A 72,089-nucleotide genomic window follows, 5' to 3' on the forward strand; every position below is an offset into this window, starting at 1 on the left:
CTTAACCTCCAAGTAGAAAAAAACTTTCTAAACCGAAATATTTCTTCAAAAGTAAACTTAGCTCCCAAGAAATTCAAATTTCTTTCCTTTTTGTTTAAAATCTCCATAACTTAACATTCTCCCACTTGAAGACTTTGAGCAAACCCTACACCGATCTCCATTCCAATATCGTTGAACACGTCAATCTATACCGCCAAGGTAACTTGGGACACACCTAATCTAACTACATCTTGCTGGCAGCTTCAATAAAGAGCACTTTAACTTTGCCTTGTCAAAAACTTCAAATCAAACCGCCTCAACTGTCAACGTTTCTCAATCAAACACACCCACTGTAACTTTAGATCACCTGATTATTGAACTCCTTTTGAACACCGCCGAATTACGACCGAGATAGGTCGCTCTTCCACGCCTTGAGAAGGATGACTTCCGACACTCAAACTGGTGATTAATAATCCATTTTCTGTTACTAGCTTGGGCTATTTCATTTTCTTGCACACCATCTTCTTACATCATATGACCATCTTCTTACACTAGAAGATTCGTTGAAATATGTGAAACTTTAATTAATTGTATTTAAACACGAGACTTCACATTCTCACTCAATGCTCTAGACACGTCCAATCCTACTACCAATGTGTCAATGTTTACCTCTAATGAGAACGTGGTCACGTCAAAATCTACACCTTTCAATTTTCCACTTCACGCTGGTACACTGACCCCCTCATAAATCTATAAAATCACAAACCCATCTTCTTATTCTCAAGCACGTTCCCACTGTACTAGTAAGAATTGAAACGCAGCTACCTGAGAAGAAACTTGGTTCGTACCACCGGTTAGTTGCAAATTTTATTACCATTTGAGAGTAAAACAAGTACTCGAGTCCCTAGTGTTCGGAATCACCACACTAATCCTACAAAAAGGTTAGTGACCCATGTTGCATAACCGTCTCCATAACTTCCGCTATTTGTCCAACTCCCACTAGTCCGATACTTCTGTTAGTTACCAAACTCGCACCAAGTTTCAACACCCTCAACAATATCTTGAAAGCTCAATTTTCGAGACTTACAAGATTATTCACTCCATCCATAACTTAAAGATTCCTAAATGGTCACCCTCAAAGCAATTGCTCGTTTGTTGAACTAATCATCAACCAAAACCTATCACCAGTCTAACGCGATCTATTCGATAGTCTTTGACAACCAATTTCCTTAATAGAGAAGCTCAAACCTGCCTGCATACTCAAAATACCCTGGAATATCTTACTAATCACCTTGGTCATCCCGTTTCAAAAACCCCAAGTATCCAAACTTCCTCGATAACTACCATTGTCGACTTTCAAACCGGATGTGTTCCCGTTCATTACCGCATCGTCCAAACCTGACAGAAACCACCATCACGAGCTTCCGTAACAAGCCATCATTCTTGAAAATCCAGCTCTTATCGCCCAAAGTTTTACAAGATAAATTGTCAGGCACTCACGTCATCAAACCCGAAAATTTCATCCAGAAACTGTACTAAAGTCAAAAAATCTAAATCCAAAAATTTAACCGTGCGATAATCACCAAAATTTTACCATACTTAGATCTGTATGTGTATCACTTTCATCCAAATTTCAGGTCGATCAACGGTAGACGATCTGGCAATGATTTTTCTTCCACAATTGCGCAATCAAACCATAAGCAATTTTCCCAGACTGGCAGCATCTTTGATAAATCATATCTCCCAATTGAGCGGTCCGGCCTCTACCAAATTTTGACCTCGTTTAAATCTACATGTCTACTACCTAAAGTAATAATATCATCGCGGTCTAACCGTTAACGAATCTGTTACAATTTTTCTCTTAAAGAAGCTCCTGAACCTCCGAATTTGATAGTTAAATCATTCCTTCCCACGGGGATCGTGAGGAATGAGAACTCAGATCTGACACCCGCATCTCTGAAAAATCTCATGCAACAAATCTCATCGATCCAACTCTTTGTGTTAAACAGGAGCAAAGCAAGGGAAAGAGAGGTGAGTGATGCCAAGGGGAATTGACTCCGTAACCTTCATGAACAATCACCATCATAGTGCAACCAACGTCCTGATTACACCATAAATTGCCAGAATCGTCACCCAATCCGGGTGTTATCATCTCTTAGTACGTAGACCATATCCACTTAGTTAATCGTGATCAACTAAGTCACCTAGTCTCGATCATTTTGTAAACAAAACCTTAGATTTCATTTATTACCCTGATGAAAATCCAATCATCAATCAATCGAATACCGTGCTTTCAATCTGCCATCATGCCTGATCTTCAAACCTTAAAGCTCTGATACCAATTGTTAGGATTTGTAGTGGACCCCAAATAAGACATGTAACTTACCGCAATCACAAAACTCATAAACAACAAATGAACAAACTAAAGAATAACGATAAATAAAATGATAAACAATAAAGAATTTAATGTGGTTATATCCACCTCCAACATGGAGAAGAGTTTAGTCAACGGACGCAAACTAGATAAATTTTAAACTTTTGTTACAATGAGCTAGAGGTCTATTTGTAGTGAAAAATTAAACATAGTTTCTTGTAGCACAAGTTAAATGGGCATTCAAGTACAAACAAGTTTTGCTAAAACCGAAATCTTTTTTACAAGTAATATTAATTAGCTCATATGAAATTTATATTTTTTTCCTTTTTTTTAAAGTTTCCATAACTCAATATGAAGGAATGTATCTTTTTGTTGTTTTTTATTTTTTGTTTTTGTTTTAGATGCATACATTAAAGGTATAAAGGAATGTTATGCATACATTAAAGGTATAAAGGAATGTTATCTCCTAATTTTATTAATTATTAAAAAGAAACAATTAATTTGTACAACATAAAAAGAAGTTTTAGGGTTGTCGTTAAGAGTAAAAAAAATTGCAAAACTGAATGGTACATTAAAGTAGTCGAATGCAATTATTTTCACGATATTTTTGACTAGTTAAAACGTACTTGTTAATAAAACGTGTCTAAATTTCTTAATAATAACTCTTAGAATTGTAATTTGATCAAGCATATTTTCACGAGGTCAAGGTGAACCTACGCTTGAGTGCATAAGGGGTTTAAGGACTAACAATATTCGAACCTCCAACACTTAGTCGTGGATAACCCACATCAGTATCGTTTCGATCCCGACAGGGTGGATGATTTGAGAGTCCACCAACAACCTTGCATACGAGGTTGAGTGGCCCAAAGACGTGAAGGTTTTACAGTACGTAACATACCTGAAAGTCTTTATGTTGATGATCGTATGAATCTTGTTCGTACGACGATATGTATGTTGTTACGTATGAGTAACGATTAATTGTTATCTTATATGGTTTGAGAGCTATGTATTTATAGGCTCACAAATTAAGGTTTCGATAGGATCTCTTCCCGAATTAAATGTAATCTTATCCCAACTAACTTTCGTTATTTAAGGAAAAGAATCATAATTAATTATACCGTACATTCTTGTAAAATATATTGGACCCTTATGCAAGTATACGAAACTCACAGTTATTGGTATAGGTGCTTAATGTGTGGCTATACCCATATCATATGTCTTTAAATGGCAATTAGTATACAGATCAGGACTTTGGATGCGTAATCCGCATAATCATGCGGATATGCGTATCATTAAGTCCCCCTAGTTCGATGTTATATACAATGACAATAAGTGTATGACGTCGAACTTAGTAAGAAAAAATTAGTACTAAAAACCAATATCCTTTTTATTCATGCATAGTTGGATTCTAAGTGTAGCCGGATACTGCAGATGATTATTCAAATATATATGCGCAACCGGGTACTGTTTTAGCATTAAATGCAATGTATGCGTGCAGTCACTAAATTGTCTTTTCGACTGCATTTTCTGCACCCGAGGTGACAACTGTCACTGTTTACCGAAAAGGTAATGATTGTAATTATGCAACCTCCTGTTGATGCTATCGTGCACCGGGCATATTACCAAAGTATTTAGCTTAAGATTGACACGCGTGTATGGTTGTGATTACACCTTTGTTACTTTTTGACTTACATATTTTCTCTATAAATAGGGTGTCGGCATATTTCATCTCATAATCTTTTCCATTTACAGTCATTCAACCTTTTTCATCATAATCTTTTCCATTTACAGTCATTCAACCTTTTTCATCTTCTTTGCCAAATCTTTTATCTTATCGTAAAAAGGTGTGTATCACAATCTTATACTTTTGTTGCGTTTTACTATGTAACCTTAGTTACATGCTCCCGTCTTACATATATTTTGTGTTGACTTATTTTGTAGATGAAGATGGAATCGTATACACCTATTCCTACCGCCGACTCCAGTTCTCCGGTCAGTCGGTCCGAAACTGTACCGTCTCTTTATAAGGCCCCAAAAACCAGAAGTCATGGTACTATGATAAGAAAACATATCATAAAGTATATTAACAATGAACTACATATGTAAAAACAAGACTACTAACTTAATGATTTTTAAACGAGACATATATGTAACGATTATCGTTGTAAAGACATTTAATGTATATATATCATATTAAGAGATATTCATACATGATAATATCATGATAATATAATAATTTAAAATCTCATTTGATATTATAAACATTGGGTTAACAACATTTAACAAGATCGTTAACCTAAAGGTTTCAAAACCACACTTACATGTAACGACTAACGATGACTTAACGACTCAGTTAAAATGTATATACATGTAGTGTTTTAATATGTATTTATACACTTTTGAAAGACTTCAATACACTTATCAAAATACTTCTACTTAACAAAAATGCTTACAATTACATCCTCGTTCAGTTTCATCAACAATTCTACTCGTATGCACCCGTATTCGTACTCGTACAATACACAGCTTTTAGATGTATGTACTATTGGTATATACACTCCAATGATCAGCTCTTAGCAGCCCATGTGAGTCACCTAACACATGTGGGAACCATCATTTGGCAACTAGCATGAAATATCTCATAAAATTACAAAAATATGAGTAATCATTCATGACTTATTTACATGAAAACAAAATTACATATCCTTTATATCTAATCCATACACCAACGACCAAAAACACCTACAAACACTTTCATTCTTCAATTTTCTTCATCTAATTTATCTCTCTCAAGTTATATCTTCAAGTTCTAAGTGTTCTTCATAAATTCCAAAAGTTCTAGTTTCATAAAATCAAGAATACTTTCAAGTTTGCTAGCTCACTTCCAATCTTGTAAGGTGATCATCCAACCTCAAGAAATCTTTGTTTCTTACAGTAGGTTATCATTCTAATACAAGGTAATAATCATATTCAAACTTTGGTTCAATTTCTATAACTATAACAATCTTATTTCAAGTGATGATCTTACTTGAACTTGTTTTCGTGTCATGATTCTGCTTCAAGAACTTCGAGCCATCCAAGGATCCGTTGAAGCAAAATCCATTTTTCTCTTTTCCAGTAGGTTTATCCAAGGAACTTAAGGTAGTAATGATGTTCATAACATCCTTCGATTCATACATATAAAGCTATCTTATTCGAAGGTTTAAACTTGTAATCACTAGAACATAGTTTAGTTAATTCTAAACTTGTTCGCAAACAAAAGTTAATCCTTCTAACTTGACTTTTAAAATCAACTAAACACATGTTCTATATCTATATGATATGCTAACTTAATGATATAAAACCTGGAAACACGAAAAACACCGTAAAACCGGATTTACGCCGTCGTAGTAACACCGCGGGCTGTTTTGGGTTAGTTAATTAAAAACTATGATAAGCTTTGATTTAAAAGTTGTTATTCTGAGAAAATGATTTTTATTATGAACACGAAACTATATCCAAAAATTATGGTTAAACTCAAAGTGGAAGTATGTTTTCTAAAATGGTCATCTAGACGTCGTTCTTTCGACTGAAATGACTACCTTTACAAAAACGACTTGTAGCTTATTTTTCCGACTATAAACCTATACTTTTTCTGTTTAGATTCATAAAATAGAGTTCAATATGAAACCATAGCAATTTGATTCACTCAAAACGGATTTAAAATGAAGAAGTTATGGGTAAAACAAGATTGGATAATTTTTCTCATTTTAGCTACGTGAAAATTGGTAACAAATCTATTCCAACCATAACTTAATCAACTTGTATTGTATATTATGTAATCTTGAGATACCATAGACACGTATACAATGTTTCGACCTATCATGTCGACACATCTATATATATTTCGGAACAACCATAGACACTCTATATGTGAATGTTGGAGTTAGCTATACAGGGTTGAGGTTGATTCCAAAATATATATAGTTTGAGTTGTGATCAATACTGAGATACGTATACACTGGGTCGTGGATTGATTCAAGATAATATTTATCGATTTATTTCTGTACATCTAACTGTGGACAACTAGTTGTAGGTTACTAACGAGGACAGCTGACTTAATAAACTTAAAACATCAAAATATATTAAAAGTGTTGTAAATATATTTTGAACATACTTTGATATATATGTATATATTGTTATAGGTTCGTGAATCAACCAGTGGCCAAGTCTTACTTCCCGACGAAGTAAAAACCTGTGAATGTGAGTTATAGTCCCACTTTTAAAATCTAATATTTTTGGGATGAGAATACATGCAGGTTTTATAAATGATTTACAAAATAGACACAAGTACGTGAAACTACATTCTATGGTTGAATTATCGAAATCGAATATGCCCCTTTTTATTAAGTCTGGTAATCTAAGAATTAGGGAACAGACACCCTAATTGACGCGAATCCTAAAGATAGATCTATCGGGCCCAACAAGCCCCATCCAAAGTACCGGATGCTTTAGTACTTCGAAATTTATATCATATCCGAAGGGTGTCCCGGAATGATGGGGATATTCTTATATATGCATCTTGTTAATGTCGGTTACCAGGTGTTCACCATATGAATGATTTTTATCTCTATGTATGGGATGTGTATTGAAATATGAAATCTTGTGGTCTATTATTATGATTTGATATATATAGGTTAAACCTATAACTCACCAACATTTTTGTTGACGTTTTAAGCATGTTTATTCTCAGGTGATTATTAAGAGCTTCCGTTGTCGCATAGTTAAATAAGGACGAGATTTGGAGTCCATGCTTGTATGATATTGTGTAAAAACTGCATTCAAGAAACTTATTTTGTTGTAACATATTTGTATTGTAAACCATTATGTAATGGTCGTGTGTAAACAGGATATTTTAGATTATCATTATTTGATAATCTACGTAAAGCTTTTTAAAACCTTTATCTATGAAATAAAGGTTATGGTTTGTTTTAAAAATGAATGCAGTCTTTGAAAAACGTCTCATATAGAGGTCAAAACCTCGCAACGAAATCAATTAATATGGAACGTTTTTAATCAATAAGAACGGGACATTTCAGTTGGTATCAGAGCGTTGGTCTTAGAGAACCAGAAAATTTGCATTAGTGTGTCTTATCGAGTTTGTTAGGATGCATTAGTGATTCTGGACTTCGACCGTGTTTTCTTTAAAAATGATTGCTTAACATTTTTGTTGGAAACTATATATTTTTAACATATGAATATTATGTGATATATTAATCTCTTAACGTGTTTGATATTATGTGATAGATGTCTACCTCTAGAACAAGTCCCATTGACTCACCTAATAATAATGAAGAGTCAAATGTAAATTGGAATGATTCATGGACTGATTCACAAGTTCCCGAAGAGGAACCGGAAGAAGAGTCGGAACCGGAAGAAGAATCGGAACCGGACGAAGAATCGGAACCGGAAGAAGAATCGGAACCGGTGGGGGAAATTATAAAACGGTTAAGTAAAAGAGAATCCTCAACCAACCGACCAAGGTTAATTATGGTCAATGGTGTTTCCGCCAAGGAAGCAAAATATTGGGAGGATTACCAATTCTCCGATGAATCGGATTCCGACGAGAATTCCAATGATGTTATAGAAATTACCCCAACTGAATTTAAAAAGGCAAAAGAAAATAATAAGGGAAAGGGCATAAAAATAGAGAAATCTAATTCCAACCCCGATGAACTTTATATGTATCGTCAACCCCCGAAGTTCTTAAGTTGTAACAATGACCCGGGAACCTCTAAACCACCAGGTTTTTCTAAACCAATGTGGACAACGACGGCTCGTATTAGGGGAACATCATATATCCCTAGAAACTTGGCAAAACGAACCAAAACCGAAGAAGAAGAAACGAGCGAGTCGGAATAAGATAGTTGTATTCGTGTGGTGTAATATACGTAATATAGTGTTCTTATGCTTTATGATATATGTAAAAATTGCTTGTATTAATAAGTATTTTTTTATGAATCTAACTCTTGTCTATTTTACAGTTTAAAAACACAAAATGGATAGACAACCCAATATTTTAAGAGACCTACCCGGAGACATGATTGATGAAATCTTGTCTAGAGTCGGCCAGAATTCCTCGGCACAACTATTTAAGGCGAGATCAGTTTGTAAGACATTCGAAGAACGTTCCAAGAATGTCTTGGTTTATAAGAGACTTTCGTTTGAAAGATGGGGGATATCACATTGGGAAACCCATAAGTTACGATGTGTTTACTTTGACGCATATATTGCGGGGAACCCAAATGCTATTTTACGCAACGGGTTAAGAAATTATTTTGACTCAATATATCCGAATATTGGACTTCGTGATTTAGAAAAAGCGGCTAGCATGCAACATAAAGAAGCATGTTATGCTTATGGATTAGTAATGTTCGCTTCTCACCAAAGTGAGAACAAGAACATCGGGCTACAACTATTAAACAAAACGTTTCCACAAGTGACGGAGTCGGTAATTGGGGTAAGAAATGAGGTTTTTAGATTATTACGGGACTGTTGGACATTACGTAACCCTCGTCCCTTTGACGACGTTACAACACGCTGTCTTATCAACGGCCATAACGGTTATGTTGCACAAGACCAAGGATGGGAAGTAGTCCTAGTAAAACCAGAATGCATGACTTGTTTCTGGACGTATGAATTACGTGTCTTTATTGCCTTTGCTGAACGACTTGTGTACTAGCTAGAATTATCTTCACAACTATCTTGTATCAAAGTTATTGTGTGCTATATTTCATGCTTTATGTAAAATAAGCGGTATTGTAAGTTTGTAAAATATTGTATAAAAGTTTGAACGCGAAATATTATTATAATCAGTTTTTCATATAGAATTGTAGTAGTTGAATTGTATATTAGCTACTAAGTATGAACTTAACGGGTAGGTACTACCCGAATTTAAACTTATAAAACGCTAATATGAAGAAAAAGCTTTTATAAATGAGTTCATATTATGCTACGAAATACTATTAACTACTCTTAATATTCTGTATGATTAACTTGTTCCATTTGACTATTTTGAAGGAAATGGCACCGACTACTCGACACACCGTGAATATGAATGAAGAGGAATTCCGTACTTTTCTAGCTTCAAACATAGCCGCAGTACAGGCTGCGCTACATACCAACAATAACCTTGGATCTAGCAGTACAGGAAATCGTGTAGGATGCACCTACAAAGAATTCACTGCCTGCAAACCTTTGGAATTTGATGGAACCGAAGGACCGATCGGATTGAAACGGTGGACCGAGAAGGTCGAATCGGTGTTTGCCATAAGTAAGTGTACTGAAGAGGACAAAGTGAAGTACGCTACGCATACCTTCACAGGTTCTGCGTTAACATGGTGGAATACCTATCTAGAGCAAGTGGGACAAGACGATGCGTACGCACTACCGTGGTCAGCATTCAAGCACTTGATGAACGAGAAGTACCGTCCCAGAACCGAGGTCAATAAGCTCAAGATAGAACTTAGAGGGTTACGAACCCAAGGATTTTATATTACCACGTATGAAAGACGATTCACAGAATTGTGCCTATTGTGTCCGGGAGCATTCGAAGATGAGGAAGAGAAGATCGACGCATTTGTGAAAGGATTACCGGAAAGAATCCAAGAAGATATAAGTTCACACGAGCCCGCCTCTATACAACAGGCATGTAGAATGGCTCACAAACTAGTGAACTAGATTGAAGAAAGAATTAAAGAACAGACTGCTGAAGAGGCCAATGTGAAGCAAGTCAAAAGAAAGTGGGAGGAAAACGGTGATAAGAATCACCAATACAACAACAACAGCAATTACAACAATAATCGCAACAATTATCCCAACAATCGCAACATCAATCGCAACTACAACAAACGGCCCAACAATAACAACAACAACAACAACAGCAACAGCAACTACAACAATCATCCCAATAACAATAATAACCGCAACAACAACAACAATCAGAAGCAGCTATGCCAAAGGTGTGAAAAGTATCACTCGGGGTTCTGCACCAAATTTTGCAACAAGTGTAAAAGAAATGGTCATAGCGCGGCGAAGTGTGAGGTCTACGGACCAGGGGTTAATAGAACGAAAGGAACAAATGGTGTCGGAACGAGTAATGGCGGAGCAAGTAGTGTCGGAGCAAGTTATGCCAATGTAGTTTGTTATAAATGTGGAAAACCGGGCCACATTATTAGAAATTGCCCGAACCAGGAGAACACGAATGGACAAGGCCGTGGAAGAGTTTTCAATATTAATGCGGCAGAGGCACAGGAAGACCCGGAGCTTGTTACGGGTACGTTTCTTATTGACAATAAATCTGCTTACGTTTTATTTGATTCGGGTGCGGATAGAAGCTATATGAGTAGAGATTTTTGTGCTAAATTAAGTTGTCCATTGACGCCTTTGGATAGTAAATTTTTACTCGAATTAGCAAATGGTAAATTAATTTCAGCAGATAATATATGTCGGAATCGAGAAATTAAACTGGTTAGCGAAACATTTAAGATTGATTTAATACCAGTAGAGTTGGGGAGTTTTGATGTGATAATCGGTATGGACTGGTTGAAAGAAGTGAAAGCAGAGATCGTTTGTTACAAAAATGCAATTCGCATTATACGAGAAAAAGGAAAACCCTTAATGGTGTACGGAGAAAAGGGCAACACGAAGCTACATCTTATTAGTAATTTGAAGGCACAAAAACTAATAAGAAAAGGTTGCTATGCTGTTCTAGCACACGTCGAGAAAGTACAAACTGAAGAAAAGAGCATCAATGATGTTCCCATTGCAAAAGAATTTCCCGATGTATTTCCGAAAGAATTACCGGGATTACCCCCACATCGATCCGTTGAATTTCAAATAGATCTTGTACCAGGAGCTGCACCAATAGCTCGTGCTCCTTACAGACTCGCACCCAGCGAGATGAAAGAACTGCAAAGCCAATTACAAGAACTTTTAGAGCGTGGTTTCATTCGACCAAGCACATCACCGTGGGGAGCTCCTGTTTTGTTTGTCAAGAAGAAAGATGGTACATTCAGGTTGTGTATCGACTACCGAGAGTTGAACAAACTTACCATCAAGAACCGCTACCCACTACCTAGAATCGACGACTTATTTGATCAACTACAAGGCTCGTCTGTTTATTCAAAGATTGACTTACGTTCCGGGTATCATCAAATGCGGGTGAAAGAAGATGATATTCCAAAGACTGCTTTCAGAACACGTTACGGTCATTACGAGTTTATGGTCATGCCGTTTGGTTTAACTAATGCACCAGCTGTGTTCATGGACCTTATGAACCGAGTGTGTGGACCATACCTTGACAAGTTTGTCATTGTTTTCATTGATGACATACTTATTTACTCAAAGAATGACCAAGAACACGGTGAACATTTGAGAAAGGTGTTAGAAGTATTGAGGAAGGAAGAATTGTATGCTAAGTTTTCAAAGTGTGCATTTTGGTTGGAAGAAGTTCAATTCCTCGGTCACATAGTGAACAAAGAAGGTATTAAGGTGGATCCGGCAAAGATAGAAACTGTTGAAAAGTGGGAAACCCCGAAAACTCCGAAACACATACGCCAGTTTTTAGGACTAGCTGGTTACTACAGAAGGTTCATCCAAGACTTTTCCAGAATAGCAAAACCCTTGACTGCATTAACGCATAAAGGGAAGAAATTTGAATGGAATGATGAACAAGAGAAAGTGTTTCAGTTATTGAAGAAAAAGCTAACTACGGCACCTATATTGTCATTGCCTGAAGGGAATGATGATTTTGTGATTTATTGTGACGCATCAAAGCAAGGTCTCGGTTGTGTATTAATGCAACGAACGAAGGTGATTGCTTATGCGTCTAGACAATTGAAGATTCACGAACAAAATTATACGACGCATGATTTGGAATTAGGCGCGGTTGTTTTTGCATTAAAGACTTGGAGGCACTACTTATATGGGGTCAAAAGTATTATATATACCGACCACAAAAGTCTTCAACACATATTTAATCAGAAACAACTGAATATGAGGCAGCGTAGGTGGATTGAATTGTTGAATGATTACGACTTTGAGATTCGTTACCACCCGGGGAAGGCAAATGTGGTAGCCGATGCCTTGAGCAGGAAGGACAGAGAACCCATTCGAGTAAAATCTATGAATATAATGATTCATAATAACCTTACTACTCAAATAAAGGAGGCGCAACAAGGAGTTTTAAAAGAGGGAAATTTAAAGGATGAAATACCCAAAGGATCGGAGAAGCATCTTAATATTCAGGAAGACGGAACCCGGTATAGGGCTGAAAGGATTTGGGTACCAAAATTTGGAGATATGAGAGAAATGGTACTTAGAGAAACTCATAAAACCAGATACTCAATACATCCTGGAACGGGGAAGATGTACAAGGATCTCAAGAAACATTTTTGGTGGCCGGGTATGAAAGCCGATGTTGCTAAATACGTAGGAGAATGTTTGACGTGTTCTAAGGTCAAAGCTGAGCATCAGAAACCATCAGGTCTACTTCAACAACCCGAAATCCTGGAATGGAAATGGGAAAACATTACCATGGATTTCATCACTAAATTGCCAAGGACTGCAAGTGGTTTTGATACTATTTGGGTAATAGTTGATCGTCTCACCAAATCAGCACACTTCCTGCCAATAAGAGAAGATGACAAGATGGAGAAGTTAGCACGATTGTATTTTAAGGAAGTCATCTCCAGACATGAAATACCAATCTCTATTATCTCTGATAGGGATGGCAGATTTATTTCAAGATTCTGGCAGACATTACAGCAAGCATTAGGAACTCGTCTAGACATGAGTACTGCCTATCATCCACAAACTGATGGGCAGAGCGAAAGGACGATACAAACGCTTGAAGACATGCTACGAGCATGTGTTATTGATTTCAGAAACAGTTGGGATCGACATCTACCATTAGCAGAATTTTCCTACAACAACAGCTACCATTCAAGCATTGAGATGGCGCCGTTTGAAGCACTTTATGGTAGAAAGTGCAGGTCTCCGATTTGTTGGAGTGAAGTGGGGGATAGACAGATTACGGGTCCGGAGATTATACAAGAAACTACCGAGAAGATCATCCAAATTCAACAACGGTTGAAAACCGCCCAAAGTCGACAAAAGAGCTACGCTGACATTAAAAGAAAAGATATAGAATTTGAAATTGGAGAGATGGTCATGCTTAAAGTTGCACCTTGGAAAGGTGTTGTTCGATTTGGCAAACGAGGGAAATTAAATCCAAGGCATATTGGACCATTCAAGATTATTGATCGTGTCGGACCAGTAGCTTACCGACTTGAGTTACCTCAACAACTCGCGGCTGTACATAACACTTTCCACGTCTCAAATTTGAAGAAATGTTTTGCTAAAGAAGATCTCACTATTCCGTTAGATGAAATCCAAATCAACGAAAAACTTCAATTCATCGAAGAACCCGTCGAAATAATGGATCGTGAGGTTAAAAGACTTAAGCAAAACAAGATACCAATTGTTAAGGTTCGATGGAATGCTCGTAGAGGACCCGAGTTCACCTGGGAGCGTGAAGATCAGATGAAGAAGAAATACCCGCATCTATTTCCAGAAGATTCGTCAACACCTTCAACAGCTTAAAATTTCGGGACGAAATTTATTTAACGGGTAGGTACTGTAGTGACCCGAACTTTTCCATGTTTATATATATTAATTGAGATTGATATTTACATGATTAAATGTTTCCAACATGTTAAGCAATCAAACTTGTTAAGACTTGATTAATTGAAATATGTTTCATATAGACAATTGACCACCCAAGTTGATCGGTGATTCACGAACGTTAAAACTTGTAAAATCTATATGATGACATATATATGGATATATATATAGTTAACATGATACTTTGATAAAAAAACATATCATAAATTATATTAACAATGAACTACATATGTAAAAACAAGACTACTAACTTAATGATTTTTAAACGAGACATATATGTAACGATTATCGTTGTAAAGACATTTAATGTATATATACCATATTAAGAGATATTCATACATGATAATATCATGATAATATAATAATTTAAAATCTCATTTGATATTATAAACATTGGGTTAACAACATTTAACAAGATCGTTAACCTAAAGGTTTCAAAACCACACTTACATGTAACGACTAACGATGACTTAACGACTCAGTTAAAATGTATATACATGTAGTGTTTTAATATGTATTTATACACTTTTGAAAGACTTCAATACACTTATCAAAATACTTCTACTTAACAAAAATGCTTACAATTACATCCTCGTTCAGTTTCATCAACAATTCTACTCGTATGCACCCGTATTCGTACTCGTACAATACACAGCTTTTAGATGTATGTACTATTGGTATATACACTCCAATGATCAGCTCTTAGCAGCCCATGTGAGTCACCTAACACATGTGGGAACCATCATTTGGCAACTAGCATGAAATATCTCATAAAATTACAAAAATATGAGTAATCATTCATGACTTATTTACATGAAAACAAAATTACATATCCTTTATATCTAATCCATACACCAACGACCAAAAACACCTACAAACACTTTCATTCTTCAATTTTCTTCATCTAATTTATCTCTCTCAAGTTATATCTTCAAGTTCTAAGTGTTCTTCATAAATTCCAAAAGTTCTAGTTTCATAAAATCAAGAATACTTTCAAGTTTGCTAGCTCACTTCCAATCTTGTAAGGTGATCATCCAACCTCAAGAAATCTTTGTTTCTTACAGTAGGTTATCATTCTAATACAAGTTAATAATCATATTCAAACTTTGGTTCAATTTTTATAACTATAACAATCTTATTTCAAGTGATGATCTTACTTGAACTTGTTTTCGTGTCATGATTCTGCTTCAAGAACTTCGAGCCATTCAAGGATCCGTTGAAGCTAGATCCATTTTTCTCTTTTCCAGTAGGTTTATCCAAGGAACTTAAGGTAGTAATGATGTTCATAACATCATTCGATTCATACATATAAAGCTATCTTATTCGAAGGTTTAAACTTGTAATCACTAGAACATAGTTTAGTTAATTCTAAACTTGTTCGCAAACAAAAGTTAATCCTTCTAACTTGACTTTTAAAATCAACTAAACACATGTTATATATCTATATGATATGCTAACTTAATGATTTAAAACCTGGAAACACGAAAAACACCGTAAAACCGGATTTACGCCGTCGTAGTAACACCGCGGGCTGTTTTGGGTTAGTTAATTAAAAACTATGATAAGCTTTGATTTAAAAGTTGTTATTCTGAGAAAATGATTTTTATTATGAACATGAAACTATATCCAAAAATTATGGTTAAACTCAAAGTGGAAGTATGTTTTCTAAAATGGTCATCTAGACGTCGTTCTTTCGACTGAAATGACTACCTTTACAAAAACGTCTTGTAACTTATTTTTCCGACTATAAACCTATACTTTTTCTGTTTAGATTCATAAAATAGAGTTCAATATGAAACCATAGCAATTTGATTCACTCAAAACGGATTTAAAATGAAGAAGTTATGGGTAAAACAAGATTGGATAATTTTTCTCATTTTAGCTACGTGAAAATTGGTAACAAATCTATTCCAACCATAACTTAATCAACTTGTATTGTATATTATGTAATCTTGAGATACCATAGACACGTATACAATGTTTCGACCTATCATGTCGACACATTTATATATATTTCGGAACAACCATAGACACTCTATATGTGAATGTTGGAGTTAGCTATACAGGGTTGAGGTTGATTCCAAAATATATATAGTTTGAGTTGTGATCAATACTGAGATACGTATACATTGGGTCGTGGATTGATTCAAGATAATATTTATCGATTTATTTCTGTACATCTAACTGTGGACAACTAGTTGTAGGTTACTAACGAGGACAGCTGACTTAATAAACTTAAAACATCAAAATATATTAAAAGTGTTGTAAATATATTTTGAACATACTTTGATATATATGTATATATTGTTATAGGTTCGTGAATCAACCAGTGGCCAAGTCTTACTTCCCGACGAAGTAAAAATCTGTGAATGTGAGTTATAGTCCCACTTTTAAAATCTAATATTTTTGGGATGAGAATACATGCAGGTTTTATAAATGATTTACAAAATAGACACAAGTACGTGAAACTACATTCTATGGTTGAATTATCGAAATCGAATATGCCCCTTTTTATTAAGTCTGGTAATCTAAGAATTAGGGAACAGACACCCTAATTGACGCGAATCCTAAAGATAGATCTATCGGGCCCAACAAACCCCATCCAAAGTACCGGATGCTTTAGTACTTCGAAATTTATATCATATCCGAAGGGTGTCCCGGAATGATGGGGATATTCTTATATATGCATCTTGTTAATGTCGGTTACCAGGTGTTCACCATATGAATGATTTTTATCTCTATGTATGGGATGTGTATTGAAATATGAAATCTTGTGGTCTATTATTATGATTTGATATATATAGGTTAAACCTATAACTCACCAACATTTTTGTTGACGTTTTAAGCATGTTTATTCTCAGGTGATTATTAAGAGCTTCCGCTGTCGCATAGTTAAATAAGGACGAGATTTGGAGTCCATGCTTGTATGATATTGTGTAAAAACTGCATTCAAGAAACTTATTTTAAAAATGAATGCAGTCTTTGAAAAACGTCTCATATAGAGGTCAAAACCTCGCAACGAAATCAATTAATATGGAACGTTTTTAATCAATAAGAACGGGACATTTCATCATGTGCCAAGCGTGCATGCATGAATCTTGACAATTCCTCTTTGCTAATCCCTAATGTTAACGAATTTATGAAAGTGCCACTTCCGGTGTTTGCAGAACAGTTTTCGTTTCTACAATCTTGTGCCCCGCATCAGTTAATACAGAACTTTTCTTCTCTTTCTCCCTCAGAAGAACTTTATGTTGACACACAGTCGACGCTTTTTAATTTTGCCAAAGATTTGAACCGTCTACAACAAAAATCTGCTGCTCTTGCCCATCAACCAACACTATTGATGATAGAAACAGTTAAAATAAATTCGTTGCAAGAGGACAACGCCAAACTGACTTCCCAACTTGCGGCAGCTGTAACCGCACATGAGCAGGCAGAAGAGAGCATAAATGTCCTGATGTTGATGAGGCAACAAGATGAAGACCAGCACGTTGCTGAAAAGAGGTTCATGGAGTCCAAGCTTGCATCTTTATCTGCAAAGCTGAAAGAGGCAGAGAGTCGTGTCATCTTTTTAAACGAAAGCTTCAGTGATTGGATTGCGGCCCAGGAATCATGGAGCGCGAAACATGATGCGTGAAGGCGGAATACGACATTCTCCGGAAGGGTCTACCGATGATTATCCAGCATGCTCTTGACTGCAAAGTGGTCGAGCAGCGATTCAGCGCAGCAATGGTGGCTGCACGCTCTTATGAGCGTACCATGTTCTGGAATGTTATCTGTCAGGAGATATATATACCCCCCATGATTCCTCCTAATGTTGCTGAGCTGCTATCTGATGGAGCAAAATAAAGATGTGACGAAGCTTGTGCCCGACTTGAACAGATCTCAATTCCCCGTTTGCAGTTTTTAATCAGTGATCTCAACGTCTCCGCTCAGGAGATTGTGAATGACAAGTTCGACTGAACTTGTTAGGCTACCCAAAATGGATGCCGTTTGTCCATGTTTGGGTAGCAATTTTTTGTTAGTGAGGGATGGGCCTTGCAACCTTGGAGGTTTCGCATCCCTATATTATATTTTTCTTTTATGTTTATAGCAGGGTATGCGTCTGATCGATGCGTACAAGGATGGCATATTCTCCTTAGTGTAGGGCAACGTTCCAGCCAAGCCACTCCTTTTTCATTTATTTGTTTTTAGCTTTTAGCCTTATACTAGTTCATATTTTTGTACAAGTCATACTATCATGCTAAGCGTTAGACTTTATATTTTTTGCCCAACTGTAATTGTTAGGTTCGACTATTATTAATCGAATATTTCTATTAATTGTCTGCAATTATATCACTGTATTTTATGAAATCATTATGGTGGTTATAACTATTCATTACAATATCTATGCATGTAATAACTTTAATCTAGAATAAATGTCATGACTTCATGACGGGAGCGACCCCTCAATCAAGTTATGATCTTTTTATTCATGTGCTAACAATCTAATGTTATATACAAAAGAAGCAAACCAATGCTTATATGTTTATACTCAAGACTTTTATAAAAAAATTTATAAGTGTTTACGCATATACAATCTAATGAAATTTATCCGTATTATAGACAAACCAATGTCTATACTCAAGAGTCTTCCTGGCACGCCAATGCCCGGGCTTTTTAAACAAGTAAACCAAACTTGCATTTTATAGTCTAGACTGTGCAAGTCTCTGTCTTGCGCGGTGTACAAGAGTTTGAAACAATCCAATGTTTTACTACTGTCATCATTAAAAATAGTATTAGTAACCAAACTAAACTATGCCACTTGAGACTCGGAGTGTGTCCCTGTGCAGCTAAGGGGTATGCAATCAACAAATGTAAAAATACACTAGTTATTGGCTTAAATTGCATGATTCAATTTATTTCAAACATATTATATGATCAACACTTAGTTATCATGTTTACAATGGAAAATAGAAATTACATAATAAAAACCTCAAACAGTTGTTTGGGGTGACCAATCCCACTGTTGTTTTTTCATATGTAGCACCATTTGAGTGTTTGTGCATGCCAGGTACGTTTAATTGCCTTTCCATCTAAGATTTCTAACTAATATGCCCCTGTATCGCTTACACCAATAACCTTGTATGGTCCTTCCCATTTGGATCCAAGTTTACCCGTATCCTCCGCTCTACTTGCTTCATTCTTTCGCCACACCAAATCATCCAACTGGAAAGATAATGGTTGCACGCGTTTATTGTAGTAGCTTCCGATTCTTTGCTTGTTGATTGCTTCTTTTACTGCCGCCATTTCCCTGCTTTCTTCAACTAAATTTAGATTTTCACGCAGTTCTTCACTATTGCTACTTTCATCGAAGGATAATATGCGCATGGTTGGCACATTTATTTCCGCAGATATTACTGCCTCGGACCCGTACACCAAGCTAAAAGGTGTTTCATTGGTTGCGCCCTTTGAGGTCGTGGGGTGTGCCCACAACACGTTTGGTAGTTCATCTATCCAACCCCTTCGACACAACCCAAGTCTTTCTTTGATACCTAGTACGATATCTCGATTTGTCACTTCACATTGGACATTTGCCTGGGGGTGCGCGACTGATGTGAATGTTTTTTTATGTTAAGTTCTTGGCACCAGTCACTGAATGGGTTTCCTTCAAATTGTGTACCATTATCACTCAGAATTTCGTTTGGTATTCTAAATCGACAGACAATGTTTTCCCATACAAAATTGCGGATCTGCTTTTCCGAAATTGTTTTGAGCGGTTTCACTTCTACCCACTTTGTGAAGTAATCTATAGCTACAACCAAAAACTTTATGCCTCATGGTCCTGCGAGGAATGATCCCACTATATCGATTGCCCATTTACAAAATGGCCATGGAGACGAGATTGGTATCATTGGATGTCGCGGATCTTTACTTATCGGAGCATGAAGCTGACATGACCGACATTTATGTATTATCTCCACAACATCTCTATACATTGACTGCCAATAGTACCCTAGCCGCATTATCTTAGATGCCACCGTTTTATGTTCTGAGTGCAAAGCGCACATTCCCTCATGCACCTCCCGAATAATTGATTCTGCTTGAGTTGGGTTAAGGCACCGCAAATGAGGTCCTAAGAAAGATTTTCTATGCAGGACTCATTTATCAAGCAAATACATTGGTGCTTTCATTTTAATTTTCCTTGCCTCCGTCGAATCTATTGGCAATGTTCCGGTATTCATAAATTCTACTATTGATGTCATCCAACTTGGCTCTTCTTCCTCGACTTCAACAGATGTGCCGTCTGCGTCAATTGATTTGACTTTCACTTCTTCCACCTAAATTTCTTTCTTGAAATGGCTGAACGTTAAAGCGGCTAACTTGCTAAGCGCATCCACTTTTTTATTCAACATTCATGAAACTTGCGTTATTTGAAATACATCGAAGTCTATTGCCAGTTCTTGCACCAGCTTGATATATTTTTCCATTGATTCATCATGTGCTTTGAATATTCTGTTGAATTAATTTGCAACCAGCTGTGAGTCAACATATACTGACAACTCTTTTACTTCCAAGTATTTTTCTACGCGCATTCTAGATAGTAATGCTTCATATTCGGGCTCATTATTTGTTACAGGGAAGCTAAAACGCAGCGCGAAGGTATACTCTTCTCCTTGACTTTTTAGGACTATTCCTGCACCTGCGCCTTCTGGACCACAAGCCCCATCTGTGAGCATTTCCCACAACTGCTCGGGTGGAGGTGGTATTTCTTTTGATTCATGCGAGATTTCGATATCTGCTAGAATTTGCCCTTTTACCGCACTTCTTGGTGAGAAACTAATATCATGCTCACCTAATTCAATAGCCCATTTGACCATGCGACTAGAGTTTTCTGGTTTATATAGCACCTGTCAACAATTTAATACCGAATGTAAATTTGCAAGAATTTTTTCAAGCAATTTTAGGCTTTTAATAACATTTTGTTTTGTGTCGTACCTGCTTTATCGGTTGATCTGTTAAGACCATTATTGGATGCGCTTGAAAATATCTCCTTAAGCGTCTTGTCGTATGCACGAGTGCATAGACGAGTTTTTCGATAGCGGGGTAATTTAATTCGCTTCCTGTTAAGGCTTTACTAACAAAATATAAAGGTATTTGTACCAGTTTGCATAGAATAATACATATGATTTTAAATGACTATTGAATAAGAAATAACTAGGTTTTAATTTGAAGTGCATACCTATCCCCTGTTTGCTATCAACACTGAACTTATTGCTTCTTTTGATGCCGCTAAGTAGAGTATTAGTGTTTCCCCTACAACAGGCACAGTCATCGTAGGCAACTCCTTTAACAACTTTTTCATCTCTTGAAAAGCAACTTCTGCTTCCTCTGTCCATTTGAAATCCGTTTTCTTCAAACAATTTTTTAGTGTCCCATAAAATGGCAATGAGCATTCTGCGGATTTTAACAAGAATCTCGTCAATGCGGCCAACTTACCCGTCAAACTTTGCACCTCCTTCTTACTTCGAGGTGATGGCATACTTTCAATAGCTTCTATTTTCTTTGGATTTGCACGTATTCCGCGCTCAGTAATTATATGACCGAGAAATTTCCCTTCTTCTTCTTCAAAGCTACACTTCGACGGGTTGAGCTTCATGTTTATCTTTCTTAATGACGCAAATGTTTCTAATATATCATCCAATAGACTTTGTTCTGTTGTGTTTTTATAACCAAATCGTCCATGTATGCCTCTAAATTTTTGGCAATTTGGCTCTTAAAAGCCTCATCTATTACGCGTTGGTATGTTGCTCCAAAATTCTTTAAACCAAACGGCGTCTTTGTATAACAGTAGATGCCTTGGCTTGTGTGAAAGGCAGTTTTGTCCTCATCATCCGTAGCCATCTGTATTTGATGGTATCCTTTATACGCATCCAGGAAACATTTGTACCGGAAACCTGCTAGTGATTCGACTTTCCAGTCTATTTCTGGTAAAGGATAATTATCCTTAGGACAGTCTTTGTTAATATCTGTGAAGTCAACACACATGCGCCAAGACCCATCGGGCTTTTTTACCAGTACCGGGTTTTCTACCCAAGTTTGGTACCGTACTTCTCGCAATATGTTTGCTTTGACCAATTTGTCGACTTCTGCCTTTAACCATTCACTTCTCTCTGGTGCCATACCGCATTTCTTTTGGCGTACAGGCGTTAGACTTGGATTTGCGTTAAGCCTATGCTTAGCTATTTCTCTCGGTACTCCGGTCGTATCTGCTTCTTTCCATGCGAAAGCATCCATATTAGAAGCTAATATTTTACGGAGCATAAACTTTATTTCATCAGACAATCCTCCGCCAATCCTGATTTTTTGATCCGGATATCATGGATTGTGATTATCATGCAGCTTCACAACTTTTCTTCTTCGCTTGGCTATTTCTCTGCATGTTCTACAGCCGATACACTTGCATCCTGCTTTTTAGATCTTATTGTCGCGATTCCCAAAGGAGTTGGGAATTTTATAAGACCGTGCACTATAGAAGGAATGGCCGCCAACCGCTGCAATGTTGTGCGTCCCAAGAGTGCATTGTATTTTGAGTAATATCTCACTACAGCAAATTCTACTGTCGTACTTCTTACTAATTCCTTATTATCGTCATCTACTAGCTCTAATTCTAGCTCGATGATCCCAATTGGCCATGCGGATTCGCCAGAAAATCCTGACAATGCGGTGCTGGGAGCTATTAACTTAGTCCGAACTATTCCTGGTAGCCGTCGGATGTGACGACCCGGAAATTTCCGACCAAATTTAAACGTTATCTTTATATTATTCCGACACGATAAGAAAAGTTTGTTAATTTAAATCTCAAGAATTTTAAACTATGTTCATACATTCATATAACCTTGACTAAATTCCGACGATTCACGAACAACTATTTATAAATAAATACATATATTCTATATGCATTATATATATATATATATATATATATATATATATATATATATATATATATATATATATAATGCATATAGAATATAAATATTGAATGATTGTAATAACCATATGTCGCTTCGATTGATATGTAACCAGTTTAATTCGAACTCATCATTTCTATACATAATTATGAATATTGTAACAATTTATAAATATTATATGTAGAAATTTATTTATATGTAAATAATTACAAGTTAAAATATAGTTGTCAATATTATTATTACTAATTCCATTATTATCATTAATATTAATATTAGTATTATTAATATTATTATTAGTATTATTATTAGTAATTTTAATATTATTAACCGTATTATTATTATTAATACATTTATTAATTATTAATATTACTTAAATCTAAATTATATAGACAAATAGTTATGCGAAATCCGTTTTCTATCAAAACAACTTTTATCCTGTTTTTCTGTTTACTTGTGTGTTCATGTCGATAAAGAAAAATATCTATATGTTTGACTGTTTTGCATTAGCTGTCTTCTATCACCCATTTAACAAACACAGACATAATATCCGTAAAAATTTGATGACTACCGAGACTAAGTTTTTGCTGTTGGGCCAAAGGATAGAACTAGTTATATTTTATATATTAATACATGTTATCGGTGGTTAGAATGATGATAAATCAGGGGTGATGATGTGATATGATAATAAACAAAATGATGAGGAAGAAACTCGATGATGATGATGATGATGATGATGATGATGGTGATACGAGATGATCATGGTGATGTTGAAGGCGTGTTAATGATAATGGCGATCAAACTATTACTCTTCGAACCATCAAATGGGTTATGTTCTTGTCGTGTTTTCCTGATGTGTTGATCATACCCATCATAACCATCATTCGGTTCATGGTTTCAGGTGTAAACCCCACTTTCGATCAACACTATATTTACTACTATTTCGAATCAACTTATAACCATAACCACCATCGAACAATACCTGTGCACTACAGCTATTTTATTTATGTATCCTCGAGCTCAAAAACACGTAAATGATAGTTGCCGAGTCTGTTTCTATTCTTGTTAAGAACAAAGATAAAGTGAATGACGTATGATGATGAAACATGGTGATGATTGGATTAGGAAATATAAAAACAGACAGATATATGGGTTATATGTTTTTAGTTCGTGAATTATATCAGAAAAGCCAGATAGATTAGATGGTTAGGGGTGTTGGGGCTAAGCGAGAGGTCTCGTGTTCGAGCCGGGCAGTGGCGTTTTATTTTTAGAGCTTGTTCCTTCAAAGGTTGTCCTCCTTTATTATCATTGGTATTATTATTATTATTAGTTATTATTATTATTATTATTATTTTTACCAATATTATTATTATTATTATAAGAATTATTATTAGAATTATCATTTAAGTCATTATTAGTGTCATTAGGATTAAAACCATTATTGTTATTATTATTATCATCATTATTATTAGTATTACTTTTAGTAACATTATTATTATTATTATTGTTATCATTATTATTACTATAATAATTATTATTATTGATATTAGGTTACAAAATAAATATTTTGTATATAAAAATATACTTTTAGTAATATTACATATAAATATGTATAAATCATATTAATATTTTTATATAAATATTCATTTATAACAAATTAGGTATTTTTAATATAATACTAATCACATATAGATATTAAAATAACTATATATATTAATCATTTTAAATATATACACAAATTAAATATGTAAAATATATAACTTAAGATATAATATATGAATTTGTTCGATTCAATTATATGTGTTAATATATATATTTAATATAGGGTCGTGAATCCGAGGCCAACCTTGCACTTGTTCAAGTGTCGTCATATGCATTATTGCTACGAAATACAGTTTTGTGAGTTTCATTTGCTCCCTTTTTAAATACTTTTGCAATATATATTTTTGAGACTGAGAATACATGCGCTGCTTTTATAAATGTTTGATGAAATAGACACAAGTACTTAAAACTACATTCTATGGTTGGATTATCGAATCGAATATCACCCCTTTTAGCTTGGTAGCCTAAGAATTAGGGAACAGACACCCTAATTGACGCGAATCCTAAAGGTAGTTCTACGGGCACTAACACCCCCCATACTAGAAAATGGTATGCTTTAGTACTTCAAGTTTATATTATATAGATGGATTTCTGTTTTGGGGATATTCTATATGCATGATGTTAATGTCGGTTACCAGGTGTTCAATCCATATGAATGATTTTTAAACACTTGCGAGTGTATGATTATTGAATAAAGGAAATCTTGTGGTCTATTAAAATGATAGAAATTAATGTTTATGATAAACTAATGAACTCACCAACCTTTTGGTTGACACTTAAAAGCATATTTATTCTCAGGTTTGAAAGAAATCTTCCGCTGTGCATTTGCTCATTTAGAGATATTACTTGGAGTCATTCATGACATATTTCAAAAGATGTTGCATTCGAGTCGTTGAGTTCAACAAGATTACTATTAAGTCATTTATAGTTTGGATATATTATGAAAGGGTAAAATGTATCATATAGAGGTCAAATACCTCGCAATGTAATCATATGTTATTGTATTCGTTCTTATGGATTAGGACGGGTCTTTACATGTGGTATCAGAGTGGTGGTCTTAGCGAAATAGGTCTGCATTAGTGTGTCTAACTGATAGTTGTTAGGATGCATTAGTGAGTCTGAACTTCGACCTTAGTTGCATGTTAAAAAGTTTTGCTTATCATATCTTGTCGGAAACTATGCTTATCATCTTAAGTCTAAACACATCTTACTGCATTGATTACATGAATAGTGTATTGAAAAAATTCATATCTTAGTGTATCTGCTAATTCATATTAGCGTATCTGTTACTTTAAACTTTGCCTGATATATTTCGTAAATTCCTCCGTAATTCACGAAATCTTTTATTCTATATATATATATATATATATATATATATATATATATATATATATATATATATATATATATATATATATATATATATATATATATATATATATATAGATATTCTTCCGATAGCTGGAAATCATTTCATATTGAAAAATTCTTTATTCAAACGTACGAAATGGAACTCTCCACTAGTTCAAGTCCCTCAAATTCCGATATGGAGTCTCACTCGAGCTCCGAAAGCAGTGTGACTGGAATGGATCAACCAATCAGCCATCATCTATTCTGGATGAATTGGGGATGGTTTCGTAGCCTTCTCAATCATTGGAGACAAGAAGAAGCTGATCTCTTCCATCCACCACATTGCCCTCTTGGCAAAGAACCTGAAGCACTTACCGGCGAACCTGTCCGAAACACCATTTTCTCTCTCATTTCTAGAGTATCTCGGCACTATTATATACTATCTCACATTCTAGATCTTATTCACCCACTCGTTCGAACCACCAATCATCCCGGAATAATAGAAGATGTTGGCGAGCTTCACGCTCGGGTGGTGGCTTTGGAGAATATGGTGCAAAGGTTACAAGCACCAGCAGCAGCACCAACAGCATAACCAGTACCACCATCATCAATGCCAATAGTACCATTACCAACCCCAACCACAACCTCGTCGTAAATCTCAACTTTACAATCTGTACCTCGAGCATCAACGTCATACACCCTGTAGATACTAAGGAGTACCAACAACAATAACCGATAAAGTATTAATCTATAACTTCATGGGAGAAACATTCTGCGGCGATTATGTAATCTCTAAAGTCTTAGGGATTATCTATTCTAGCCCTGACCATAAATTAGATGAATGAACCAAAATGATAAAAGGAAGAATAGAAACTCTGTCCGGAATGGTGCACGATCACAAGCTAGACTCGTTTTACCAATAGCATCAACAGTATCGTCAACATCACCAGCACCGTCAGTACCAACAGCATCTATAATATCACAAGCTTCGTCAGTTCAAGAATCACCGTGCACATCATTACAAATCAACAACAAGTATGCCATATCAACGAGTTATGAAGTGTTAACTCATTCCCACTAAAGAATTTATATGTATATCTTATATATATAAATTTTTTAAACCATAATAAATCTTTCCGTACTAAGCTATTATGTGTGAATCTTAACTACTCGGTTAATTCATATTACTAATATGCTATGATATACATCCTTCGTCAGCAACTTAACCATCGTTAATTACAATCTCTGTTTCAATTCAATGAATTCCATTTCATAATAAATCAAGTGTATTATTCAAATATAGGTTTGATTTTACACTTTCATTATCGATGTACTCGAAACTTTTCAGATAACATCATTCGTACCTTGCGAAGTTCACAAGAATTCCATGAACACAAATAACGAAGTATTGATTCAAAATTCCCATTACATTGAAGAAATACTCCGTAAAAGTTATGAAATTTTAATGTTTTAAGGATTACTCAATTCTAGATTCAACCGTAAATCAAATGAGTTTAATTTAATATTAACTCATTAAATCTATGTTACATCTAAAGAAAATATACACATATATATTTTCATAAGGACTGTAATAAAAATTATTTTGTACAAAATATTAATTGTGAAAAAATTTTTAACTGGTAGGTAATACCCGAGAAATATATAAATTCACAATTAATATGTTACATTTTACGAATCTAATTCAGCAAATCATATATTATACTCCCTACTTTCTCAACAATATACATTCTTTTATAGAAACCAAAACAACCATACTCATTCAAAATCAAATTACATATTCTGATTTTGAAATCTCAGAATTCAACTTGAGATATAACCAAAATCATCACTCTTAAATCCTTACATCTTTCAAAGCTATACTTTAACTTCAAAACTGTGCTAGAACATCATGTGTATATTAACGATTACAATCGGTGTTCAAACCCTTCGAACTTCCTTAGGACACTTCAAATAATGAACAATCGAGATGATGATCCAACCACATGTTACCCACAGTTATGTACCTAAAAAACTCTTGAAACCAAAGTAAAAGTTTAAACACGTATCCGCGTCAAATTCTTTGGCATTTATTAGCAAAAATAACTTTGCGATTCCTTTTCAAAGTAGCCAGTTTTGTCACATCTCCAGCAAGTCAACTTCAACTTTTCAGTTGAAACATTTTATTATAACCTCGATATATACGTTGCCCTTTCGCCATCGTTACCGGGGAACCGTTTAGGTTCCACCACATTAGCAATAAACTTACCAACAACTCCACTGATCTTTTATTTTTTCGAAAAATCATTATATTTATCAAAACCCCATCATTTATTCATCTGCATCTTGTAACGAGAATTGTCATACCAATCATTGGGAATTAGCAATCAGTATTTTGAAAGCTCGCAGCATGTCTACGTCAACAGTTATATGTGTACATATAATGGACTTACATACTTCGAATGTGAAGTTTCTGAAAAACACCCCGAACTATGGAATAGTTCTTGAAATGCTGATGAAGCAGCAAAAACTATAAATGACCTTAACAGTAAAAAGTTTGATGATAAAGAATAGTGTGTTGGCAAAGCTCAGAAAAAGAGAAGGTTTGAAACTGGAAAACGGATTGAGCAAAGTATGAAGGAGGCTATGGACAAATCACAAAGACGAAATCTACCTTCAAAGAATCCAAATGATTCAGTGTCTACTAAAATTCTTAGCAAATACCTTGCTCCTTACTCCAAAACCCTTGCGGAAAATATTCTTCATCATCCTCTGATATTAGAAATTCTAAGATATCATCATATCTTTCATTATAAATATCCTCCATATTTCTGAAGATATTTCCATAATTATTCTTATCTGAAATCATTTACCTATTCGCGTTATCTGTATTACATCATAAAAGAAACTATTTTAGTTTCTAAATTCTTAAATCTTCAAGATTAAAAATAGAAATGTTTTTGAAGTAGTGTTGAAAACTGAAGCATGAGTTAGTATAATATAATGACACTTGATCAACGTGATTATATTACAGTAAGTCATGCTGAGTTTCTAAATAGAACATGATGATTCACAGATCATAACGTCATCATGTGCTATGTTACATGATTCTTGTATTTTATTTAATCTCTAAAATATCTAGAAAATATTTCTTGATGATTCGGTTTTTTCCGAGGTATTCTGGTAATTTGACAAATCAAGATCGTGCCTGAGGTATTCTGGTAATTTGACAAATCAAGATCGTGCCTTTACAAATTCCTTCTTAGAACATTAACTATGTTCATTTCGAAATTTATATCTACGAATTCTGGACCATTACATACGGTGCTTAATCGCAAGAAGAGGAAACGAAAGAATGAAGATCCGAAATAAAAATGGGGGTATAAATCACAGTAAATTAGAGAGAGTATTAACTGTGGATGACAATGATTATAGGAGACAGAAGCAGGGACTTTGAAATATAAGGGAAGATATAAAACCCAACAACAACCCAGAAATTACAAACCGTATATATCGATGCATATAGAAATATAAAGACACTGGAGAACTAAAAACACTATAAAACCAAGGGTATAGTAAAAGTAAATAGATTCTTCGGGAGACAGATGAAAAAGAAGAAAGTCAGATATGAAAGTGAGAAGTATATCAAGAATTAGCACTGGATGAAGCAAATTGACGAACACTTTAAAATATGAGTTGAGGGAGAAAGAATAGAAGGTGTGAGTCGTAAGGAAACGAAGGAGGTGGATTTATAGTGAAATATCCGACAGAGAAATCAAGATGGGTTATCGCATTAATTCGAAGAGGATCATAATTTCCATAATCGCCGAAGAATCAAATCCAATATAGATTACAAAGATTTTCTTTAAATTCAGAGATCAATTGTGATGACGTCAAAAGATATGACGAATCACTATAATCTTATTTCATTCATTTACGATAACTTCCCTCATACGCTTCAGTAATTGAATTATTTTATCCATACTTCTTAAACATGATAAAACTCTATAATCGTCATAATAACATTCTCATTGTTAGCCATGACGACCTCTATCAAATTTCGGGGACGAAATTTCTTTAACGGGTAGGTACTGTGACGACCCGGAAATTTTCGACCAAATTTAAACGTTATCTTTATATTATTCCGACACGATAAGAAAATTTTTTTAATTTAAATCTCAAGAATTTTAAACTATGTTCATACATTCATATAACCTTGACCAAATTCCGACGATTCACGAACAACTATTTATATATATATATAACTATATATATATATATATATAACTATATATATATATATATATATATATATATATATATATATATATATATATATATATATATATATATATATAATGCATATAGAATATAAATATTGAATGATTGTAATAACCATATGTCGCTTCGATTGATATGTAACCAGTTTAATTCGAACTCATCATTTCTATACATAATTATGAATATTGTAACAATTTATAAATATTATATGTAGAAATTTATTTATATGTAAATAATTACAACTTAAAATATAGTTGTCAATATTATTATTACTAATTCCATTATTATCATTAATATTAATATTAGTATTATTAATATTATTATTAGTATTATTATTAGTAATTTTAATATTATTAACCGTATTATTATTATTAATACATTTATTAATTATTAATATTACTTAAATCTAAATTATATAGACAAATAGTTATGCGAAATCCGTTTTCTATCAAAACAACTTTTATCCTATTTTTCTGTTCACTTGTGTGTTCATGTCGATAAAGAAAAATATCTATATGTTTGACTGTTTTGCATTAGCTGTCTTCTATCACCCATTTAACAAACACAGACATAATATCCGTAAAAATTTGATGACTACCGAGACTAAGTTTTTGTTGTTGGGCCAAAGGATAGAACTAGTTATATTTTATATATTAATACATGTTATCGGTGGTTAGAATGATGATAAATCAGGGGTGATGATGTGATATGATAATAAACAAAATGATGAGGAAGAAACTCGATGATGATGATGATGATGATGATGATGATGATGATGATGATGATGATGATGATGATGATGATGGTGATACGAGATGATCATGGTGATGTTGAAGGCGTGTTAATGATAATGGTGATCAAACTATTACTCTTCGAACCATCAAACGGGTTATGTTCTTGTCGTGTTTTCCTGATGTGTTGATCATACCCATCATAACCATCATTCGGTTCATGGTTTCAGGTGTAAACCCCACTTTCGATCAACACTATATTTACTACTATTTCGAATCAACTTATAACCATAACCACCATCGAACAATACCTGTGCACTACTGCTATTTTATTTATGTATCCTCGAGCTCAAAAACACGTAAATGATAGTTGCCGAGTCTGTTTCTATTCTTGTTAAGAACAAAGATAAAGTGAATGACGTATGATGATGAAACATGGTGATGATTGGATTAGGAAATATAAAAACAGACAGATAGATGGGTTATATGTTTTTAGTTCGTGAATTATATCAGAAAAGCCAGATAGATTAGATGGTTAGGGGTGTTGGGGCTAAGCGAGAGGTCTCGTGTTCGAGCCGGGCAGTGGCGTTTTATTTTTAGAGCTTGTTCCTTCAAAGGTTGTCCTCCTGTATTATCATTGGTATTATTATTATTATTAGTTATTATTATTATTATTATTTTTACCAATATTATTATTATTATAAGTATTATTATTAGAATTATCATTTAAGTCATTATTAGTGTCATTAGGATTAAAACCATTATTGTTATTACTATTATCATCATTATTATTAGTATTACTTTTAGTAACATTATTATTATTATTATTATTGCTATCATTATTATTACTATAATAATTATTATTATTGATATTAGGTTACCAAATAAATATTTTGTATATAAAAATATACTTTTAGTAATATTACATATAAATATGTATAAATCATATTAATATTTTTATATAAATATTCATATATAACAAATTAGGTATTTTTAATATAATACTAATCATATATAGATATTAAAATAACTATATATTAATCATTTTAAATATATACACAAATTAAATATGTAAAATATATAACTTAAGATATAATATATGAATTTGTTCGATTCAATTATATGTGTTAATATATATACTTAATATAGGTTCGTGAATCCGAGGCCAACCTTGCACTTGTTCAAGTGTCGTCATATGCATTATTGCTACGAAATACAGTTTTGTGAGTTTCATTTGCTCCCTTTTTAAATGCTTTTGCAATATATATTTTTGGGACTGAGAATACATGCGCTGCTTTTATAAATGTTTGACGAAATAGACACAAGTACTTAAAACTACATTCTATGGTTGGATTATCGAATCGAATATCACCCTTTTTAGCTTGGTAGCCTAAGAATTAAGGAACAGACACCCTAATTGACGCGAATCCTAAAGGTAGTTCTACGGGCACTAACACCCCCCATACTAGAAAATGGTATGCTTTAGTACTTCGAGTTTATATTATATAGATGGATTTCTGTTTTGGGGATATTCTATATGCATGATGTTAATGTCGGTTACCAGGTGTTCAATCCATATGAATGATTTTTAAACACTTGCGAGTGTATGATTATTGAATAAAGGAAATCTTGTGGTCTATTAAAATGATAGAAATTAATGTTTATGATAAACTAATGAACTCACCAACCTTTTGGTTGACACTTGAAAGCATATTTATTCTCAGGTTTGAAAGAAATCTTCCGCTGTGCATTTGCTCATTTAGAGATATTACTTGGAGTCATTCATGACAAATTTCAAAAGACGTTGCATTCGAGTCGTTGAGTTCAACAAGATTACTATTAAGTCATTTATAGTTTGGATATATTATGAAAGGGTAAAATGTATCATATAGAGGTCAAATACCTCGCAATGTAATCATATGTTATTGTATTCGTTCTTATGGATTATGACGGGTCTTTACACCGGAAGCAGTGCTCGTACATTATATCTACGCCACAACTAGTATCTATGTGCAATCATTTTATGATATACCCACAACTTTTAACGCGCCCTTTAATTGTAATGGGCGCATCTGATGGTTCCTGCGCAACTGTCGGGAATACGATGGGAGCGTTCTCCCATTCCTCTAAAAATTCTATTTTGCGTCGCTGAATTGCTCGTCCACTGATGACCATGTTGATAGTTTTGTCCGTTTACCTTCCATCGTTCTTTCTCTGCCATGGATACTCTTTTTCTCCTTTTGGCTTCTCACTTGATGCTTTTACGCCTTTCTTCAATTGTTGCAGTCTTCCCTTTTTGAGTTCGGCAACTACCTTTTCGATTAGATGCCAACATTCATTGGTTTCATGACCGTAATCATCATGAAAATCACAAAACTTACTTTTGTCCCTATTCCCAAATTTTGATAAAGGGACCGGGGGATCGAAATCTTTGCACATTGCCTCTGTAGCCAATATTTCTTTTTGTGTTTTTTGTGAGATCTTTTACTAATGCAGCATTATCGGCGTGATTATTTTTATACCTCTGACTTCCTCCCCCTTTATTGTTGTTAAATTTGCGGTATTTATCATTATTGTAATTACCGCCTCGGGACGACCCATTATTACTGTACCGTTTGCCATGTTCTGGCGCTCTTCCTTGCGTCCGATAATAATCGTCATCAATGTCCATGTTCGAAGAGTTGTTTTCGCGATTTTGTTTTACATCCTCTTGCGCACGCATATAGTCATGCGTTTCTTTTATAGCTTCTGCGAAAGTTTCTGGTACTCTTCTGCGCAACCGCTGCCACAAAGAGAGATGTCTGTCGGTGTCTTTACAATGTATAAAGTCGGACACCTTCTGACTCTCCGGGAGATCTTGTATTTTGGCCACTTCCTTGGTGTAGCTGTCGATGATTTCCCCCAAACTTTCTTTTTGTTTTTGCTTGATGTCGTGGCATTCAACATGTGTTCTTTTGTGGGCGCGTAGGTTGTGAAAATTTAATAGGAATCTTGAGCGCAGATCCGTGAAGCCCGTAATGCTTTGCGCTGGCAAGTTGTTGAACCATTCTCTTGCTACCCCTTGCAATACTATTGGTAGCATGTGACATACTACTGTGTCACCCCAGCTATGTGTTCTTGCGGTTCCTTCAAATTTTTGCAAAAAATCATCTGGATCTGACAATCCATCGTAACTTCCCAACGTTAAGGGTACCACAGGCGCTACTATAAAGGGATGATTTGCAATATGTGGCACAAACTTTTTAGTTGTAGGAGCTAGCTCAAGACTTTTCCTAGCTTTTTATCCTTGCATTGCTGCGAACCAGTTGTTCATGAATTCTTAAACTCTTGTTGGTTCATTAAAAGCCGGTGCCAAATGTGGCGGTGCGACTTGCTACAACTGAGATATAAAACTATTTGATTGAGTCGAGACATATTGCGCCCCACTATATTGGTTGCTTGCAATATTAGGGATTGGTTGTGAAGACGCCATGTCATTGACCCTTGTTGCGGTGTCAGCGTAATATATGAACCGTCTGGGTTTCTTAGTCCCATCTGTCTCATTCTTTCTTGAGCATTCTCCGTTGTAACCCTTTCGATCGGAGTTTCCGGCTCGATCGAAGTGATGACCGGTATGGTACCTACACAGATAGTTTTAACTTTATAACCTGGTGGGATGGTTTCGCTTGAAGAACCAAAGCTCAAGTTTCTTGGTTGTAGATCTTCGAATGGCTTGAAGCTAGTTCCTGTTTCTAACACGCTTCCATCGGGAGAGTGCCTCCAATTCTTATATGGTTCTTTTAGAACTGTTTCTGATGCAGATAGTCATGTTTTGACATTCGATGTCAATGGAGGCTTCGATGCACCTTTGACTGGCGCAGGTGTCGTTGACGGTGTATTCATAACACTCGTTGTAGGTGTTTTAAACCCTAGACTTACCGGAGAATCCGATCTCCCCTGGCTTTTGGCATTCTTGTTTCCTCCACCCATACCTGCTGACGATTTCGAAAACCTGAAAGTGACCGACTATCTTAAACGAAAATTCTATGGAAAAACCATACAATAAATTATATATGACGTAAATTACAATTTATTTGTTCATATAACCGGTCCCACGGATGGCGCCAAATGATCAAGCATATTTTCACGAGGTCAAGGTGAACCTACGCTTGAATGCATAAAGGGTTTAAGGGCTAACAATATTCGAACCTCCGACACTTAGTCGTGGATAACTCACATCGGTATCGTTTCGATCCCGACAGGGTGGCCGATTTGAGAGTCCACCAACAACCTTGCATACGAGGTTGAGTGGCCCAAAGACGTGAAAGTTTTACAGTACGTAACGTACCTGAAAGTCTTTACGTTGATGATCGTATGAAGCTTGTTCGTACGACGATATGTATGCTGTTACGTATGAGTAACGATTAATTGTTATCTTATATGGTTTGAGAACTATGTATTTATAGTCTCACAAATTAGGGTTTCGATAGGATTTTTTCCCGAATTAAATGTAATCTTTTCCCATCTAACTTTCGTTATTTAAGGAAAAGAATCCGAATTAATTATACCGTACATTCTTCTAGACTATACTGGACCCTTATGCAAATATACGAAACTCACATTTATTTGTATAGGCGCTTAATGTGCGGCTATACCCATATCATATGTCTTTAAATAACAATTAGTATACAGATCAGGATTTTGGATGCGTAATCCGCATAATCATGCGGATATGCGTATCATTATAATTAGAAAAGTTAAAAATAATGCTAAAAATTACATTGTAAAGTAATCCCTCCGTCCTATATCTATTGTCCATTATTCCATTTTGAGATGTCTCAAATTAATTGTCCACTTCCCATCAATGGAAAGGAATAATGTGAAAAAAGTTTTTTGAACCCCTACTTTATTCATCTAGGACAAAAAGATAAGTAAAAAATAAGGGGTAAAATTGGAAAGTTAACAGAAAAGTACATGTGACAGGTACTTTTTCTTAAACTGTGTGTTTTTTGTCTGAGGACAATAGATTTGGGACAGACGGAGTAACATTTTAAATTTTAACAACATTGTACAATATGACAACATTTTCACCCATTACACTCGCATCATAACCATTTTTAATACATGAATTGTAACGGACATTAATGAAGTCACAATATATCAGTTGTTGCAGAACACATAAAAAACCAAACACCCCATATGATATCTGAACCTCTTATTCATGTGACATCGTAGAAATAACCACAATGTCTCTCTACTATCGTCTTTCAATCTTAATGTTCATATTCATACTACTACTCTGCTTTACTACCATCATTTTCTCTTCTCAAGCCACCATTGTAAACACGTCCCTAATACGACATCGAATCCTAACCTTTGATTACTACGATAAAACATGCCCTCAACTCGAACAAATTGTCGGTTTTGTCACTTCTCAAAAATTTAAAGTATCTCCGGCTACAGCTCCAGCTACAATCCGTCTATTCTTTCACGACTGCTTTGTACAGGTACTCGAATTATGTTCCATTTATTTACTTATCTTTGATCTTTGATTGATTAGAAAATTTTCATTCAAGACAACTGTGTTTAAACCAGGCTGTAATTCACAATTTATTTATTTTATAATAATTAATAAAAAAAACGAGCCAACTTTATCAAGAATAACCCTGCAAATTGGAATCAGCATTTATTTGTAATTCGGATTTTTATTTACTTGTAACACTATTACTTCGTTCAAAATAATTGTAGTATATAACTAAACCGGGCAAATAACCGGCCCTCACATTTAATTTGTAATTCACAATTTATCTATTTAGTTATTATAATTACTTGATAATCTTTGAACCGTTGAATTTGTATTTCAAATTGTTAATTACTTGCTATTCACACTATTAATTACATTATAAATAAATATAAATATAAATATAAATATATAAAGTATAGTAGACAATTAAACAGGAGAACATATATATATATATATATATATATATATATATATATATATATATATATATATATATATATATATATAGTGCATGTTAGCGAAAGTGAACGAGTGGTACTATAATGAGCCGGTTGTGATGTAAATGTAGGGGTGTGATGGGTCAATTTTGATATCAAGTAAGCCAGGAAGTAAAGAATTAGCGGAAAAGGACGCGCAGGATAACAAGGAGATACCAGAAGAGGCTTTTGATAGTATCGAACAGGCGAAAGCAATGGTGGAAAGCAAATGTCCAGGTGTTGTATCTTGTGCAGATATACTTGCACTTGCAGCCAGAGATTATATTCATCTGGTAATTCCATTCTTATCTTTGTAATACGAAGTATTAATATTAATATTAATTTTATACGGAGTATAATTTAATTAGAGATAAATCTATCAATTATAATTCTTATCTCAATCTTAATTATCTTAAATCTTAGGGAATAATTTTATTTTCAGTTGCGAAACAATTATTTTATTTATTATTTTTAAAAATGTGTCACTGGACTAGTATAACAAGTTGGTTGGATCACAAATGAAAAGTTTATATATGTCCTTTATTTATAACTTGTAAAATGACCCGTGAAATTACGAGTTTGTTTAAACGAAACAATTTAATAACAAATTTTAGGTATTAAGTGAATGTAAATGCTAAAGTCATTTATTTTAATAATCTGTTTGACTAAGAAACTTGTCGTTGTTTTTACAAATATATAGAGACATGTATTTTCGCATACATATGTAACGTAATTAATTTCGTAAAAAATCCATATTTGAATATTAATAATATAATAATAATAATAATAATTATTATTATTATTATTATATTACGATTAAATAATAATAATAAAGTTCATTCAAAGTTGAGTACTTATATTTTCAATAATAATTATTATTATTAGTAATAGATGCCTTTTAAATTTTTTAGAAAATTAAAATACAATTATTATATAAAAGTTGTACAATATGCTTTAAAATTTGGGTGCTCTGTAGAAGATTTTACAATTTAGCAGAGATTATTATGTCCTTTTATAAAAGATTTCGTATTATTTTTTTAATTAAATTAATATAAAATTATGACATAATCATTATGAAAATTAAAAGGGTAATTAACTTAATGATCACATTATCATTTTAGAGTTTTATATGACTATATATAGATATAGATTTATTATTATATTATTATTTTTTTTGCTGAAAAAAAACTATGTGTTTTTTCTTATTATTTATGTGTCCTTAGTTATATACTCATTAGTTATTATACTTATTATTTATTTATTATTTATTATATGAAATATTATTTATCTTTATTATGTATAAATAATTTTTTAGTATTATTATTAAGTTATCCGTCCCATATTAATAGTTCACAGATAAAAAACGCACAGTTTAAGAAAAAATTGTTGTCACATGTACTTTTTCTTTACTTTACAGTTTTACCATTTACTTGTTACCTACATTTTTGTCATATATGCAAAAGTTAATGGCATAAAGGAAATATACCTTATTATTATTATTTATTTATTTATGAAAATGGACTATCAATTTGTAACATCTCTGAAAAGGAATACTGAACTATTAAGATGAAACGAGGTAGTAAATAAAGTATGATATTTATTACTCCCTCCGTCCCAAATCTATAGTACACTATTTCATTTTGAGATGTCGCAAATTAATTATATACTTCCATAAATGGATAAGAATAATGTGATAAAAGTCTTTTTGCCCTTACTTTATTCATGTAGGATAAAAGATACGTAAAAAGTAAGGGGTAAAACTGAAAAATAAACAAAAAGATACATGTAAAAAAACTTTTTATTAAAATCAATGTTTTTTTTTTGTATGGTATAATAGATCTGGGACGGGGGAAGTATAATATTAAGCATTAAAATATTTCATTACTTAATTAAAAAAACATTAAATTAAACTTAAAACAATAAAACTAAAGTAAAAAAAAATACAATAACATACAAATATAAAAACTACTCTTCGTCGTCTTCTTCATCTTTGTAGGTTTCTTCATCCTTTTCTTCATCTTCATCCTTTTCTTCATCTTCATCCTCTTGCGAATCATTGACATGTTTCGGGATGTTTGAAGGTTCGACCGATGGATATATCGAATACGGTGGTTTGGTTGAAGATTTCAAATATGTTCGATAAGAATATCTCGAAGAAAATGATGACTGCTTCTATCTCGTAGTTCTTTGTCCTTTCTCATATGTAGTTCAACCCTTTCTAGAATGTTTAATTGCTGTGCACGACGAGTCGGTGGGTAATCTTCCTCAAGTCCACAAAATGCACACTCTTTGTTTTCGGTCATCATAATGTGTAAGATCACACAAGTGTACTTAAATCTTTGAATTTTGCTGATATAGAATTGTCTTGCCTGATTTTTAATGGTTGTAAAATGACCTTGAAGGATACCGAATGTTCGTTTAATATCTTTTCTTACGGACTCTTGGAATCTTTTAAACTTCTTTTCCTTTGATGGTTGTACACGACTAGATAATTCCATCGACTAAATTATACTCTCTAATGAATTGTAAATGATTCACCACAAATTTACACAGACGTAACTCATCTTGTAATAATTACTTAAATAAATTTGACTGATTTGGAATGTTTATGTCATCGTTAGAACATGTCAGCAAAAAAGAGCGTGCAAAATACATGTAACATACGAGGCCATCTCCTTTAACGTTATTGTTAGGTGACCATGATCACCACGCATATATTGTCCTTTCGAAGCAACTGGACAGTTTCTCCAACCCCAATGCATACAATCAAGACTTCCGAGCATCCCCGAAAACCATGTATTTCTTCGTGTTTTGAAATTAAACGTTGGACATCTTGTGCATTTGGTCTTCTCATGTATTCGACCGAATATAAGTGTAACACACTTTTACAAAAAGTTGTCCAAACATCTATAAGATGTTGATTCACCCACATGTATCATCGAATATATCGGGTGTAACATTGTACACTAATTGTCGTATAGCGGACGTGCATTTCTGAAAAACATTAAAACCATATCAATCGGTAACATCCCGTTTTTGGGAAATATAACGAATATAATCAGGAATAGTTTCTTGATTAAACTTAATTATACCTCGGCATATACGGATAAACAAAGATTTGCTCATTCGAAAGCGTCTACGAAAACGATCATGCGGGAAAGTGGGTGTATCGAAAAAATAATCATCGAACAATCGTTTAGCCGTTCCTTGACGATCTCTCGGAAAATGTCTTCTAGGAGCTCTAGGTATAGATACAACTTAATTTTTATCATCATCTTCTTCTAACATATCGATAACATCGAGTGCGTGTAGTGGATTATAAGCATTTACAAGTGTTACACTTTCTTCATAAATTTGATCGTCGTTATCCATTATCGAACAAATACAACTTAGGAGAATTTGAGTGATAGTTTGAGGTGTATTTTAAAATGTGTGAAATAAGCTAGTATATATCGGAGAAATATTGTATCTTAAAAAAATAATTTGTATCTATTACACTAGTGACGGCTAGTTTTTTTCTTCTTAATATATAAACGTTTTCTGTGGTTGAATGTGCTAAACATTGACATCTCCTTCAGCGCTGATTAATCGTGTAGCCAACAACACACGCTAGTATCGGTTGGTGGCAACGAGGCGCCTATGGCGCTACCGATACTAGCAGCCTCACTGCTAGTAAGGGCTATTTATTTTTCACTTAATAATCTATTTCTGTAAAACTCTTTCAGTAAGTAAAGTTGTTGTTTCTTTATCAGTTAGAGTATGTTTGGCAAAACCAGTTAGTAGCTTGCAGCTAAGCTGATAGCTAGTAGCTTGTAGCTGTTAGCGGGTAGGTTGTAGTTGTTAGCTGATAGCTGGTACCTGTTAACTTTTTATATGTATTTTGGTGTTTGATAGAGTAACTAAAACTGTTAAAATAATGTGTGAAATGACAAAAAGTTAGGAGTTTTTTTTCTCAATTGCTAGTCGTATTAGCTTTTATTCTCTGTCCCAATTCTATAGTCCATTATTCCTTTTTGGTATGTTCTAAATTAATTGTCCACTTTCATAAATGAAAAAAAAAGAATAATGTGATAAAGTTCTTTTATGTCCCTACTTTATACATATAAGACAAAAAGATGAATAAAAAGTAAGAGGTAAGACTGGAAAGTAAACAAAAAAGTACATGTATCAGTTAATATTTCTTAAACTTTTTTTTCTTTTTTTCTTTTTTGTGTAGGGACAATACATTTAGGACGGAGAGTAATATTTAGTTTTTTCCCTTCATTTAAAAGTGTTAAACTCTTGTAATCAAATGGAACTTTTTATTAGATCAGAATTTTTTTCATAAAAGCTATAATCTAATGGTTCTTAAAAGCTCTAAAAAAAACTTCGTGCCAAACATGTCTCTAATCTATCAGTTAATCTTGCATGTTTCTAGTAAATATAGAATCGGACATCACTTTCTAAATATAGCTAAATGAAAACATGACTTAATAAGCGAAAAGTTATATAACCCTAAGTTACCAATTTTGAGTTAACTACTCTGGACATTCTTGGCATTCAAGTGCGCGAGACATTAATATAAATTTATAAAATTGATTTATTACAGATTCCTTAAATTTTACTAGTATAAGACTTTTTAAACCAAAAAGTTAAGTCACTTGCAACCACATTTTTTATACATAATTTAATTGGAGAAAAAAGGTAATGAGAACTTATAGTGGTTTGACATGGAATTTTTTAATTTTATATATTTTTGTCGCGTAATATGCATGTTGTGGAAAAGTGAAAAGCGGTTGATATTTTATATTAAAAATGTTGTTCTTTTTTCTTCATGTTACTCTATTACTAATATTCTCTCCAATAGCACATGGTCGATTTCACCGAAGTGTTGTCTCCTAAACTTTTGTACTTTATCATTATTGTCCTATCTATAATTAGAAAATATAGTTCTTGCTAATGAGGGAAAGCGATTACATAGAGAATTCGTGTTTTGCAATGTTAGATACCTATTTTCGGCTAGCGACTAACAAATATCACCATAATGCTTGAACTACTTAGTGTGATGAGGTAGATTGTCGATTGATGTTTTCCCTTGGGACGGATCCCTACTGACCCGGTTCACGGCCAGAATGTTCTTGGGTGGCTTTATCAATCTCGTTGAGCCAAACTATGAGTTGTTCCGTCTAGCGCTCTGCGGCTAAGTGTCCAAATTCTAGAGTGAGAAGGTAATATGTGAGAGAAAATGTGTGTTCTCTGCCACAAGTCCAATTAATTGTATAGTGATGGCCCATGTGGCCTATTTATAGGCATGAGTGTTTCGTGATATTCGAAGATACGTGTCATGCTGATATTGATTGATTTATGCGAGATTTACGTAGTCGACTTTACGCTAAACATTGATGTGGTATGTGTGCTGCTCACCTGCTAATTTTGGGGCGTAAGCATAGAAAGCCGCCTTCAGGGCTTATGCAAAACGCTGGGCGGCCTGATGTATGATTTATTTGTTATTCTTGACGGAAAACAATGAACGGATAATTATTAAAAAATAATTTTAATACTGTTTTTATATGTTCCGAACGTTTCTTTCGTATAGAAATGATGATTTTATTCGTGTAAACCATAGGATACACCATTATGCAACGATAAGATTATTGCGGTATTAATTGGGGCGATTTATAAAGACCCATTAGTTAATTATATACATTATTTGTACAAAATGATGAAACATAATTTTTAGATATATGATCGATCATTTTTGTATATAGCGTGATCAATTAGCTTGATACACGACATTTAATAATAAGGGAAAAACATTTAAAAGTAAAAATAATGAACTACATTTTGTGCTACAAATAACAATAATAATAATATTAAAAGTACCCTTTAGAGGTAAACTAGTGGTAGGGTTCTCGTGTTGCTCTATGAGTTATCGGTAGTTTGCGTTTAGGTTGACATTATGCGATAGATAGGTTAACGCTAGCTAAAATTAGTGAGACGACTATCAATTTAAGTAATTATAACTCATGTTCAAGTGAGAAATTGATTTGTTCAACACATTTATATTTACAATTTATTTATCTATGATTGCAATCAATCTTTTATCAATCAAAAAGGTTTAAAAATAATTTAAAAATTAGGTAAATATAAATTTAATTAATTTTTAGAATGATACCGCGTACTATATGAAGTATTATAATTATTAATTTAATCAAATTAAATATAATAACTATAAAACGAAATGAGATTATAAGAAATAATGATACAATAATGGTAATTAATAATTTATTCCATTTTAATTTTAATATTTTAATAATAATAATAAGGGTGATGATTCTAACACACTCTTTTTTCATCCTCACACACTTATTTTAACCTTTTACTCTTCTAATAATACTCTATTTCTTTAAATTGGTGTGCGAGGATCAAAAAAGTGTGTGTGAGAATCATCTCCCTAATAATAATAATCCCATATAAAAATGCAAATGTATTACTTTTATCATATATAATACCGATGAAGTATCTATTACTATGTATTATCTATTTACATTTTAAAAATCCCATATAAAAAACCTATTCCCTTTTCCCTATTTCATTTTTATCCGCAATTCAAACCCTAACCTTAACAAAAAAAGCTCCCATTACATCCCACCCTGAATCTGCCACCAAAACCAACACTTCTCCGTCGTCGTTGAAAATCCGACCAATTTCTCCCTTTCTGATGCCGCCACCACCACCCTACCACATGTTCATCGCATCAGATCTATGGTTACCTATATCTTTTCTGTGATGTTCATAATGTTCCACTAATTGTTTTCTTGTTTCGCTGACTTTGTTGGCGGACGGTGGTGGCGGACAATATTACAAAGTACCAGACAATATTTACACCAAACAAATATAGCTGATTTTGGTGGGGGATAGTGTTCCACAATTTTTTGTTTTTACGTTCAAAAATTGGATGAAGCTTGATATGACCGAAACGGGTGGTTTTATTTCTGCGGTGTCGTTAGGCCGCAAGGCGTCAAAATTAGCTGGCAAGAGAGGGAGCAATTGTTTTAAAATTATATTTAGCGGGTCCTAAATCGTACTACTCCTTATTATGGTGAGTAAAGGAAGTATGACCTAGGATCGTATTTTTAAGATATCAGTAGAATCGAACCTATAACTAAAGCTTAAGATAATCCTAAAGTGAAGGAGTAGTGGTTTATTACCTAATTTTGGGTTTTCTGGTTTATAAATTAAAAATAAAGTAAATACGATAAAATTTGTAATTCATGTAAGGTTAAAACAAGTGCATACTATGGTTTCGTCAGTTACTTTGCCGAAATTATGGAATGCTGGCTCATGAATAGGTAGTGACCTTGTATTCATTACACTAGTACTAAACGCCCCTATCATAAGACATGTCACTAGGTAATGCGTTAGACTTGAAGATTCTGAATAGACAGCAACATCCCTTACCCTCGACTCCCGTGCAGTCTGATTACAGGCAAAAATGTTCAGACGGCTCATCCAATTGAGCGACTCGGTTGGGTGACGTATTAACATTCCACAAAGGTCGAAACTTTTTTAAGCATAATAGAATAAAAGGTGTGCTATATCCGACAGACGTGATGTGTTTCAATGCTTTCGTTAATGATTGGGTTTAAAAAGGTAGTTAGGCCCTTAAAAAGAGTTTCACCATAAAGAACACCATGGCCAAGTGAGGTTTGACTTCCATGAACACGTTCGGTTATCCTGACGGTCCAATCCTTTATGCGTTTAAACAAACGGTTCCTTAATTAACTAAGAATCCCTCAAGCGGGGTGCAATGCTTGAGATGGCGTTATGGTGAAGTGTACTAATCAGAACTGACCGGGTTCCATGACCTTACTTAGCAGAGGTACAGCTTACAACAACCGTTGTGCTTCAGCGTGCACGTACGAAGTTTATATGCTTGGTGACTACACTAGCATGGTCTAGGACCGACAATGTACTAGGGGTATAGTTAGATGATTCGCTAAGAAAGAGTCCTCAGTCGGAATCCAAGGCTCGGTGAACTTACTACAACCGGTGTGCCTCAGTCAAACTTACGTTGTATTCGATAAACTTCTCTTACCAAGGGGTAATACAGTTAGTGTACTCTGGATCGGGGTTCGCGATTTCCCAATAACAGAGCTAATAACTACGTTCTATTAGTTGAAAAAGCGATTGACTTTAAAGCATAATCGGAAAGCATCTTGACAACATATACAAACCATAATAGTATTTCGGCATTATAACTGACTACACCATAGTATACACTAAAGATAACTACTCGCTAATCATGGCAACAATAGCACAAAGCATAATAATGGAAGACATTATATAAAGACAAAGAATAGAAATACCAGTAGATTAAACGAATTTCGAATACAAAAGTGACAACTTCAAACTCCAAACCGCTCCTAATACAATCTTCGTCGTTCTTCTCCGGGTACTAGGTTTCCCGCACGGACTCGAAGACCTTGAAAGTATGACTAATATTGTAGAAAGAGGGATAGAGAAGTGAATTGAAGTGTGTGTAAAAATGGATGACAAAAGCCCTTTAAATAGACTTGATTTTTAGCTGCATACGGCTGGCAGGCCATATGGCAGGCCGTAGGGCCAGGCCGTATGGTCTAGCAAGTCAGATTGCATGCCCGTTTACAATGGCCGTATGGCAGGCCGTTTTTCACACTGGCAGGCTGTATGACAAGCTGGATGGCAACCCGTATGGCCTGCCCTGGTTTGCTATTTTCACTAAATCGTAACTTGATTTCCTTGATCGTAACTTGGTTCCTTGATCGTAACTTGGTTTCTTGTCTTTCACCGTTTTCGCTCTAGATTCTTCGTTTCAGCTCCGATTCTCTTGATTCTTTTTGCATCGGCTTCTTAATCAATTGATCTTCAATTTCTTCCGACAAAGCGAGTATTTTGGCTTTAAAGGTTGGAACTTTATTGTTTTTGTGTCTCAATATCGAGGTGAAAATGTGAGTTTTTAGCTGATATCAAATATCCCACACTTAGACTTTGTTTGTCCTCAAGCAAACTTCTCGTTTTTACCATAAGGAATTGATATGATCGAAACAGACGATTTTATTCGTGCGATGTCGTTAGGTCGCAATACGTCAGAATCAGCTGATTAGAGTAGCGAACAGTGGTTTATTATTTATATTTTGTGGGGCCTAAATTTATTTTTGACTTTTTAATGGTAGAAGGTGTAGTTAACATAGGTCGTGTTTTTGAATGGCTTCACGAATTGAAGATCAAGTGGATAATTGTCTTTGGTTAAATTATCTGAGTAAAAGATAGTAGTTTGTTTTAAACTAATAGTCCTAAATGCGAAAAAGTAAATAAAGTGGAAGGATATCCGGAGTATTCAGATTAAGGAAATGTTGACCAAGATATTAGTTTGGGCTAGGGAAAGGTAATTATGTTGATGTTAAAGCTATGATTGGAATGGTATAGATCTGGTTGGATGAGCCAATTACACAGACCTACTTATCTCTAGACTCTCAGAGTTCTCGTTGAGTAGTGAAAAGCATGTCACTAGGTTGTATAATTGAAAGGTAACTATACCTCAGAGGTTATCCTTAGTAAAGCAGTATGTTTATTAGTGAGTTAAGTTCTAATCCTAACCCTCATTATCAGTTTAGTTAACTGAATAACAACGTGCCGTGTTGATTGAACACTGATCACAAACAGAAGGAGTCCGTCGGGTTAAGTTGACAAAACCTTAAATGAAAACTAACAACCATTTCATCATATAATGAGATCATACCAAATCAAACATTATACATCATTACAGTTGATATACTGAAAGTAAAGCAGATACCTAAACAGTTGATATGACTTAATCCTAGGGCAACAATCAAACAAGAACATGCAATAGGGTTGGATCATACAGTCAAGACACTAGCTAGATCTTAACATCCCCTAAGAGATCTCCTTGGAACAGTCAATAGGCATACTAGGTCATTCATGTCTCAATTCCTAAGTTCCGTGTTCTAAAAGGGCATTAGATGCCTCTCGGGAACTCCGGCTACACCGAGTTCATATAATCTTCAGATACAGTATAACCAGGGGTCTTAATCCTATGAAGTAGCTAAGTTCATATAGGTGGACAAGTTCTAATCACAACCTAGGTTAGTCAATCCTTAAGATGCTAGCATACAAATCTATCAGACTCATAAGTTCAGTATAAAAATAGTAACCGTACTAATTTAACATAAGTACGCTAACCCAAACTTCTATCATGGCAACATACAGATTAATTAAGCTAACATGGTAATATCAGAACGTATTATTAAACATAAATGGTAACAAAACATTTTTAATACAAAACACAAGCGTTTCAGATAAAAACCTGAAAAGGCTGAAGAAATTTGCCCGAGATTGCAGGGACTCGCCGGGATATCCTCCGAAAAATAAAAGCTAAGCTAGCTACTACTAAAAACTAACTAAAAAGCTTGAAAATATAAATTGTATTACAAATTGAGTGTGTGTTGAAATGGATGGAAGAAGTCCTTTAAATAGACTTGGATTATGCCTGCAAACGGCTGGCAGGCCGTTTGGCAAGTCGTTTAGCAGGCCGTTTGCAGGGGCCGTTTGGCTTGGTCAGCCGTTTTCGATGCCCGTTTGCTCGACCCGTGTGGCAAGCCGTTTTCCATAGCGGCAGGCCGTTTGGCAGGCCGTTTGCTGCCCTGGTCAGCCTGTTTCCTGGATCGTAACTTGACTTTCACCGTTTTTGTTCTAGATTCTTCGTTTTAGCTCCGTTTTACTTGATTCTTTTTGCATCGCCTTCGTAATTACTTAATCTAAAAAATCAACCGACAAAGCGATTATTTTTGCGATAAAGCTTGGAACTTTATGGATTTAGGGCTTAATATCGGGGAAAAAAACGTGACTTTTTGGCCGATATCAGGAATCTTTTTGGAGTTTTCTTTCTAATAGCCTAAGCGGTTTGCTTTTTATTATAAGAGCGAAAAATAAGGTAGGTTATCTATGTTAGGGTTGAAACTATCTCTGCAAGCATCCGAGGAGGTTCCATGACTTAGGCTAGCTTTCACGGGTCACTCAAATCACATATGTGTTTAGGGTTCCCTATTGATCTAAGAAATGAATTTACTCATAGCCAGTCATGTCGCACCCATCGTCATAAGCTTGATAAAGACTCAAATCCTTGCTACTAATGTGAAAATGGTAATAACCATAGCTTCTAGGTCATTTGTCAATTTGGAAGGATGGAAAGGAATTTTGGAGTAGTGGTGAAGTTGTTTTATGGCGTGAGAAAAGAGTAATATAGTCTTTTTAAAAAAATTTATTCAGAATTTCGGAATTAAGATAGATAGGAGTGCTGATATTTTTGAGAAGCACTTTCAAACTTTTCTCCTTTTCTAGTTCTTCTTCGGCGTTTCTCATTATAAGTTCTGTTCCTTTTCTCAGAACATTGAAAATATATATATATATATATATATATATATATATATATATATATATATATTTGAAGATTTTATTTCGAGAAACTTTCTGCAGATAAAATTTTCACAAACTTTCTGCAAACTTTCTGCACGGACCCTTTTTTTAAATCTGGGCATGGGCACTTTCGTCATCCAACATTTCTTGTGCATAGTAAACATACGGATGGTTGGTATTAAAAATAAAAAAGAAAAAGAAAAGATATTGACAATTAAGCACCCAACTATGAGTTAATGTTTCCTACTTTTTGTCTTTTAGAAAATGATTAATACGCGAAACGAGAAAGTTGGCTTCCAGTATTACTGGATTTAGTAATTACGTGGATAGTTGTTTAGTAGTAGTGAAATGACTCGTGAAATTACGAGTTTGTTTAAATGAAATAATTTAATTATATGTTTTAGGTATTAAGTGAATGTAAATACTAAAATCATTTATTTCAATGACCTTTTGACTAGGAAACTTATCGTTATTTTTACAAATATATAGAGACGTGTATGTTCGTATACGTATTTAACGTAATTAATTTCGTAAAAAGAATCCATATTTGAATATTAATAATATAATAATTATAATTATTATTTTAAAAGTAAATAATAATAATAAAGTTGCTCAAAGTTGAGTATTTATATTTTTAATAATAATAATAATTTTTAGTAATAATAAATGACTTTTAATTTTTTTAGGAAAAAAAAATTAAAATTTATGAGATATTAGTATATCTTTTTATAAAAGATTATATTATTTTTAATTAAATTAATATATAATTATGACATCATCATTATAAAAATTAAATAATAATTAGCTTAATGGTGACATTATCATTTTAGAACTTTATATGACTATATAGATTTTTCTATATTTATATAGCATTAACTTTTTATGTACATTATTACAATTTTAAAAGTTACTATTAAATTATTTTTTTTATTTTACGTGCATATATTAAAGTTATAAAGTAAAATTAGTTTCTTGTTTAATTATAAAAGTGTAGTTTTTATTCTATAAAAATATGCTAGGAACAAAACGCACCTTAAATTTTTTTATTTAAACATTATCTTAACCGCTACCAATAAGTTTATATACATTAAGCACTACCAATAGAATGGTTGAAAGGTTTTAAATAAATAATAAAATGAGGTAAGGGAAGTTGGTCTTTTAAAAAAAAAAAAAAAAAGTTAGGAAAGTGGAATGACATATATTTAAAAACTAAAATTTGCGCAGACTAAAATTGAAAAAGAAATTTGAAGGGTGCAAACTATAAAATTGAGAAGGAGAAAACCGAGAGTTCGTAGAAGTTAAAATCGGACAAAAAAATTCTGAAGGGTAAAAAGTGTAAATTTCTGATTTTTTTTAAGGAGTGAATAGTAAAACCAAGCCTAATGGTTTGATCCGAAGCTGACAGCTCATCTCGAACCTAGTCACATAGCTTTTCCAGCATATATAATATAATTTTAGGTGTACCTTTAAATGAAATCAACTTTTAAGTGTAGATCTAATAGATCAATCAGAGTGCGATACATGGCGCGATAATCACATGTGATTGAAAAAAATATTTTTCTTTTAAAAAAAAAATTTTTCAAAAATTTTTTTTAAATTTTTTTTTTTTCAATCACATGTGATTGGATTTGACATACAGTAAATCACATGTGATTGTAAAACCTAATCATATGTGATTCTTCATTTCAAATCCAATCACATGTGATTGAATTTTTTTTTTCCAGTAAAATGACGAATTTCAGTAAGTTTGTGCTAAAACCTTCAAACAACAAGTTTTTGATCAAAACTTGATCAAATCAGCGAATTAATGTCTGAAATTTTGAAGATGTAATCACGAAACGCTAACAGAGTTGATCAAATCACCGAATTAAAGTTTGTTTCCGATTGAATTTTTTATTTATTTTTTAAATTTTGAAATGTTTTATATGTAGAATCACATGTGATTTGGTTTTACAATCACATGTGATTGGGTTTTAGAAAAGAAAATTTTAGAAAAATAATTTTTTGAATTTTTTTTAATCAAATGTGATTGTCGCGTCACATGTCGCGCTCTGATTGGTCAGTTGAATTTCAAGCAAATTATTGAATTCAAGGGATTACAACTCTTCTTTAGGTAACATTTTTTTTTCTTTCATAATATGTGTGCTTACAACAACAATAATGCATTACATGTTATTATCAAGATTACATTCTTGAGAGAACAATTTTCTTTTCCTTATCCATTTTATCAATTTAGCTTTATAATACTGTACATTTTTTTGTATTGTGTATAACTTGATACCTTCTTTGTTACATAACATGACTGAAAAGCATTGATCAACTATTAAAACAGAGTGGAGGTCCATATTATCCAGTGAAGAAAGGTCGGTGGGACGGACGGACATCAATGGCAAGCTTGGTATATGCAAACATTCCACACGCAAATTCCACCATCGATGACCTTCTCAAGCTCTTCTCATCAAAAGGTCTAACAATTAACGATCTAGTAGTCCTGTCTGGAGCCCATTCTATTGGGTTCGCTCATTGTAAAAACTTTGTGAACCGTCTTTACAACTTTCAAGGAACAAACAAGCCAGATCCAAATATTGATCCAAGGCTACTCAAGTCCCTTAAAATGTCATGCCCACAATATGGTGGCAACATTGGTGTTGTAGCACCTTTTGATGCTACAACTCCTTTTGCATTTGACAATGCGTACTACCAAAACTTGCAAGGGAAATTGGGGCTGTTGGCAAGTGACAATGTATTGTTTTTGGATCCAAGAACAAGGCCTTTAGTCCAAGATTTAGGAAAGGATAAGAACAAGTTTTTTGGAGATTTTTCATTGGCTATTGAAAAGTTGGGAAACATTAGTGTAAAAAGAGGGAAAAAACATGGTGAGATACGAAGAGTATGCAGCATGCATTTATAAGTCCGACATATTTTGTTGAAGTTCTTTGATTATTTTACATCACTTTAACAAGAGAACCTTGCTAAATGCTTCTAAGAAAGACTATAATCAACCTCTTTTAGGTTATTTGTTTAAATTTCTTTATTTATGTAAAGATGTGAAGCTATTACTTCAACTATTTGGTCAACCATTGTGTCAATTTTTGTATAATAAAGCAATACAGAAGAGTTTATGGTTTTTAAGTACATTTAGGATGATGGACTTAGCAACAGTTTTGACCCACATGGCCCATTTGACACTTTCTTTTTAGTTAAACTAGCTTAAGGCCCGCGATTTCGCGGGCACTTTTGTATGGGCATTATTAAAATTGTGATGGTTCTTCATCATCATGAAATTTGCGGGTTTTTGAAGGGACGGAAAACAATTGAATTGTAGCATTATAGTAGAAAAGAGCGTAATGTACCTGCATGCAACACATAAAAAATAAAACTACGTTACAATATTACATGGAATTAATAATTCTGATATGTAAACTATCAACTAATGTTAATATGATGAAGCCAAATATATTAGAATCACATGATCTAAATACTATAGTGTTGCATGACAGATAATTTGCCGATTAGCTGAAACATGTTGTCTCTATAATTTGACATAGCAGCATAATCTCTCCTTTGTCAACAAAAGACTTTCCAGAAAATGTGGTTGCTAAATGTTGTTTGAACTTATCCATATCATTTGTAATTTGGGCCTCTTTTTGCAAAGTTGATAACTTAAATGATTCCATTTTATCGGTTTGTATTTGTGACAATTCTAAGTGGTTCATTAGTAACTGCGAAGTATAAAACAGTAAAAAAAAACTATTAAAATGGCCATTCAAATATAAATTCATGATAGAATAAAAGATGCTGTGTGCAACATTTTTTTTATATAAAAGAATAACGATCATTAATTAAACTTACATTTAGAATATTGCGCAGCCCACCAATCCACATAACGCTTTGTTGAGCAGGTTATATCCACATGACGTTAATAATTGACATCACACATCTTTTTGCAGCTTCATTTTTGCAGACCACTCATCATAACATGTACCAAAGTTTGTAACGTCTGCATCAAAACAAATCCTTCAATAATTATATTTATTATATTATATAAAACTATTATTATGAGTTGCTTAAAATACCTGATTTTGCAGCCAAATTAGTGTCTTCCTGCAATTTTATAGTGTGTAAGTTAATAATATTCTAACATATACAGTATTGTAAATGAATAGCATACTAATTTAATAGTATCGTGCTAACATTGTTTTGAAAACAATAGTTTCAACATACCTTAATTAAAAATTCAATATGTTCGCTTTGATGTTTGATCTCTCCTTCCAAGTCCATGACATACGCCTAAAGTCGAAACCATGTTTAAAAATTTGACATATTAGCTTTACATTACCAATACAATTAAAAATGTATGGTCAAGTACCAATAATAGATGAATCCACCTTGACATAAGAATGAAGGATAACAACGTTGCTAAAAAGATTGTGAATATATCATCAGGCAAGATGAGATAAACATATACATCTAGATGAGACAAACATATACATCTGTTTTCAATATTTAAGTGAGATAGGTTCTACTTTTAATTCTAACCAAATTTACTAATTTTGACTCAGACCCCAAATGTAAATAAGCATACTGCAGTTCATTACTGTAAATAAGCTTTAGGAATTGGAGCTACGAAACTGAGATTTATTAATAGCTGTTTACCGAGTTTATGTAATACACTCACTCAATCAATGTAAAAGCCGGTAACAACTGCAGCAGACCAAATATGACTTTACCATAAGCATACTAACCTATTTGCGATCTCTATGCCTCTTGGAGTTCTCATTCCATTTAGATCTCATTCCATTTAGAAGTCTTAACTTTCCCATCACATATATAATAATATATATAAAAATAAAAAAATAAAAACACATTACCTGGAACTTTTTTCTCGGTTTTAAAATTTCAAGATCTGATGTATGACAAAGAGGCCATAGTGGCTTCACACCATTGGTTAATTATTGCACAATCCCACCAAAGTTATCAACAATAACAACTTTAGATTTTACCACCATTCCATGTCAGTGAGTATAAACATAGCCTTCAAATGCCCATTTTCGAAACATATATTTATGAGTAGACCGAATTGTGGTTGTTTTACAAATGAATAAGAAAAGCTAATAGATAATGAAAGATTTTTTTTTTTTTACCTTGGTGAATTTGTACCAATTGTGCCTGACCCACCCAAGCGACTACCTGCAGTCCAATACAGTAAATGATGCATTTGGACATTTTCTTGCATTTAGTATTTTCAGCTCTGGACGGAATCTGCTTCAGTGATTCATTTTGACCTACTTTATAATAGTTAGCACCATAGATACTGTGAATTTGCAGCTGAAACTTGTAATCTGGGAGCAAACTTGCGTGTTACCAATACTCCCGCATTATTCCTAGAACATAATAAAACGGCACGAATTAGCATACAAATGATCCTTTTAAATTTATTAAATAATGATTCAACATTTACCTATCAAACAATTGGTAATTCGGGTTAGTCAATTGCTAATCTTGGCATGATCAAACAACTGCTAATAAGAGATGAAACTGAATTGCCACTCTTCACTAACGATATCTTTTTCAATAATCTAAACATATAATCAACCAACGATGTTGTATGGTGGGTTCTCTATAAAAACAATAATTCCAGCAAAAATAAACATTAGTACGGTCCAAAATATCGGAAAACATTACCACTAAATACAATCTGGTCACATATGACTTTAATCACGATCTGAAAGTACGTGATGCTATTAAAGTTCAAATAGAAAAAAAAATGCATACTTGTAACCAATTATATATGTTCAGTAAACAACTATATGAAAAACCATTCAATTCATGACATAGTGCTTGTCGATCATCTCATTAGAGGTCCTTCAAAAGTATGGCAAATTGTCAACTCCAATGAGGAACTACATAAAGAGAGAAACATAATGGATTGAAAGCATTAGTTTGGTAGTAGAAGATGTACTCAACAACGATTTAATGTTAAAACATTGGCCAATAATTATAGCAAACTTAGTCTGCTATAAAGTCATAAGTCAAAATTTTCGATATTGATTACTATAATGAAATTTAATTGTATCATAATAAAGAAGCTGCTAAAAGTCACCTCTTTTATGAATATGCATAGGTTTAATTTTGAATTAGATCAAGACGGTTATATATATCATGTATAAAAAACATAAGTAATTGCTTATATCCTAGCAAAAAAACCACATCAATAAGAACAAATATTCAATTGACGCAATACCCTATTGCAATATAATTTTTATATCAAATTCAGTATGACATAACCATAAACAGCTTGTGTGCAAAACAAACTTTGTAATTTTTGAAACTACAGAAATATCACCTTAAGCATCACTTTAGATATATAAACTAATTTTTGAAACCCATGGAAAAAAATATGCTTTGTTCACATGAAAAAAAATCATGATTTCAAGTGAATTCTTACAATGATAATATAATAAGTTGTTGTAATGCATATAGATATAACTTATCAATATAATAACCGATAAAAAACAAATTCTAGGTTTAATGATAACTTACAATGATAACATAATTATTAGGTATTGATTTACAGGTTGATCTCCGATGATACTCTTAGGTAATTTATTTACAGCTTCATCTCCGATGCTTACACGATAACGTTGAAAATCAACAGCTTAGCGGATTTGACGATTATTTGATCTATATCATGAACCGATTAATCTTCATGTTAAACATTCAACTGGATCGAAATTTGGGACGGAACCTTAATTGGATTATGGTATTAGGGTTTGCGGTGTAGGAGATGAAAGTCTTGAAATTTCTTCTGCGACCCTCTTAGATGTCGACGTATTTTTCTTCTTCGAGGGTATTATAGTCTCATTATTGCTAATCTAGGTGATTATGCGGTCATAATCTTGATTAGAAAATTTGGATGGTCTAGATTATAGATGTTAATGATAATGGAAGGGTAGGATTATTGGTTTGAATTTTAAATGATCTATTTTTAGCTTTGTTATTATATTATAAAGAGATTTAATAGTTTGATAATATTAACCAAATTTGAGTATTTGAGTTGTTAAAGATCCTAAATCAAGTCATTTGTTTCTAAATGAGTTAAAATTTAAATTGAAATCGAAATTGAAGATACCACTGCGGAAATACTGATGATGCAATAGATGTAGAAAAGACTTTAAATGTGGAGTAATAAGGGCATATGCATGTGTGACCACCAGACCCCAATCTGAAATCTGTAAAATGAAAACACTATAATTGGACCAAATGTGTTAATTAAGGAGCAAATAGCTCATAAATTAAATTAAAATACCAAAATCTATATCTATCTATATCTATACTATACATTAAAAAAAAGACAAATTGAGATACTTTTAATCAACAATTTTGAATCTGGACCATTAGATCAAAAAAATGACATCCATTACCCTTGCTTAATAACCATTAGATCTAATTATAACCTTATAACTATTGTGTAGTCACAAACCTTCCCATAATACCCTTAAACAACGCGCGGGCAAGGGGAATTTTTGGCAAACACCATTCAGTCGACACACACAAACACACAAAATTAGGGCAAAACACTCTTTATCCTGCATTCGACTACGTTGAATCTTCAAACGAAGAACCCAATAACGTCAATCAAACAAGGATTGCGGGTTGATTTCCAATGAACAAGGTATTGTTAATTCATCATTGACTAACACGGAATCAAAGTTTTGTTTATCTAAGATTTTAACGATTCAATTTTTCATCTAGGGTTCAATTGAAAATTGATTTATGTCTATATCTAACCTTTCAAATCTGATAGATCGATATTTTGTGTAATTATTCAATTGAACGCTTCAATACATGTCGTTATTGAACCTTAGTTTGATTCAATACATGTCGTGATTGAACCTTAGTTTGTGTAATTATTCACATATTGTTAATTCATCTAACCTTACTTTGATTTTACTATGAAAATTGTTTTTTTTATTAATTTACATATGTAAGTGCGTTTTCTTGAATTTCAGAATCATCAAAGCAAGAAACGTTCCCAGGAAGCTGACACAACCGAAACAGATGCAGGGTTATTTGATACAACTACCAACAGGTTTTTATTTAAATACTACGCTTTTTATGCTTGACTGTCATCTGTTCTATCAAGTTTAATCGAACATATTGGATAAACTATTTGTGTTCTAAAGTAAATCAATTTTTCAGTTTGAATTTTCATCTGTGTCATCTCTGATAATGAACTTTTGTTAACTGTTTGCGGAATTCATTCTTGATGTTTGAAAATTTGTTAACCGTTAACTTTTGTTTCAACCGATGATACAAGCAACGGTGTAGAACTCGGTAGTGGTGGGTCTGAGGTCATCATAACTTCAGTAACCGACGATACAATATCATTATAAACCAATTGGTTCCCGGGAATATATTCGTTACTTTCGTCAAAAACCACGCCCATCTGCAAATGATGCTCCCATGACTGCTGTATTGGCTGCAAGGTGAGCATGTTACTGTAATTATGCTTTATATTGAAATATGTCTATTCAGGTCATATTTAAATGCTTGAAACATGTTCTTTTGGTTCTATTATAGTTTTTTTAGCTTTATGTTGTGAATGTATAATTAGTTCTTTTGCGACACCTATTTTGGTTAAGGTATAATATGAGGTTTATAAGTATTCTATATTATATATTGTTTTATGATCATATACAACAGACAATTGAATCACTAGCAGCTATTAAATAATCTTGATTTGCAAATCACGGGTTAGTAATTCTTATTGAATCACTCACAATCTCACTCTCTCACTAAGTTTTCTCTCTCTAGGATTAAATACTAATTATTGATTAGTTATAATGAAACAACCCAACCCGTATTCCATACGATAATTTTTTTTTTTATAATACACATTTATGCGCCCATTAAATATGTAAACCATTCCACGAGTTCCATTTAAACGTACAACGATTTAAATGTTTACAAAAGGCACGAAGGCCATTAATTAAGTTCAATACAAGTTTGACCCCCTACAATGATAGTTTATAATCCAAACGACACTCGAGCATGGTTTGGGACTAAACTACCCAAAACGTCAGGCCAACTTCAAAAGCTATCCCAAAAGCACCCCTTGTCAACATAAACGGGAGACAACTAATCCAACCGTATGCCCTTACCCTTGTCCAAGCCGGAACCTATAAAATGGTAAACAACTAGAGGGTAAGCAATGCTTAGTGAGTGCAACAATTATACATACATATATATATAACCTATCCATTCGCAATCACATTACCAAATACCTCATACGAACTTGTAACTCAAAAAGCATGTCAACATAAACGTAACACCAACAAGTCGTACATTATCACGCCACTTCATTAGCATATACTCAACTCAACATATATATATATATATATATATATATATATATATATATATATATATATATATATATATATATATATATATATATATATATATATATATATATATATATATATATATATATATATATATATATATATATATATAATATGCTAAACAAATCAACAATCTCAATATGGTTAACCAATAACGCTATGGTGTTACCGGCTCGTGGTTCACACCATACGCTCGAGTCATATTCTTTTATAGTGCTACCGGCTCGTGGTTCACACTCGATGCTACCGGCTCGTGGTTCACATCTTAGTTTATAGTGCTACCGGCTCGCGGTTCACACTCGATGCTACCGGCTCGTGGTTCACATCTTAGTTTATAGTGCTACCGACTCGTGGTTCACACCCGATGCTACCGGCTCGTGGTTCACATCCCATCCCATCCCACACATGTTATGGCACTACCGGCACATGGTTCATACCATAACATTCACAAATAAACACGCCATATACATGAACGCATAATTATTTCACTCACCTTGTCACAAGGATGATGATTTAGCGCTTCTGAGCTTCAACGCAATGTACCTAAATCATTAAGTGCACATTCAATTTCACAACTAGTGGGATTAACCACAATACTCCCACTTGAGCATTTAATGACCCAAATTGCATTAAATGACTTAACTACTCACAACCGCCCATACATGGCCAAGACTCGACTTTAATCACTAAGACTAGTGAATTAAAGTCTATTAACTTCAATTAACACAAAACTTAGGGTAATCCATACCCATTTAATCCCATTAGGTTAACTAGTACATTTTGACCCATTTTATCTCACTTAAACTCACAATCAAGTCAAACTTACCCATTAACCCTTCTTTCATAAATATTAAAGTGCATTAGTGACTAACAATACCAATTGACACTTACAACCTCAAATCACAAGGCCAAAACCCTATATTGTGGCTATTAGGGTTTCATTACAACAACATAACCCAAACTCACCCATTTTACCACCAAATGGGTCTTACAAATCTCTAGTACCCAAAACCCTAGTCATTAACCAATTAAAACTCAAAACTTAGAGTTAGAACTTACCGAGGCTATCAACGCGTAGCTAGAGACACAAGGAACAACTTTAAATCTCGCTCCAAAGATCAACCCTCAATCCTTCACTCTCAAATCTCACTTATAATTCAAATGGGTTTTAAGTTTTGGGAGAGAAAATGGAGAGAAAAGAGAAAAAGAAATGAATTAAAAGAATATGTGGTGGAGAGTTAATGCTCCCATCAGATCCACATGTCAATTTACTATTTTGCCCCTTAAAACCCCTCAAAAAGATCTAAGTTCGGAATTTGTTCAGCAGAATTGCCGCGGCGCGGCCAGTTCGTCGCGGCGCGACATATAACATAAAAATTGACCCTTCTTAACTCAACTTCTGATCCTGGTTTGCTTGCTTTGCCGCGGCGCGGACCCATTTGTCGCGGCGCGGCCTAAGGCACGATCTGGTCAGCTCGACCATCTTAAACACAAAAATCGTTTTACACAACATTAAATTCGTTCAAGCTTCCAATACACGTCTAACTCTCATATCTAAGTCTCACAAGACTTAACACTAACCGAAACTCCTTTAAGACTTATTTACGCACACATCAACAAGTATATATATATATATATATACACAATTACGCATAAACAACGAGTTACATACGTACAAATGATTAAGTATGTACCTTTCGATACGTACGGGAAAAAAACGGGATGTTACAACTCTCCCCCACTTGAATCGGAGCGCGTCCTCGCGATCCAAGCCGCATGACAAGAAGGAAGATAAACCAACACAAACTCTTCGGGCTCCCAAGTAAACTCGGAACCCTTACTACGACGCCATTGAACTTTAAAAGTCCTTACCTCTTTATGTCTCAACCTTTTGACCTTCTCATCAAGTATGGCAATCGGTTCCTCGATATACTCTAACTTATTATTTAGCTCAATCTCGTCTAATGGCACCCAAGATGAATCATCCGCAAGACACTTACGGAGATGGGAAACATGAAATGTATTATGGATCCCCGCAAGCTCTTCGGGTAATTCCAAACGATACGCGACTTCACCAACACGAGCTAAAACCTTAAATGGTCCAATAAACCGAGGAGCTAACTTTCCTCGTTTTCGAAATCGAATAATACCCTTCCATGGCGAAACCTTAAGCATCACCATGTCACCTTCTTGAAATTCGATCGTTCGTCTACGCTTGTCGGCATACGACTTTTGCCTATCTTGAGCCTTTTTCAAATGCTCTCGAATAATATCAATTTTGCTATTCGTCTCTAAGACCAAATCGGTACTTCCGATTTCCTTTTGTCCCACTTCACCCCAACAAATCGGGGTTCGACACCTACGCCCATAAAGCATCTCATAAGGTGGCATTCCAATACTAGTATGATAACTATTATTGTACGAGAATTCCACTAAAGGTAAGTGCTCGTCCCAACTACCACCAAAATCGATAATGCACGCACGTAACATATCTTCCAAAGTTTGATTCGTACGTTCGGTTTGACCGTCCGTTTGAGGATGATACGCCGTGCTCAACTTCAATTGCGTACCCATATCTTCATGAAATTTCTCCCAAAACCGAGACGTAAAACGGGTATCTCGATCTGAAATAATAGATATAGGAATATAGGAACACCGTGTCGAGAGACGACTTCCTTGATAAACAACTTAGCCAACGTCTCCGACGATATCGCTTCCTTAATGGGAAGAAACAAAGCGCTTTTCGTCAATCGATAAACTATAACCCAAATCGAATCAAATTGGGTCCTCGCCGTTTTAGGTAACTTTGTGATGAAATCCATGGTAATGTGCTCCCATTTCCATTTCGGGATTTCTAACGGTTGTAACTTACCATACGGCTTTTGGTGCTCCGCCTTAACTTGCAAACACGTGACGCATTGCTCAACATACTTCACAACATCACGTTTCATGCCCGACCACCAATAATCATTCTTTAAATCAAGATACATTTTCGTCGCGCCCGGATGAATGGAATACTTTGACTTATGTGCTTCATCGAGTAGCACTTGTCGGTAATCACCCATCTTAGGCACCCACACTCTTCCTTGAAAAGACAACAAACCACGCGAGCCCATAGTAATGAACTCCGATTGTCCCACAATTCGCTCTGCATGCTTGTTGTGAACGTAAGCCTCTATTTGAATCACACCGAGTTTTTCAAGAAAATCGTTAGTAATAATCATACGTAACAATCTCAATCGTAGCGCCGGGTGATGACTCTTTCGACTTAACGCATCCGCGACCACATTCGCCTTGCCCGGATGATAAAGTATTTCACAATCATAATTTTTCACCACATCCATCCACCTACGTTGACGATAATTCAAATCTCGTTGATTAAAGAGGTGTTTCAAACTCTTATGATCCGAATAAATCGTACACTTGACACCATACAAGTAATGGCGCCAAATTTTCAACGCATGCACAACCGCCGCCAACTCAAGATCATGATTCGGATATCTCGTCTCGTGTTCCTTTAATTGTCGAGAGGCATAAGCGATGACTTTACCTCCTTGCATTAGAACACACCCGAGTCCATTTAACAAAGCATCACAATAAACCGTCATGTCTTCCACTCCTTCCGGCAACACTAACACCGGAGCTTGACATAACTTCTCCTTTAACAATTGAAAGGCAACTTCTTGCTCGTTCTCCCAAACAAACCTCGCGTTCTTCCTCGTCAATTTCGTCAACGAAGAAGCGATCTTAGAAAAGTCTTGGATAAACCGACGATAATAACCGGCCAATCCGAGAAAACTTCGGACCTCCGTAGGCGTAGTCGGTTGTCTCCAACTCTTCACCGTCTCTATCTTCCCCGGATCTACTTGAATACCGTCTTTGTTCACAATGTGACCAAGGAATTGAACTTCCCTTAGCCAAAATTCACATTTGGAGAACTTAGCATACAACTTCTCCTTTCGTAACGTCTTCAATACTTCACGCAAATGACGTTCATGATCGTTCATACTTTTCGAGTAGACTAGTATGTCGTCAATGAACACAATCACTGACTTGTCCAACATAGGTTGGCACACTCGGTTCATAAGATCCATGAATGCCGCCGGTGCATTCGTAAGACCAAAAGGCATAACTACGAACTCAAAATGCCCAAAACGCGTTCGAAAAGCCGTTTTCTCAATATCTTCCTCACGGACCCGCATTTGGTGATAGCCGGACCGTAGGTCAATCTTTGAGAAGTACGTCGCACCTTGGAGTTGGTCAAACAAATCGTCAATCCGAGGCAATGGATAACGATTCTTGATCGTCACTTTATTCAACTCCCGGTAATCGATGCACATTCGCATACTACCATCCTTCTTTTTCACGAATAAAACCGGAGCGCCCCATGGCGAAGCACTCGGTCGAATAAAACCCTTCTCAAGTAACTCTTGGGTTTGATTTAACAACTCTTGCATTTCCGTTGGTGCTAAACGATAAGGAGTTTTAGCAATGGGAGTAGCTCCCGGAACCAACTCATTGCGAAATTCAACTTGTCTTTCTGCCGGAACACCCGGTAACTCGTCCGGAAAAACGTCTTCAAATTCACTAATAACCGGAATTTCACGAATAGGTGGTGACTCATCGCGAGCATCAACAACATGGGCAAGAAAAGCCAAGCCACCACTAACAAGAAAACGACGTGCCCGTGCAAAAGAACATATCGGCACAAGTCTTCTTCGTCTATCGCCATGAATAATCAACTCTCCCCCACTTGGGGTCTTCACACGAATAAACTTTTCATGGCATGAAATATCAGCTCTATTTCGATCGAGCCAATCCATACCAACAACGATATCAAAATCGCCCAAAGTCATAGGGATGTGATCAATTTTAAAGTTTTCGGCACCAAAAACGACATCATAGTTCTTACACACATCAACCACTAGCACCGTCTTGCCGTCCGCTATTTCGACTTCTACCGGACGACTTAACTTAGCTAACGGTCTATCAAGTTTAGGCACAAATTTTAGAGACACAAACGACAAATTTGCACCGCTATCAAAAAGAATCCTTGCCGGATTGGAATTAACCAAGAAAGTACCTGAGACAACTTTGTTGGATTGCTTGGCTTCGTCGTTAGTCATCAAATAGTTTCGCCCTTGAGCCGTACCCGCCGCCTTCTCTAGCCTTTTAACATTATCGTTGTTCAAATCGGGACACTCTGACTTTCGGTGTCCTTCTTTGTTGCAATTAAAACAAGTGATTTTGGTCGACGCCTTGGTGCAATCATGGGCCATGTGTCCTCTTTTATTACAATTATAACATGTGGGCCCGAAACTCCTGTAAGCACCCTTCTTCACACTATTAATGCTTTCGGAGCCTTTTTTGTTCTTTTTATTGGAAAAGTTCGAATGACTCGAACCTTCAAACTTTCTCTTTGAAAAAGTGAAATCACTCTTCCTCGGAACCTCCGGTTCAAAACCCTGAGCCAACTCGAATAGCTCTTCAAAAGTCTTAGACATTTCCCGACTAATCTTACCCTTTAACTCATCGTTCAAGGTACGGTAGAAATCTTTCATTAGCTTGTGATCGTCACCAATATATTCCGGGCAAAAGCGAGTCTTTGCCAAAAAGGTAGACTTGAGAGTAACCAAGTCCATCGAACCTTGTTGCAAATGATGCAACTCGTCCCGGATTCTATCAAGGTCGGAAGAAGTTCGATATTCTTGGAAGAATTCCTTCTTAAACTCCTCCCATGTCAAGCTCATGCATTGCTCTTCACCATATAAATTGATTTTGTCGTCCCACCACAACTTGCCTTCTTCACGTAGCATGCTAGACCCATATCTCGTCTTCTTCTCGGGAGGACACTCCGCGGTACGGAACGCTCCCTCGATATCGGAAATCCAACAAGTGCTTTTCAATGGATCCCTCTCCCCATTAAACATCGAAGGTTGAGTATCCTTGAAATTATTGTAGTGGAAGTCCCGTCTTCCTTCACCTCCTTCACCGCGAGGATAAATGTTTCTAGCATCAAGGGCCTCTTCGATAGTGGCCTTCATTCGTTCATTTATCAAATCGGTCACTTGCCCATCGACCGAATCTTGGAAAACCTTTCGGACGTCCGTAAGAAAATCCGCTTTTAACTTTTTAAAGACGGCCTCAACCTTAGCTGAAAATTCGGCGTCCTCGCTCGTACTTCCGTTATCATGATCGGGACCGTTTCTCGTCTTCATTCTATAAAATGGAATAGGTTAAACCATGTAACAAAAAGACATAACACGTAAGTATATACATATACACCACACTACCCCATCTTGCTCAACAATCGTCGTACATTACTCGTTTGACACGATTTGCACCCGTAACAATGGTAGCTAATCGTTGTTACGCGAGCACGTCGCATTAACTCGCTAGTACAACGTCCGTCTTGCTTGATGATTGCTAAACACAATACAAAACAATTAGCACAAGGTTAGTTCACATAAACCAAGGCACTAACAATTCCCGATTAGACCCAAAGTCCTACAAGTCCCGCATAAAGCGCTCACAAAGTAAAGCCCAAGTCTAGGCACCTATCTCAAGTCGCCTAAATCCCTTAGACCATGCTCTGATACCACTTGAAACAACCCAACCCGTATTCCATACGATAAATTTTTTTTTATAATACACATTTATGCGCCCATTAAATATGTAAACCATTCCACGAGTTCCATTTAAACGTACAACGATTTAAATGTTTACAAAAGGCACGAAGGCCATTAATTAAGTTCAATACAAGTTTGAACCCCTACAATGATAGTTTATAATCCAAACGACACTCGAGCATGGTTTGGGACTAAACTACCAAAAACGTCAGGCCAACTTCAAAAGCTATCCCAAAAGCACCCCTTGTCAACATAAACGGGAGACAACTAATCCAACCGTATGCCCTTACCCTTGTCCAAGCCAGAACCTATAAAATGGTAAACAACGAGAGGGTAAGCAATGCTTAGTGAGTGCAACAATTATACATACATATATATAACCTATCCATTCGCAATCACATTACCAAATACCTCATACGAACTTGTAACTCAAAAAGCATGTCAACATAAACGTAACACCAATAAGTCGTACATTATCACGCCACTTCATTAGCATATACTCAACTCAACATATATATATATATATATATATATATATATATATATATATATATATATATATATATATATAATACGCTAAACAAATCAACAATCTCAATATGGTTAACCAATAACGCTATGGTGTTACCGGCTCGTGGTTCACACCATACGCTCGAGTCATACTCTTTTATAGTGCTACCGGCTCGTGGTTCACACTCGATGCTACTGGATCGTGGTTTACATCTTAGTTTATAGTGCTACCGGCTCGTGGTTCACACTCGATGCTACCGGCTCGTGGTTCACATCTTAGTTTATAGTGCTACCGGCTCGTGGTTCACACTCGATGCTACCGGCTCGTGGTTCACATCCCATCCCACACATGTTATGGCACTACCGGCACGTGGTTCATACCATAACATTCACAAATAAACACGCCATATACATGAACGCATAATTATTCCACTCACCTTGTCACAAGGATGACGATTTAGCGCTTCCGAGCTTCAACGCAATGTACCTAAATCATTAAGTGCACATTCAATTTCACAACTAGTGGAATTAACCACAATACTCCCACTTGAGCATTTAATGACCCAAATTACATTAAATGACTCAAATACTCACAACCGCCCATACATGGCCAAGACTCGACTTTAATCACTAAGACTAGTGAATTAAAGTCTATTAACTTCAATTAACACAAAACTTAGGGTAATCCATACCCATTTCATCCCATTAGGTCAACTAGTACATTTTGACCCATTTTAGCTCACTTAAACTCACAATCAAGTCAAACTTACCCATTAACCCTTCTTTCATAAATATTAAAGTGCATTAGTGACTAGCAACACCAATTGACACTTACAACCTCAAATCACAAGGCCAAAACCCTAGATTGTGGCTATTATGGTTTCATTACAACAACATAACCCAAACTCACCCATTTTACCACCAAATGGGTCTTACAAATCTCTAGTACCCAAAACCCTAGTCATTAACCAATTAAAACTCAAAACTTAGAGTTAGAACTTACCGAGACTATCAACGCGTAGCTAGAGACACAAGGAACAACTTTAAATCTCGCTCCAAAGATCAACCCTCAATCTTTCACTCTCAAATCTCACTTATAATTCAAATGCGTTTTAAGTTTTGGGAGAGAAAATGGAGAGAAAAGAGAAAAAGAAATGAATTAAAAGAATATGTGGTGGAGAGTTAATGCTCCCATCAGATCCACATGTCAATTTACTATTTTGCCCCTTAAAACCCCTCAAAAAGATCTAAGTTCGGAATCTGTTCAGCAGAATTGCCGCGGCACGGCCAGTTCGTCGCGGCGCGACATATAACATAAAAATTGACCCTTCTTAACTCAACTTCCGATCCTGATTTGCTTGCTTTGCCGCGGCGCGGACCCATTTGTCGCGGCGCGGCCTAAGGCACGATCTGGTCAGCTCGACCATCTTAAACACAAAAATCATTTTACACAACATTAAATTCGTTCAAGCTTCCAATACACGTCTAACTCTCATATCTAAGTCTCACAAGACTTAACACTAACCGAAACTCCTTTAAGACTTATTTACGCATACATCAACAAGTATATATATATATATATATATATATATATATATATACACACACACACACACACAATTACGCATAAACAACGAGTTACATACGTACAAATGATTAAGTATGTACCTTTCGATATGTACGGGAAAAAAACGGGATGTTACATATAAGCACCTAAAGTAGCATATAAAATAGAATCTATTAAAGATTGGAGGTGTATCAAAAGTTTTCACTTTTGTAATTTTGGAACTCGTTTAATCTACGGTTATTTTTATCCCTTTTCTGTCCTTCATAATGTCTATTATTACTATGCTAGATAATATTGCCATGATTAGCGAATATGTATCTTTAAATGTACGTTACAATGTTGAAATATAAGTGTGAAATGTGATGTGTGACACTCCGCATCAATTTATTTTGAATTTAACGTGCTCGTTGTAATGTATTATTTTCTAATACATTTTTAATACTTTAATTATGTGATTATGAATGTAACAGCGACCATTTTTTTAATCACAGCGGAAGTCTTTAATATTAAAATCACAACATAAATTACATCATTACATAAATCCACGTAATTAAGTTTATAAATACACAACGGTGTTACGTTAATACAAAACATTGGTTACAAAAAATACATCAGAGTTCGCATGTCAAACATGTTTTCAACACCTCCATCCGGCCCTCACTAGCAGTACCTAAACTTGCAAGGGAGGAATGTGGGGGATTAGCGTCCTGCTAAGTGAATGGAATCTATCTAACAGACTAAGCTTAAGCACAAAATATGCAATCAATATCACTATCATTGTGACGCCCCGTACAAAACCATCATGTACGGATCATCAACAACATGATCATTACAAGGTTAAACACTATATGCTGTTTTAAAAGAAGTTTGCATTCATGATAAAAGGTGACGTTTTAACCAACGTCAAATGTTTAACATCCGAAAGTATGCTTCTACGAATAGCAAGCAAGAATGATAGTACGTGACCCATAGGTCGTTACAAATACATTGTTTCAAAAGTAATATTGTTTGAATGCAAAATAAACATTTCATGCGGTGACATCTCTATTAAGCGCAGCGGTTGTCTACAAAGCATGACTAGTACAGCGGAAGCAAGCAAACCTTAAGCATCTGAGAAAAACATGCTTAAAAATGTCAACACAAAGGTTGGTGAGCTATAGTTTAAGTATAACAGTAATGTAAGGTAGGCCACCAGATTTTAGTGCTTCAACAGCGTTTCAAAACAGTATGAAAAGTATATGTATAACCGTGGGCACTTGGTAACTAACTTAACATTTATCACCTCCTAAAAGTACACTTGGCGAGTGCGTATGTTTACGAAGTATTAAACACCCGTTAAATGCTAGCGCTACAAGCCCGAGTGGGGATGTCAAACCCTATGGATCCATATCTAAGATTCGCGTTCACCGGTTCAAATACCAATGACTAAACGTTACCGAGCTAAGGGGAAAGTTTATGCTGTTGTATAACCCACACATACATAAAGTTTAAGTACTCGTGCCTAGTATGTAACACGTAAAATGCGCATGTATTCTCAGTTCCCAAAATAGTTACAGTAAAAAGGGATGCTATAACTCACAGTGGAAAGTAGTAAAAGTCGATACGCGGGAAAAGTAAGCAAGTGGTTGGTCCGAAAGGTCCTCAACCTAAGTCAAAAGTGTAATGACCCGCACTTTTTCGATCGTTCTATACTTATAAGATTAATATTTACATAAATTAAACCTTACCAACATGATAAGCAATCCAAATTGTTGAGACTTATGTTTTTGAAATGAGTTTTACACAACGTTTGACCGTCTAGTTTGACCGATGATATCACGAACTATATAACATATGATAATTATACGTTTGTGTATATATATGTATATATACATATTTAACATGATCTAAGGATGTTTTAATATCTCATTTTGTATTAATAACAATAAGTTATTAATACAAAATGAGATATCACGAACTATATAACATATGATAATTATACGTTTGTGTATATATATGTATATATACATATTTAACATGATCTAAGGATGTTTTAATATCTCATTTTGTATTAATAACAATAAGTTATAAGTATATTTTGAAACTACTAACTTAAGTTTTCAAAACGATAACCATACGTAACGTTATTTGACATAAATACTTATAACATATAATGTTATATGTAATGTATTTAATCACTTTTAAAGACTTAAATACATAAAACAATATAAGTATATTCACAAAAGATAGCTATATTTGAATTCTCATTCCATTTTTCACAAGATTTTCTATACGTATATCTAGAGTATATGTACTCGTATCATACCTAGCTTCTATACGTATTTACTATTGGTATATACACATCAAATCACCACCAACCAGCCCTTGTTCATGCCTTATGTATAAGGTAACTACTTTTGATGTTTAGTATGACTAATTACATAAAAATACAACATGAAATTTTGTCCATGTTTTTCCATTAATCATGTTTTTATGGCCTTAAATACATCTTCCATTTTCAAATTTTATTACCTCATTTCTTTAACCAAAAACACACTCTTAAGAAACTCCATAACCATTCAGCTAGTATCCATGAAGATCTAGCCATAAAAACATCACTTAAACACCATAAGAAAAACCTTACAAAAACACTTCAAGAATCCTTTCAAGAACACAAGTTTACTTCAAATCTTTCATCCAACTTCATCACTCTTTTGGTTCTAGATTTTTACTTCTCTTTTACAGCAATCTTGTCCAAGTAACTTGAGGTAGTAACTTTGTTCATAACCTTATTCGATTCATATATATATAGCTATCTTATTTTGTGGTATAAAATTTTAACAACAAGAACATAGTTTGAATGTTTTCAAACTTGTTTACAAACTAAATAGATCCTTCTCACTTAACTTTTAAAATACTTCAAGACCTGTAATATATCATAAATATATGCTAATTTAACAAGGTATAACTTGGTTTTTCAAAGAACACCTTAAAAACTGAATTTACGACGTCGGAGTGCAACCGGGGGCTGTTTTGGGTTGGATAATTAAAAACCATCTTAAACTTTGAATTGGAGGTTTATTTTCTGGAAAAATGATTTTTACTATGAATATGATAACACATAAAAATTTCATGATTTAACTCAAAGTATAAGTATTTTTAGAAAAATAATCATTTAAGGTTGTTTACATGATGGAAAATGATTAACTTCATAAGTTTCACTAAAGTTTGACCTATGACCTGTGATTTCGAATACAAACTAAGGTATTTACAGTTCATAGTCTTAAAGAGGGACTCGATCCAAGGAAGTGGCAAGTTGAATCAACGAAAACGGAGTTGTAACGAAGAAACTATGACCAAAACGAGATCGGATATCTAAGACTAGTTTAGCTACGAAAATAATTGGAGAAAATTAAATAAATCACATCTTTTTAAAATAACATGATATTTTATATATATGTATTCATAATTTAATTTTATATGGTTCAGGATCACCCGTAAACAATACGAGAAGATTAATCATAAGATCCCATGATTGTACGCAACACGTCATTTGACAACACCGGTACTTTATGTACGCAACACGTCATTTGACAACACCGGTACCGTGGGTCAAGATTAATCTCGACCAATACATATACGATGGGGGTTTTTATTTATTTCATTGGGGGTTTATTAAACACCTAAAAATGAACCATTAAAATTGAATTACTAACATCGGACTGCTAACTACGGACTAAGAAATTATTAAAAGTATTAAAAGTATAATAAGTATATATATGTGACGATTGTTTTAAAAAGAAAAGGTATTGATATATTATATATGGATAGGTTCGTGATATCAATCGGAGACCAAGTCAAAATTACATATCTTCAAGACGAAAGTGAGTATATAGTCCCACTTTTAAACTCTAAGTATTTAGGGATGAGAATACATGTATTTTATGTTTTACGTTATGGACACAAGTAACTGAAAAATATATTCTACGTTGAGTTGTACCACTGGCATACTTCCCTGTAGCTTGGTAACTATTATTTACAGCGGTATTGTAAATGCGAATCCTGTTGATAGATCTATCGGGCCTGACAACCCCAACCGGACTGGACGACCAGTATTCTACGGTTGAACAGTACTTCGTTTTGTGACTACACTTGGTACGGTGTAGTAAGATTTCATAATAAAGGGAATATGCGACGTGATTAAATGTTAAGTATGGTTATCAAGTGCTCAACCACTTAGAATATTTTTATTAAAATGTTTATATATGAAATCTTGTGGTCTATATTTATATCGCTGCCGGCATTAAACCTATATCTCACCAACTTTATGTTGACGTTTTAAACATGTTTATTCTCAAGTAATAATTAGAAGCTTCCGCTGCAACATGTTGAATTTAAGCAGGATCTTGCGTACTCATATTTGTGTCAAAAACAAAACTGCATATCCAAGGATTTGTATTGTAAAATATGCTAGAAATCGTGTTGTTATCATCATATGTAAAGTTTGTAAGTCTAAGATTATCGCTAAACGATAATCATCTTTTTATTGTCTAAAGCTTGTATCAAAAATAAGAATTATGGTTTGTAATGTAAAATATATGCAGTTGTTCTTTTAAAAATGTCGCATATAGAGGTCAATACCTCGCTATGAAATCATACGTTATCTAACACGTTCTTATGGTTAAGGACGGGTTATGACAAAAAGTTACTAAGTCAGTAAACCGTTCTCAAAGGTTTAAATGTATGTAAATTAGGTCTTAAGTACCATCATCATTCATCATTAAACAAAAAGTGTAAAGTAAGTTTTAAGTCAAGACTAGGGTTTTGAAACAAGGGCTGACTTCGTTCAGTCGCCACGACCTCTATACAAACTGAATGGGGTGATACCAGTGGCCATGGCTCCATATATGAGTCCCCTAGGTACTGACCAATTTCCAGAACCAAACTCGTCTTCGTTTGACCGTGGTGACGGTTTAAGTGCGAGTAGGTCAGAAATTTCAGCACAACGTTAATAGGGTGTAGTGACTTTCGGGAGGCCATAGATCCTAAACCGTAACTCGGATTAAGACAAGGTCTAAACGGAAAATCATCTACTCGAACCGAAATAACTGAAAATAAACTTTACAGTAGCCCAGGTAGTCTGATCAGTTCCAGAAACAGTAAGAAAGGTGTTCTGGTGGGTTCTTGGTGCTTGATGCTCATCACGGTTCTCATCCTTGATGCGTATAGCTTCAAGTGTACAACTCGTTGATGGGTTTGCATCATCTTAATGAAGGTTTGTGTAGTGACCCGACAAAATCGTCATTGACGGCGCCGTCTACTTAGGTCCCGTTACGTGGTCATAAGTCTTTAAAACAACGTTTGACCAAAAGTATGTCGCATTTATTTCAAAAGTAAAGATGTTTCAAGGTTTACAAAGTAGTTCGACAACTAGTTACATAACAAAGTTTAAAGTACAATTGAAACATATGCGACACAATTTAAAAGTAGCCAAAAGACGCTCCACGTATGCATGTATACTCGATATCCAAGCAAAGCATCAAAAGTAATGAGCGGAAGCATGTATCACAAAACG

At 34.5% G+C, this 72,089-nt stretch overlaps 2 protein-coding genes and 1 long non-coding RNA gene across 7 annotated transcripts; 1 reads left to right on the forward strand and 2 right to left on the reverse strand.

Moving 5' to 3' along the window:
- Window positions 1-19,165: 19,165 nt before the first annotated feature.
- LOC139841527 (uncharacterized) lies at window positions 19,166-19,936 on the reverse strand. Its single transcript, XM_071831739.1, has 2 exons — window positions 19,783-19,936; window positions 19,166-19,668 (listed from the first exon to the last, which is right to left on the reverse strand). Exons 1-2 carry the CDS (start codon window positions 19,934-19,936, stop codon window positions 19,166-19,168), a joined length of 657 nt encoding a protein of 218 aa, XP_071687840.1.
- A 16,278-nt stretch (window positions 19,937-36,214) lies between these two features.
- Window positions 36,215-51,333, forward strand: LOC139841528 (peroxidase 19). Its single transcript, XM_071831740.1, has 3 exons — window positions 36,215-36,475; window positions 37,061-37,261; window positions 50,755-51,333. Exons 1-3 carry the CDS (start codon window positions 36,215-36,217, stop codon window positions 51,331-51,333), a joined length of 1,041 nt encoding a protein of 346 aa, XP_071687841.1.
- Window positions 51,334-51,499: 166 nt separating this feature from the next.
- Window positions 51,500-55,261, reverse strand: LOC139843434 (uncharacterized). 5 transcript variants are annotated; one of them, XR_011757584.1, is made up of 8 exons: window positions 54,966-55,261; window positions 54,198-54,325; window positions 53,884-54,042; window positions 53,567-53,806; window positions 52,647-53,457; window positions 52,499-52,526; window positions 52,275-52,422; window positions 51,807-52,144 (listed from the first exon to the last, which is right to left on the reverse strand). It is a non-coding gene; the product is annotated as an uncharacterized lncRNA (long non-coding RNA). The 5 variants fall into 5 exon arrangements; XR_011757585.1 differs by having other exon boundaries at window positions 52,647-52,712; window positions 53,294-53,457; window positions 53,884-54,325; XR_011757586.1 differs by having other exon boundaries at window positions 52,647-52,712; window positions 53,168-53,457; window positions 53,884-54,325.
- Window positions 55,262-72,089: the final 16,828 nt, after the last annotated feature.

The sequence above is a fragment of the Rutidosis leptorrhynchoides genome, chromosome 4 (assembly GCF_046630445.1).
Source record: "Rutidosis leptorrhynchoides isolate AG116_Rl617_1_P2 chromosome 4, CSIRO_AGI_Rlap_v1, whole genome shotgun sequence".
Taxonomy (NCBI): Eukaryota; Viridiplantae; Streptophyta; class Magnoliopsida; order Asterales; family Asteraceae; genus Rutidosis; species Rutidosis leptorrhynchoides.

Excerpts from the sequence above, each read along its gene's own strand:
- LOC139841527 (XM_071831739.1), bottom strand. The coding sequence starts at position 19,936 with ATGGGCAATCGATATAGTGGGATCATTCCTCGCAGGACCATGAGGCAT. Across the intron at positions 19,669-19,782 it reads ATTTTGTATGGGAAAACATT|TCGCGCACCCCCAGGCAAAT; the intron begins GTCTGTCGATTT and ends CATTCACATCAG.
- LOC139841528 (XM_071831740.1), top strand. The coding sequence starts at position 36,215 with ATGTCTCTCTACTATCGTCTTTCAATCTTAATGTTCATATTCATACTA. Across the intron at positions 36,476-37,060 it reads TTCACGACTGCTTTGTACAG|GGGTGTGATGGGTCAATTTT; the intron begins GTACTCGAATTA and ends ATGTAAATGTAG. Across the intron at positions 37,262-50,754 it reads CCAGAGATTATATTCATCTG|AGTGGAGGTCCATATTATCC; the intron begins GTAATTCCATTC and ends CTATTAAAACAG.